This window comes from Mustela lutreola, chromosome 1 (genome assembly GCF_030435805.1).
Source record: "Mustela lutreola isolate mMusLut2 chromosome 1, mMusLut2.pri, whole genome shotgun sequence".
Taxonomy (NCBI): domain Eukaryota; kingdom Metazoa; phylum Chordata; class Mammalia; order Carnivora; family Mustelidae; genus Mustela; species Mustela lutreola.
The window spans coordinates 11,880,952-11,941,899 of record NC_081290.1 but is presented as its reverse complement, the minus strand read 5'-3'; the positions used below and the strand labels follow the sequence as shown (position 1 = coordinate 11,941,899).

Genomic DNA, 60,948 nt, shown 5'->3' with positions numbered 1-60,948 from the left:
GAAATACATGAGAAGATAAAAGGAAAAGAAATGTTGTTCCATAAAATCTCAGTCTAGGAGAGCAGACCTTTGCTCTTCCTTCCCTCACAGCAAAAATCTGCTGCCTTACCACTTACCTGTAAATTTTTATTCCTAAGGAGAGCTCACAGCACTGTTTGCTGTGATTTCAATACTGAATAGAAAATACAGGGGAATAATCAATAATCCTTCCTAAAGAGTCAGTTGTTCTTCTTTTACTTAGAATCAATAGAAAAAGTCATCATAATTTTTAAAATCTAAGGATTTTTTCCCCAATGAATGAAATAAAGGGAAATCAAGATTTCACCTATAATAGGAAATTTTGTTTCAATATTTATCTTTGATACTATTGTAGTGGTTTTAGAAAAGGTGGATGTAAACTTTCAATATTCATTTCAGTAAGAGTGGTATTCTTTACCTCTCCTTGAGTATGGGTAGGTTTGTGACTATTTCACCAAACATTGGAAATGAAACTATTTAACTTTTTTAAAAGATGTATTTATTTATTTATCTATTTGACAGAGAAAGAGAGAGAGGGGTGGGGGGAGTACATAAGCAAGGGTACCAAGACAGGGAAGAGCAGGCTCCCTGTTGAGCAGAGAGCCAGATGTGGGGCTCAATCCAAGAACCCTAGGATCATGCCTTGAGCTGAAGGCAGACATTTAACCAACTGACCCACCCAGCCACCTGACACTTTTACTTTTGATGCCAAACCATAAAATGCTATATAATTGCTACCTTGTTTGCCAGAACAGTTGCTCTTAGAGCTCTGCACTATCATGTAAGAAGTCAAGCTGATATGGGAAATAGAGGCAGAAGAAAATTTATTAAATTTCCTTACCTACTGACAAGCCCTTAAAACAGGCAGAGTGACTCTCCTTTAGGGACTCAACTACCCCCATCTTAAGGCTTTGCTAAGGGCAAAGGACAATCCTAGCCTGACCAACCCCCTACCTCCATCCAGGATCCTGTAAGTCTACTTTAACAATTCTTTTGGAAACTTTATCTCTAAAACTCCGAGATGGTATCGACAATCATTCCCAAGCATATGACCCACTGATACACATATAAAGGGTCTCACAAGAAGGTTTTATTACTGGTAATGAATAACCTTTTCCCCAGACAATAGCTAGCCCCTCAAGGTTCTAGAAACCTTGCTTCCAAAATTCCTTAGAGGCTTACACCATCCCTAAACCCCTCCCCAACTTACCAGTATATAATAGACCACTCCTCACATCCCCAGGGCAGCAGCTCCTCCTGCCCATGGGTCCTGTCCCCGTGCTTTAATAAACCACCATTTTGCACCAAGGATGTCTCAAGAATTCTTTCTTGGTCATTGGCTCTGAACTTCATCCCACCAAACCTCACCTATGTTCTAGAACTTCATCAAAGCTACAATGAGGCTGCCATGCTGTGAGGAAGCCCAAGCTACAAGGGATGAACATGTAGCTCCCTGGTTTCCCTTACAAGTTGAGTTTAGTCTTCAACACAACCTAGGCTCCCAACCTGAGATTAAAAATGCCCTATGGAAATTTCAGCACCCAGCTACTTGAGATCTGAGTCTTCCCAGTTGAATGCCCTAACATCACAGAGCAGAAAGAAGCCATACTCTCTTTATTTTTGTCTGCATCCCTGATCGATAGCAACTTTGAAGATAATATAGTTCTGTTTTCCACCAGTACATTTTTAATAGTTTGTTACATAAGAATAGGTAATAAATAACAATTGCCTCAGTGTATGTATGTGTTCTGAATATGTATGAATATGTCAACTATTGCAATAAATAATTCAGCTATTTATAACTAGATTATAGAGGCAAATATATATTTAGTGAGATGGAAAGGACAGGAAGGCACTAGCACTAATATTGTGGGACAAAAATATTTGAAAAGGAAAGAAAAAAGAAGAAACTTTCTTCCATTTAGAATTTTTACAAACAGCCCTTATTCATCTGTATCATGACTTTGTTAATCATTTCACATGACATTTGATTATCAAGTCAGAAGGAGACAATATGCATTAATTCAGTTTGAAAATCATTAAACCTCTGTAGTGTTTCATTATATTTTCACTTCAGAAACTCATCATATCGGCATTCAGAATCCCAGGTTCTTTTGTCTCTAAAAGTAAGTCACAAAACATAAAATTTGACATGTGTTTATTTTAGAGGTTTCACTTACTCTTCAGAGGAAGGGGGAGTATTAAAAGTTGGCTGCTATACCATTGTTTTTTGGCAATAACATCACAAAATATCTCATTACTACTTATGTCAGGACGTTCTCACTATCAGGAAAATTTCTTGGGAGAAATGCTTTCAACCAAACACACCTTGGTAGTTGAATGGGGCAGTTTCAACCCAGCTACAAAACAAGATTTTTGCCTAAGACAATTCAGAAATGCCTCCCAGTTCCAAGCATGCCTGTGTTTGTCATCTTTCTTTACTTTTTCTTTTTTGTTTTTTATTTTTTCTTTCTTTTTCTTCTTCTAATTTTTTTTTTAATGTGTGCTTAGGTACATTTATACCAAATTAATCATATTTAATTTTGTTTTCTTAGAGAAAAATCTAGATGAGACATTTCTAGACAAGCAAAAAGCCAAAATGATTTTTGGGGATTAGTCAAGTCACATAAATGTGTAAAGCAACAAGAGGGAGTATTGGGGCTTGTGCTGAACTGGAGACTATATGCTCCAACTACACATATTAAAATTCCTCAAAAAGTAAAGATCAAAGAAACAAAACCCCAGCACTAATAACAACACCAAGAATGCTGCTGGCTGAACAAAATACTTCGAAAGTAAAATTCCAGACATGAAATTTAAGTTTTCCACTTCATTGCAGACAATAATTAGTCCCATTTTAAAAAGTGAATTATTATATTAAGGATGCAAAATGAGACAAAAAGTTTTTTTATACCTAAAAATTAAACATTTTATATATAATTCTTCAATGTAATTAGAGGAACACCAATTTGTTTAAGTAATTACATATATCCTATAAACTAGGTGTGCTGCTTCCCATTATATTAAAAGTTGATAACCATTTTGATTCAAGTGAAAATCACACAATGAAACATAAATATAGATTATGCTTATAAATATAGATTATGCTATGCCACAATAACATAGGGGTAAAGAAAGTGTTAAACACACATTATGAGAACACTATTTCTTCTCTATTCATTTCATCTGCTTTGCGAGAACTATAGTTGCCCTTACATTCCTCCAGGATTTTTCTGGTCCCAGGCTCCTGTTGTAGTTTCTGATTTCCTCTCTTTCATCCCCACTCATGGAGGCATATCTCCTCTGATTGTCATTGTAATCATTGACAGTGCCTATCTAAAGACCATGATTCCTGACATGATCAGTATTTGGGTAAAACGTTTTTTAGTTGTATCTGACTTTGTAGTGTAAAACTCTGAATGACAGGGATACGGGGAAATCCAAAGGATAGTTCCCAGGCAGCACAAAGAATTACTCCACCCCTCGTACTCTGGCCCACCATCTATGAGCCAAAGCTTGGGCTTAGACTTTCTTTTGTTATTGAGTAAGCATATTTAAATCTTTAATACCACTACAAACATAACTATGCAACTTGCAGGTAAGTCTAAACTCACGATCTGCATAACCATATATTAGGGGTTCATTATAGCAGAAAGACTTTTGGGGGGTATTTGCCAATGTCATCTTTTCTCAAAACCTCTACCAATAAAACCCAGAAGACAAAGCTCCCAACTTAGAAGTTATAAGCCAACCCATTTATGACTCTTATCGACAAAAATTTGGAAATATATTCATCTCAAAGTTTAACAAAACAACAAGACAATTGTCTTATATTCTAGAATCAACAAAACATATGAATAGTACCATAATCACTTTTCCAATTTATATTTGTAAAAATCTTTGAAGTTTAAATAAATATATTCCTCAACCCTTTAGTGAATGCTTAGGTTGTGACTTTACTGTGCTAGGAACTGGGGGGAAAAATAGAAATAGATAAGAGATAGTCATTTATAGACAATTAAAACAAAGTACTTATGTATCAATGCATAATCCAGAGTGGTAAGAAATACAAGAGGTTAAAAAATGTGCTCTGTGTTTCAACAAGAAAGGACAACATAATAAATACATGATACATACATGTATATAGAAACTTTCATACTTTAGACTGTGATTTTCCTTTACATTTCCTTCTATCTATCCAGAAATGTGTATGTGTAAAATATGTGATATGAAAAAGATGAGGTTGTTAAATCAATGAGGGAAGGGTGATCTGATCAATTAAGTGGTATTGAGAAAACTATTTAGCTAGCTCATTTGCTCTGAAAAGCCACATGGATTTGAAATGTGGCTAAAAGTTCCACATAGGGAAAAAAGCAGTAAAGAATGAGAGGACCAATTGTTTAATAGTTGTACCTGGCATAATTGTACCATGACATACCTGGAGGAGCAGAACAGAATATCTTGGTGGCCAAAATAGCTGTCAGAAGGTAGAAGAGTACACCTGAACAGAACCTGCCCAGTTATTTCCCCCCAATTTACTATAGATATATGCTTAACCCCAGTTTTAGAATTAGTAAGGTAGCAAAGAGAGACTTTGAGTTAACTATTAGAATTCCTTCCACAGGGGGGGGAAAAGAAAAAAAACACAAAGAAGGGGAATCACTCCCTACTAAAACTCTTTCAGTATTTGTTCTTTTTTTTCCTTTGGCTTAATCATTCTTTGAATATTTGTTCTCTTTTTTTCTTTGCTTAATCATTAAACTATGATCTACTAGGGTTAAGGGCATTCCTCTTAAATGAGATTAGCAATTTAAATCACGATTATCCCTGGTGCCTCCTGTGCAAAGTCACTCTTCCAATACCAGTCTATCCTTTGGAACTGCTGATGGGAAGTTAGATTTTACCTTTAGAAACCTATGAAATTACCCAAACAGCACATTTAGTAAGTCAACTGAAAATCCTTTCTGTAATTTACCCTATATTCTATTTCTCAACTGAATCAGTCTAGCCCAGTCTAGTCCAACCAATTACCATCAGGTGATCAGAGATTCTGCAATAAAATTAAATAATACAATTAGGGTAAAATGCAAAAAAAAAAAAAATGCTAATAGTATAAAGGTAACCCTAATTTGACTATGTTCTCATTCTTTTGTCAAATTTCTAAGGGAAGTTGAAGGCTAAACATTAAATCTCATTGCAACTCCAAGCCCAAAGAAACTAACTAATTTTTTTTTTTTGCCTTTTGAAAGAAATCCATAATCCAAAGTCCAAATTTCTCTCAATTTGTAATTCTCAAGAGTCACAGCGAGATGGATTCTTAGTAATTTTGTAGATCCTGGGGTTCTTTCAGTAGTTGTAACCTAAATTTTGTTGTTAGAATGACCTAGTTTCTTCAAGATCTCAGAAAATCTAAGGAAAGTTTCTGATGTGGACTTCATTTAGAAGTTCAAAGAGTTAGTAGCACACAAAATAATATCCGCACCCCATCACTGCCTATACTACATTTAGAAAAAAAATGATTCTCTAAAGCAACTATTCCAGGCAAATGTAGGCTTCTGAACACTAATATTTAGTATTCACCAAGACCATAAAAGAAACTCGTTGGTGGGGCGCCTGGGTGGCTCAGTGGGTTAAGCCGCTGCCTTCGGCTCAGGTCATGATCTCAGAGTCCTGGGATCGAGTCCCGCATCGGGCTCTCTGCTCAGCGGAGAGCCTGCTTCCCTCTCTCTCTCTCTGCCTGCCTCTCCATCTACTTGTGATTTCTCTCTGTCAAATAAATAAATAAAATCTTAAAAAAAAAAAAAAAAAAGAAACTCGTTGGTATTCAAGGAAAGGAGAAATTATTCCTTGTTTTAACCTTTCCAGGGTGTCAATTACTTTGACAGTTACCCGGATACCATGTGAATTTTTCAGGATTCTCCAGAGAAACAAGAAACAATATACGTATGTATGTATGTGTTTATATTCATACATATACACATTGTTGGGTCCCCCAATAATGGGACCATGGTCAAAGGAGGGAGACTGATACGAAGCAAAGGTCAAGCAAAGCTTTATTTCATGCCAAGCATCAAGAATCAAACAACCATCAAACAGACCAGTCGGGGCCACTCCTTACAGAGATGGTGACCCCTCCCTGCCTCACAGACTAACTTTTATAGAGCAAAGACCATGTGGTTGAGCCTGACCACACACAGGTGGCCAATGAGATTGTAACACACAGAGAAAGCTGCACAGTCATGCTAGGTCACACATAAGTGGCCAACTGAATTACAATTTACCCTATAGTAGACATTTGAACTAGCCTATCACCTTGGTCAGAATTGGCACCCAAAAGGCAGGGCCGACACTCTTTGGTAGCTAGGAAGACAGTATGCTTGCTCTACTGATTAGATGTCTCCACCTGACCCAACTCATCCCTGCATTCAGGCTGTTATCTCCACCTGACCTGACCCATCCTTTATTTGGGATTTGTTACCCGGGACTGGTTTCCCAGACTTGTTTTTAAGTAAGTTCCGCTGGGACGGGGAGGGGGGGGCAGGGTCAATTTAAGTTTTACAGCATAAACAACAAAATGGCTATTCAACCAAGGTGGGGCTGCTCTGGCTAAATGGGCCCCTACAACATATACACACATATATCCCTATATATCCATATATGTGGATAAGAGTATGGGTGACTGGATATGTGGGATGTAAAGAGATTTATTTTAAGCTTATATATTTATTTTCTAGTAATCTCTGTACCTAATGTGCAGCTTGAACCCATGACCCTGATATCAAAAGTCACATGACCTTCTGACTGAGCCATCCAGGCACCCCTAGAGAAATTTATTTTAAGAAATTTATTCACATGATTTTGGGGAATGGCTAGTCCAAAATCCAAAGGTTGGCAGATGAGGCAAGAGTTCATGTTACAGCCTGAGTCTGAAATCTGTAGGTGGCAGGTCTAATGCTAGGGCAAGGTATCTGTGTAGTTTTGAGGCTGATTTTTTTTTTTTTTTTTTTTTTTTTTTTTTTTTTTAGAGAGTCCCCTGGATGGCTCAGTAGGTTAAACTTCTGACTCTTGATTTTGGCTCAGGTCATGAACTCAGGGTAGTAAGATGGAGCCCTGCATAGGGCTCCATGGTGAGCATGGAACCTGCTTAAGATTCTCTCTCTCCCTCTGACCCTCCCATTCTCCCCTCTCTCGCTCTCAAAAGAAAAAAAAAAATCATTTGAGGGAAACCTAGCTTTTGTTCTTAATGTTTTTAACTGATTGGAAAGGCCCACCCACATTGTAAAGATAATCTCCATTATGAAGTCAACTGATTAGAAACATTAATCACATCACAAAATACCTTCACAGCACCATTTATACTAGTGTTTGACCAAACTTCTGGCCAAGTTGACACATAAGATTAACCATCACACCATGCCCTGCAAATCTAAATTAAGCTGTGAACAAATTCCCAGAAAGATGTTGATTTTTCACATAAGATTAGAGAGTGATGAGTACATCAGAGAATCCCGCTAAGCCTCTCCTTGTTAAATAAGTCAATAGCCAACTTGAAATCATGTCATGGGAGAAGAGTAGACTTTTGAGTTTGTGTTCAGCACCAGATGGGTCCAAAGTTAGCTTTTCTACTGCTCCTCTGTGGCTCTAGCACAGAATAAATTTGAGTTAGTGGTTCTACCATTGTCTAGATCCTGCTAAAACCTTATTTTTAGAATATCTTCTTTCTAGAACCTGATTTCTAGAACAAGTAATTCAATTCCTTTGCAGTTAAGAAGCAGCCAATACCGTTCTGCCAGCCAATGATTAAAAAGCCTCAAGGGATCTTTTCTCTATGTGACATGCTTATCTCAGCTGTTCCGGTCGGTCGAGGAAAAGCAGGGCCTGCTGACGGACCTCAGGGCCATGCTTTGTTAAGGCCCTATCTTTGATGCTTTTGTGTACCTGTGCCTATAACTGAGTCTTTGACTTTACTAAGACAAAGCAAAAAGTTCTGCTGGCAACTGCAAACTCTGTCTCGCAGACCTCCATGCCACTCATTTGCTGCCTTTGGCTTGGGTCCTCTTCCGGCTCTTACCAAGACTGTTCTCACTGACTATACCACGATTGCCCAAGACCTGTTTAAAAAGAACCACTCACTTAAGGTTAAACCATATGTAAGCTGAAATTATCCCTAAGGCCACTGTACAGATCTTTAAGGCCATTTGTACTGATTGATAAAAAGCTTCTAACCAAAGATGCAGGGGTCAAAACTGGCCCAATACAACCCTTACTAAAGCACCAAGTCACAAATCTCTCCCTTTATATCAGAGATTAAAGAAAAGAAGCAAATGTCCTTTTCATTCCAAAAGCCTCTCCTCGTGTATGCTTTATCTAAAAATTTTTTATCTCATTTCTCAATGTTCTCAGTCCAAACTCAAGTGGGTTCTTTACAGACCAGCTAAGACTACTCTTCTTGGCCCAGCTTCTGTACAATATTAAGAAATAAAACAAATGATTAAAGACAAAGCTAAACTATTGTCATTATTATTGACAGAGGCCAAGCTGGAAAATATGATGTTAGGTCTTAGTCAAAGAGAATTACTAAACCACAGAGTTAGAATTTATCTCTTAAGAAAGAGTACAGGCTCACTCCCAGGAGAAGAGAGTAGCAATGAGAAAACATGCCAGTCATTCTCTCAAACCTCCCAGTTAGATACGATATTTCACCTCTCCAGGAACAGAGTGAATAAAGGAGAAAATAGCAACTCAAAATTAAAACAATCAAGCTCCCTTCACTTTGAGGAAATCTCAGAAGTGTCCTCACTATCGCTGGGCAATGCTCATCTGTTCACTCACCTGCCCCAGCAACTAATTTTTTATCATTTTGAGATTTTGGCCATCCCTAAGGATGGCATGGCCCAGACTGAGATGGTGTTCCCTGGTGCTTAGCTGGAAACCATGAGAAGCACTATTGTCCTGGGAATCACACAGTTGGGAGGAGTTTGGCAGTTCAACTATTTCTTGGTTCCTAGTACTGTTAAATCCTTGGAAGGATACTTTTTGAACCTAAAATCTAATTCTAACTTCATAGTTAGAGAAAAGTATCTAAAGAAAAGGCTACGGTTAATGCACTCTATTGAAATAAAATAAAGGGTCAAATAGGTCTTTAGAGACCATCTAGCAAAAGAGTTCCCATAGACCTGAGACATAAAGTGTAAGTACTATATGACATTCCTCAAATTATTTTTTTGTTGTTATTCTTGTGAGTCCATTAGATTAATTATCAATTAAAAGGCACATAGACAAAATGAGTCTAAGATTTGAGAGACTGAAAGTAATAGTAACAAAAATAATAAAGTGAGAGAATGTTGAACACAGTCTGTGGCCAGTTATTGGAGACAGATGACAAGGTATAAAATAGATGGTGACAATTTAAAAAATCTTTTTTTAGATTTCTTTGAAGAATTATTTACTTTAAAAATTATATTTCTACATCTTCAGACTTTCCTCTAATTCTGAGCCCTGAGACTAATTATGAAGTATTATTATAAAAGAAAGAAATAGTAAGTAAGAAAAGAGAATCATTAATTTATTGTAGGTGAGGTAGATAGAGGTTTGTTCAGTACATAAGTTATTTTCCTCTTCTGTATGCATTCTCCAAGTTTTCTTTTAATTAAGAAAATAATTCAGGCCTCAGATGCTCTTAATATATTCTCTGTTAGATCAGCTAAGGAAATAATTATTTCCACATATCTTTGGCAGATGAAAACATATTCATAAATTGTCATGTGCATGATCATGTGAATCAGTGTTTACATATTTTAGTTATTTTCTTACATAGTATTTCAGAGCTGAAAATTTATGCATCTGAACTTCTATAGACCTTAATTTTTAGCCATGGTTGGCTTACATTCTGTCTGAATAAAATTATTTTTATAAATAACAAAATAGATAAGCCCAGGAATTGGTAGGTATACTTAGAACTCTTTTTGTAGTATGTCTTAAAGCTATACATATAATATCTAGTAACTGAAACCTTAGGTTGAGCTCAAGGAAAATGCACCAAAAATATGTATACAAGAACGTTCATAGCAGTAGCATGCATAAAGAACAAACTGGAAATTCTTTCAATGCTCTTCAAGAGCAAATACATATTTGTATATTCCCACCAAAAATTATGTATAGTAATGAAAACATAACAAAACTAATAGTATAAGCAACATCGATAAATCACACAATTTTAAGCGTTGAGGGGAAAAGTTAGAAAACAAAAAATTCATCTGTATAATTCTAATAACATAAATTTCAAAAAAAGCAAACCTAACCTATGGTATTGGAAGTCAAGGTTGTGGTTTTCATTGTGGGGAATATTGACCACAAAGAGGCACAATGGAGGGGAAGGCTCTGGTGTGCTGATACTGTTCTGTTTCTTGAGATATGGATCTGGTTACCCAGATGTGTTTATTGTTTGGTCATATTTCTTGGAATACTTGAGTTTTGCACACTCTTCTGAGTGTATATTATGCTTCACAAAATGTAATACTGTGTTGACAATAAAAAATTCCCATATTGCCATAGAATATCTGTAGCACTGAACATTATGCCTTCACCAATAGGTTGCATTTTACTTTATTGACTTTGTTATGCATTCCTGCCTTTTACTGGTTTACTTTCCTTGTGTTTCGGTTTTGTTGTAGAAACCCAGTGTGCTTCAAGCACATATACCGATCTATTTAGAAATTTAGCTTTTATCCAATGGAAGGAATAATACACAGGAAATAAACAAAAATGTTAATGAAATGGAATTTGCACCAGTTTTTTAAACTAGTGTATAGGTCACACATTGTGCAAACTGTGCTGGAAAAATTACTAATTTCTTTTATTTTAAAATTAGTATGTATTTGGCTAAAGGCCTGTGTTAGAGCTGTATAATTCACTAAACTTCAAAAAAAATTCTAAACTTGTTCCTTTCAAATTATATTAAATCACCAGTTTTTTTATTTACTTAATTTTTTTACATTTCCAAATATAAATCCAGTCAGTACCAGAGTGTCTTGATAGCTGTTACATCCATCTCTCTATCTTCTATCTTTCTATCATCTGTCATCTATCTATATCGATGTATTTCTATGTATCATCCATCTATCATTATCGATCTCTACCCTCTCTCTGTATGTATGACCCATCTATTGTCTATCTATCCCTCTATCACCTAATCTACTATCTATCTGTATCATCTATTATCTGTTTATCTATCTATCATTTATCTTCCTGTCTGCTTATCTATCATCTATCCATCTGGTAGCTACTTGGAAAACAATAGCTTGTCTTCATCACTTGGAAAATGCAATAGGTAATATAGCCACTGAATTACCTTTGGTATTTAAATAAAATGCATAGTCTGAGCTCACTGTCTAGGTTATCTAAGAACCTCTAAGGAGAACCACAAGAATTTTTACTTTCTTTATAAATGTTTTCAATATACTCAAGAACTTTGATACTCCTGTTCATAGGACTAGAGAAAGAGAGGAGATATAAGGGATACCAGTTACAAGGAAATATTTTGTCCTTTTCCTCCCCTATTCAAATTTGCATTACAAGTTTCTCAACAAGATTTATGACAGCATGTTCTCTTCCTCCCTGAATAGGAGAGAACAGGACAGAGTACAGTCAGTCCTCATCTTGTGAATAGGCGGCATTACAAAAACTATGTTCTTAGTCATGTATTTGGACACTATGCATTGTACCAGAAACATTCCTTTCTAATTAGTCAGTTTTTACATCAACACTCAAAACATACATTAATTTAGATGAGCTTGAACTGTGCCATCTTTTTAAAAATGATAAAGAAATACCAATTATACCATAGCTTATAAGGGGAAGACATTCTTACAAATCTAATCTTTCACAGGTTTGCAGGCAATGTCTCTGCAATAGTAAGTCTCTGAAAGGGGATAGAGCTTGGAATGCTTACATTGTCAGCTTGGGCATCTTTACATGAATATGTTTATGATAGTATTTTGAGAGTCAATCTACATCTAATGTCCAAAAGAGCTTATTTATATATAATGCTATGTATTTTCAGAATTTCTAAAAATGACATTTTGGAGTAAAACAGACTTAGATTGAATCCTAAATTTAAGTTTCAGTTTTCTCACTTTATCTTCTTCCAGTTTTATTAAGCAATAATTGATATATATCCCTGCATAAGTTTAAGGCATACAGCATGCTAGTTTGATTTACATATCATGTAAATGAGTCCAGTGGGTCCAGCTAAGATCCATATTCTCATATATATATATACATTAGAAAGAAAAGAAGAAAGGAAAATAAAAAGAAGAAAGGGAAAAAAATTCTCCTCGGATGAAAATTCTTAGGATATACTTTCCTAACAATTTTCCTGTTTATAATAAGCAGTGTTAGCTGTAGTTATCATGGTGCACATTACATCTCTAGTACTTAGTCATCTTATAACTATAAGTTTGTACCTATAAGCACCTTCCTATAATTCCCTCTCCCACCATTCTCTGCCTAAGGTAACCTCGAATTTCATTTCTTTTGCTATGAGTTTGTTTGTTTGTTTCCCTTGGATTCCTCATATAAGTGAGATCATAGAGTATTTGCCTTCCTCTGTCTGACTTATTTCACTGAGCATAACGCCTTCAAATTCTATCCATGTTTTTGCAAAAGGTAAAATTTCCTTATATTTTATGGCTATACAGTGTGTGTGTGTGTGTGTGTGTGTATAATAATCACATTTTCGTTATTCAGTCATCTGTTGATGGACACCTAGGTTTTTCCATATCTTGCCTATTATAAATATTATAAAAAAATGTTTACTTTATATACATAAGCAATGGACCCTTAGGTTGTCCCATATTTGGGGTATTGTAAATAATGTTGCTTAGAATGTGGGGTACAGGTATCTTATCAAGTAAGTGTTTTTGTTACCTTTGGATATATTACCAGAAGTGGAATTGTTGGATCATATATAATACTTCTATTTTTAATTTTTTGAGGATTTCCTTTACTGTTTTCCATAGTGGCTGTACCAATTTACAGTCGCATGAAGAGTGCACAGAGTTTCTCTTTTCTCCACATCTACAACAGCATTTGTTATCTCTTATCTTTTTGATGATGGCTATACTAACAGACATGAAGTGATATCTCATTCTTATATTAATTTTCATTAAATTAAGTTCCATTTCTTTAAGGACTAATGATGTTGAGTAAATTTGCTTGGCCTTTTGTATATCTTCTTTGGAGAAATGTCTATTCATGTGCTTTGCCCTTCTGTTATTTGGATTATTTTTTCGTTTCTTTGTTGTTGTTGTTTTTATTCTGCTGTTGAGTTGTATGAGTTTTTTTATGTATTTTGGATATTAATCCTTTACCAGACATATGGTTAACAAATATTTTTTCTTATTCTGTAGGTTGTCTGTTCACTTTATTGATGGTTTCTTTTGTTGTGCAGAAGCTTTTTGGTTTTATGTATTCCCACTTATTTATTTTTATTTTATTGCTTGTGTCTTGGGTGTCATCTCCAAAAATTCATTACCAAAACCCATGGCAAGGAGAATTGTTTCTATGTTCTCTTCTTAGAGTTTCATGATCTCAGGTCTTACATTTAAGATTTAATTCCCTTCAAGTTAATTTCATGAGTGTTGTAAAATATAGGTCTGGTTTCATTCTTTTACATATGAATATCTATCCCAGCACCACTTGTTGAAAAGACATCTTTTCTCCAGTGAACGTACTTGGCTCCTTTGTCAAGTATTAGTTGACTATATATTCTTGGGTTTATTTCTGGGCTTGCAATTCTGTTCCTTTGGTCTATTTGTCTGTTTCTATGCCAGTATCATACTGTTTTGATGACTATAGCTTTATAGTATAGCCTGAAATTTAAAAGAGTGATATCCCCTGCTTTATTCTTCTTTCTCAGGGTTGCTTTGGCTGTTTGGGATTTTTTGTCATTCCATGTAAATCTTTGAGCATTTTTTTTCTACTTCTGTAAAAAATACCATTGGAATCATGACAGAGATAGAGATTGCATTGAATCTATAGATGACTTTTGGTAGTATTTACATTTTAACAATATTAATTCTTAAAATCTAGGAACATGGGATGCTTTTCATTTATTTGTGTTCTCTTTGATTTTTTTTATCAGTATATTATGGTTTTCAGCATAGAGATCTTTCATACTTCTTAGAAATTAAGACAAAGTATTGTAGTTCTTTGGAAGAAAATTCTTTCAACATCAGATGGACTTCAGTCCTTTGCTTGGAACAAATAACAAGGAAGGAAGATCTAAAGAGTTGCCATATAATAGTTAACATTTTTGATTCTTTTAATGATTTTTGATGTTTCATTTTTGTCACATAAATCAGACCAATTGGGATATATATACACACACAGAGAGAACATACATACATTACATATGTGTGTTATACACACGTGTGTGTATATACATACATGCACATACACATATATGTATATATTAAGAGATTTATTGCAAAGAGTTGGTTTGTATGATTGTAGGACCTAGTTAAGCAAGTCTTCAATCTGTAAGGCAGTCTTTCAGACCTTAAGACAGGAGCTGATACTGTATTCCTTAAATGGAATTTCTGAATTTCTTCTTCCTCAGGATATCTCAGTTCCTACTGATTGGATCAAGCCCACACTGATTATCAATGATAAGTTCCTATATAAAGTCAACTAATCATAGATATTAACCATGTCTACAAAATGGCTGTACAACACCTATACCCAAGTTTAGTGAAATAGCTGGTAGCATAGCCTAGACAACTTGACATATAAAACTGATGATCACATATACCAACCTCAGTGAATTAATATATCAATATAGTGTTGTGTTAAGAAGGAGTCTGAGGCTATAATTTAATCTAGCATGGAAAAGTGCCTTGATCTTTAAGGCAATATGTATATGCTATGTTTATTTAATTCACGTCATTTGATGTGTATTGAAATAGCTTATGAATTTGCAAAAAAGAGGTTTACAAATGAACTTTATTAGATGAATTCAAATGACTCTAAATGTCATCATTCAGAACATGGAGTCAAGCATTGTGGAAGCACCATAGGTAAAAGCCCGTCCTTTTCTTCAATGAACAAAGCTAAATTTGTTGATAGGTAGGTCGCTCCAAAGAAATAATGGTGCTTTAGGATAATACCACTTTAGTTAGTAACTTTCAGATAAACTATCCAGGGGACAAATACCAAAGATTGGGATGGAAGAAGTTTCTTTGTGAAAGGTGGTAAGAGAACTCTTGGCTGAAGTGAAATCGGATTTGGGCTTTTACTCTAAAGTAGTGGAAATATGGAATTCTGGGTGTTTGTGGGAATGAGTTGGAAGGAAAAAGTCCTGATGTGAACAGAAGCGCTGGTACAGGAAACACAAAGAGCATTCAGGTGCTGATTAAAACAGTTTGGTTATGGAAGCAGGAGGCAAGTATAGCCATAGAGTTTTAGAATATGGAGGAAACATGAACCAATTACATTGTTTTACAGATGAGAAACTAGAATCTGATTTGCTTGGTTTTACAAAGTTTAAGCATTTCACGAAAGGAAAATCCACGTTTAAAATGCCTTTCCCTTGGGAGTTTTGTGGCTCTTTTCCTTTTATCAATAATGGCACCTACTCTGAACAAGTGCTAGTACTTGTTTCGAATGCCCTGATGTGAAACAATTTTTAAAGACACATTTTGATTTCTTGGAAAATAGTTTTTGAATTAGTGAGGTGCCATGGATATGGGAGTAATTTCATCATAGACCTTTGCTATTACTATCTTTACAGTATTGCTTTGGCAAGAGAAAAATAGAATGAGATTATTGTAATTTGTTTGTTTGAAAATTATATAGATGATTGTTGAATAGGAAAAATAATGATAAAAACATTATTTTAGGAAAATTAACTTGATGGCAGTTTTTAAAAATGATTTTAAAGGATATCACGTACTTTTAAAACTGGAATTCTAGTAGGAGTGCTACTATGTGGTGTGAAACATGAGTTGATGAGAGCAAACAGTACGTTGGCATTTGGATCAGATGCAACAACCTATAAGAAACGTAAAGGAAAATCTAAATTCTACTTGTTTCTCTACTCTATGTACAATGCCTAGAAAAATACCTGGGGCATAGTTAAAACTTACTCAATTTTTTTGAATAAAGTCCAATTACAGAAACTGTTTCCACAATGAAAAATTAGGAAAAATAAGAATTATCCTATCATACTAGGGAAGGCAGTTAGTGCGGCCAGTCTATCACCCAGATTAAAGAGTAGTTCAGACAGACACCTTTTTATTTTTCAAAAGTAAACCATATAATCAGAAGTTTGTGTCACATTAACTTAATAATCAAAATAAATAAGGCAAATATATCCATGATTGGCTTTACTTCCTTGTTGTCAAGAGTATTCTAGAAAACTGAAACTAGTTCACAATACTCTTAGGTATTCAAGATTAACTATCACTAAACATATTTCTAAGGAACTTAAAAATAAATTTCATACTCTGAAATAATTTATAATACATATTATAATAAACCTATCAAAAAACTCTCTCCAAAATCATATATATATACATTTTCTTTATGTATATTTCTGTATCTCACTCCCAGAGGTTTGCAGTTGGCATTAGATGAATCTCCTGCTGGAGCTAGGGAAGAGAGAAGATACATGCTTGAGGCACTATTCCATCTGCAAATTCACCTGTGAAGGCAAAATACCGTCACCTGATTTTATCCTACCTCTCTCGGTAATGGCTCAGGCAGTCTATCATGTGTCAGAACTCTTCTCCAGAACAAGTTAGGCCCAGGGGGCTCAAACCAAGCTTGAATCTGGGAGCTCGGGCGTGGCATACAAGTTGGCACATGTTGATAGTACCTGCAGGCAAAAGACCTTGCTGCACATGGAGGTATCGACAACTACATCTAAAGCAGAGCTGGAGCTGGGAAACAAATGTTCCCTGGAAGAATTTATCAAAGAGCCTGAGTTGATAGCCATATGTGTGGGATGGTACACAGAAGGGATATAGGGTCTAAAGGGCAAAGTGGAGATTCAGCCCAGACACTCCCCCTGAGATACCAGTTTGGGAAACTCCACCAAAAAAATTCACAAAATGAGGTAACTGAAGTTCCCAGATGGGGACAATCCCAGGGCAATAGTCAATTCTCAGCATTTTGGAAAAGGCTGTTGAGATTAGGGAGGATACTTCAAAGGAAGCAAGTTGCAGCCTCAGTCCAGGCTCTCAGAGCAGAGCGGCAGCTCCCATGGGAGAAACTTAGGGAGACCAATGTAGATAGACCTTTCATCTGTGGAGACCCAGAAGTTAGATGCTCAGCAATTGAAATTTTGGATGCTAAGAAATTAGGTATAGGAACAACATTTCCAAAACCTGAACCCCAGTATCAAGGACATGAGCTGTGTTATCCAAATAGTGCCACTGTGATAAGACAAGTGATGACTCAGGGAACAACTTGAGACCCGGAAGACAACAGTGGAACAGAGAGTCCTGGGTCAAGTTTTCACCAAAGGGAATTGGGGCAGAGCTAGACAATGTAGTGTCAGTGTGCAAATAACATTCCTTGGACCATGTTAATAGGGAGGGAAACTTCATTCTAAGCCATAACTCACAAAGGCTGAGTAGGATAAGTACCCTCACTGTTGTCCATGCTAGTCTAGGAAAAGGCAGGAATATCCTACAAAAACATAACTGGCCCTAAATTTCGGGACTTTGGAAACTCAGAGTCAGGAGCAAAACTGAGCCCTGATTGATGACACACACATACACAAATCTGTTTGAAAAGCACATTTTCTCCTTTATAAATTGATTCGATTGCCCAAGTCAGGTCATAACTGCCCCCTTTAAACAAATTACAGCTCCATTCTTATCCAGATTGGTCACGTAGGCTCTTTAAATCTCTGTGCGGAACTGAAGCTCAGTTCCAGACATTTCCTTCTTGTAAATGACATCAAATTTCTCATTTTGAGCCACTGTGAAGTAATTCTTCCAGTCACCTGTAGTCCCTAAAAATAAATAAGAAAACATGTGAAGGAATAATGTATTTCCATTATGAAGGAAACAGGATGCATACCAAAAAAAGGATACAAAGAGTTAAAGAAAGACTTTCCTTGTATTTGAATAATTTAAAATGCCATTTCTCCTTCACCGGTCGTTCCTGCCATCTAGAAACGTGATTTAGAGCTAAATAGAATCTGACTTTTTTTAGAAATGTAATTGACATACAGTATTATATTTGCTTTTATGATACAGCATAGTAGTTTGACACTTATATCCATTAAGAAATGATCACCGTAAGTGGAGATGTCATCTGTTATTATAATATTATTGACTATATTCCTTATGTTGTGCTCTATATCCTCGTGACTTATCTATTTTATAACTAGGAGTTTGTTCCTCTTAATCCCCTTCACTTATTTCACCTATTCCTCCATCTCTCTCCCCTCTGGCAATCATCAGTTTGTTCTTTGTATTTAAGAGTCTGTTTCTGTTTCGTTTTATTTTTTTTAGATTCCACATATAAGCGAAATGTATGATATTTGTCTTTCTCTGTCTGACTTCTTTCACTTAGCATAATAACCTCCAAGTCCATCCATATTGCTGCAAATGGCAAGATTTTGTTTTACTTATATATTTTTTATGGCAAGTAGTATGCCCTTGTATGAATATACCACATTCATCTATTGATGGTCACTTGGGTTGCTTCCATATTGTGCCCATTGTAAATAATGTTACAGTGAACACAGCGGGGCATGTATCTTTTTGAATTAGTGTTTTCACTTCGTTACCTAGTAGTGGATTGCTGGATTATACACTACTTCATTTTTAATTTTCGGGGGAACGTCCATGTTTTCCACAGCGACTGTACCAATTTACACGGCACCAGCAGCACACAACTGTTTCCTTTTCTCCGCATCCTTGCCAACATTTATTATTTCCTATCCTTTTGATACTAGCCATTCTGACAGCTGTGAAATGTCTCATTATGTATCATTATGATTTTGACCGACTTAAAGATACATTCTGAAAAGGGTTAATTTTCCTGTCTAAATTTATGGACCATACAATAGTTTCCTGAAAGAGGTTGTTTTAGTGTTTCTGCTTGTCATGGGTCATAGGGTTACTACTGAACATTCAATCAAAGGTCAGGGCAGATTTCATTTCATGAATTAGTTTGGGAAACTATACAAAGAACTGGTCATCAACACAAACAATCCATGAACTAGAAAGTTGATAAGTACCATTTCCTATGAATTTATTAACAAAGATGGTATGACACTTAAAGGATACCATTTTCCCTGAGTTCACTAGTCTTATACTGTATTAGCATTTTGGATAAGAAAAATAGCATTTAAAGTTAAACGTTTGACCTTTCTGAGCCATCTTTACAACAGCAAAAGTTTTGGGAACAAATTTGCATTTCGTTTCTTATCCTTGGATGGTTACAAATATTTATCTGAAAAATAAATTCTTATACCATAAATGTGCTTGGAGATAAACATTGGCTTTGTTATTTTATGAAATATTAAATATATCCTGTTAAATTAAAGCTACATTAACCCATGGTGGCTGAGTGAAGATTTCAAATCCTTTCAATGAAAAACATTCCTATAAACAATGTTTGTTATGGTTACTATACTTTGTTCTCTGTTCACTGGATGGTAAGAGCTCTATGAAATGTGAAAGTAGTGTATATTTGGAATAGCCCATCTGTAAAAATGTCATTAAAAACAAAAAGCCAAAAATAAAAAATAAGGAGTCATATATCAAGTATTCTGATTATTTTCTATTTTGAGTATTAATTATGTAATACAAACAAACACATTTGCTTCACTAAGAGGGAAGTATAAAAAAATTTTGATGAAGTAAATGCTGGCAAAAGTCAAGATTTTTATGTTTTGTTGCAATTTGGGACATAAGTGTAACCACTGGACATCATCTGATCTCTCCCTACTTTTACTATTGTTTGATTAAATTGTGACATTGATTTAACCAACATGGCATCCCCCAAGACTGAGTATACCCAGTACTTTGTTCATAGTCACCCTGGACCCTGTTTAGAATCCATTTACATGTATGCCTCTTGCATTACATTATGAGCTTCTTAAAGCAAATGCATGTGTCATTCATCTTTGCATGTTCTAGAGAATATGTGCTACATACAGGTGTTCATGAAGAGTGTTTCCTAAACATGAATGAATGAATAAATGGGCATTTTTTAAATGTTTGTTGAGGGCATGAATGAATAAATGAGTAAACATATCTTGAACTATTTAGACTAAAAAGATGTGGTACTTTTTTTTAACTTTTTTTTTCTTTTCTTTAGATTATTTATTTATTTATTTGGCAGACAGATCACAAGTAGGCAGAGAGGCAGGCAGAGAGAGAAGAAAGAAAACAGGCTCCCTGCTGAGCAGAGGGCCCGACGTGGGGCTCAATCCCAGGACCCTGGGATCTTGACCTGAGCTGAAGGCAGAGGCTTTAACCCACTGAGCCACCCAGGCACCCCAGATGTGGTACTTTTTAATGTGTAACTTACAGTCAGAAAAAAATATATATTTCGAATGCTTATACATCATTTATCATAATCCTCCCCTAAAACCTATGTCACAGATCTTATTACTTTCTCCATATTTCCCATAATGTAACTAGACCTTTGGCAGATTGATTAAATGTATTCAAAGTCATAGATTCAGGGAATGGCAAAGCCTGCTTAAACCCCAGATCAATCTGACCACAAAGGGGTTTTTTTTGTCTTTTTTTTTTTTTTAATCACTTCCAGAGAGGATGTAAAGACCATCTCTATTATGAGACTAGCATGCAGTCTTTTCTACTTGAAGTTAGAGAAACTACAGAATTGAGATACTAAACTTACTTAATCTACCTTTAACCCTAATAAGGTATCACGGGGTGGTATCAGTTTTTATGTGACTGGAAATAAAACGCTCCTGGAAGTTACGTTCAGATAATCTGACAAAGTGAGAAATTTGCCTTGTATAGTTACGAGGTTTGGGTTTTTTCCCTGATTTTTCTCCATCAACAAAATGTGTTTATGTGAGCATCAGACTTTGTTTAGACACCATTTACAATGAAAAATTTACTTTGCCTTCTTATACCAGAGGTTAGTTTTGAAAAGTTAAATGTAATGTTTTTGAAAAAAAAAAATTTGAAAACACCAGGACTATTTGCTATTTTGATAAGTAATTCAGAAAAATGTTTTAGAAAAAATTTAACCATATAACTCTGAAAATCAAGGGTTTTCAGCCATATATTCATATGTACAGTACATTTCTAGAGTTATGTTTATTTCCTAGCATGCCAGTTGAAATTCTACCCCTTCATTTCTACTTCAGTAAAGAATTTTGACAACAGAAGATGACATTATTAGGTGGATAGCATCTCAAATTTAAGTTAATAATTTGTTAAATGTATTATTTCTATCATTAATAAAATATTTTTGACACAAATAATATACAATTAGCCATAATACGCAGGATTTGCTTCAGTGGAATCAATAGCAAATGCCATATTCCTCTACTGTAGTCTTTTTATGTTTAATTTGGATTCCATATTTCTTATAATTCAGACAGTAATTTTAGGGAGCAAAATCTTCCGAGAGGGTAAAGAAAAGTCCTTTCTCTTTGTGAATCCTTAACAAAGTATCCACTGTTTTCTTTTCTTTTTCTTTTTTTTTTTTTTAAGATTTTATTTATTTATTTGACAGAAAGAGAGGCCACAAGTAGGCAGAGAGGCAGGCAGAGACAGAGAGGGGAAGCAGGCTCCCTGCTGAGCGGAGAGCCTGATTCAGGCTTCGATCCCAGGACCCTGGGATCATGACCTGAGCTGAAGACAGAGGCTTAACCCACTGAGCCACCCAGGTGCCCATAACCACATTTTCTAAGTGATATGGAGACTTTAAAGTAGATGGACCTGTATTAAGTGACATTAATTTATTACTAAGAAGAGGGAGGCCTATGCCTATTTAGGCAAAGATTTAAGATACAGAAATAACAATTTTGGAATGACTCATCAGAATTGACAAAACTACTCCCATTTAGTAGCACAGTAAATAGAAGAAGAAATATACATCAAATACCCAAGGTATTCTGGTATTTATAGATACCAGGTTTATAGTGGTATAAACATGGGTTTAGAGTTTATTATTTCCTTTAGTAATTTCTAATCTAGTTCAGTAACATTTATGGTAGGTCTTTTAGTGTCCTTACATTACAGATGAAGAAATTGGTGACAAAACTGGCTAAGTAACTTGTTCGAGATCATTACACCTCCTTTCAGAGTAATTCACAAGAAAGTGAAAAGGGTAATTAAACTCAGCAAAATATTTACCTTTACGCATAAAAGAGGACTTGCTATGATCCATCACTGTACTTGGTAGATGTGTATAATTCACCAGCGGGTTATCCTTCATCATTTCAAATGAGGTATGATGGACGATCTTATCTAAGATCTCATCATTCAAATTCTTCTCCAGAAATCTAGCAATCTTCGTAACTTCCCGCTTCGGATTCTATTAGTGGTTAAAGAGACATACCCAAGAAAATGGCAAGCAAAAACATCATTAACATAATGTGAAAACTATAATATTTATAATCTGTTTTCTTAAATGTTGGTACTGAATAGTCAATCCGTATTTTGTTGGATTATTTTTTTAATTAATCATAAAAATGAAAAAATCAATAATTTATCTTTGGCAAAAAGAGATGAAATATTTTATTTCTCCTAAATTTCATATTTTTAACTTATATTAAAAGTACAATACAAATAAAGCTTGGACTAAATATTAATATTTGGAGGAAAAAATAACACCTATTTTAAGCTCAGGTTGTAATCAGATTTGAACAGTAAATATTTAGGGACCAAGTATGTCTTTATTCATCCTGTCTTTATTAATTTTTTTCTAATCAAAATTCTTTTCTTGTTTTTAATAACATTTCAAAACAAAAATAATAAATTTCTGAACAACTTCAAGTATGTTTGCCATAGATTACTTATCTTAGACCTTGCCAGAACATAAATTATTAAAAATAAGCTCCAGGAGCACCTGGGCCGTGCAGTCACTTGAACATCCAACTCTTGGTTTCAACTCAGTCATGACCTCAGGATCGTGAGATTGAGCTCCAAGTCAGGCTCCACACTCAGTGAGGAGTCTGCTTCCGGCTCTCTCCCTCTCTCTCTCCCTGTCCCCTGACCATACTCATTCTCTCTCTCTCCCAAATAAATAAATAAATAAATAAATAAATAAGATCTTAAAACAAAACAAAACTCCAATGAAGATACATTAAGTTATTCATTAATTATTGGGGATAGAAAGAGCAAATTCCAAGAATCAATCATTTTCCAGATTCTAATGATATAAACTTAATATTTGCAACTTTTAGGAAGCTAAACTAAATTTTATATGGAAAATATAGAAATATTTTGAGAAGGTGAAATCTACACTAAGGTGAAAAACATGAGTCAGAATTTACCATGATGTGTAGTCTGCTGAGATATTGGAGAGTGAATTTCCAGTAGGAAAAATAGTCAAAATACTTGGCAGTATAGGTCTCATAGTATTTTGAAAGGAGGGAATAAAAAGCAAAGTGGTTGAAGTTAGGTTTGAGTTATTCATAGGAATAAGAGAGACTATAAAGTTGGAAAGATAAATTGAGGTAAAAATGAGAAAATCCTTGTATGTCCCACTTAAGGACTTGGACTTTATATCTTATACAAGGAAGCCATAACATTTAGTGATATGTCACTAACTTGCAGATGTGTGCTCACGTATACACATGTGTATGTTTCGGCAGGGAGTTCCTTACAAGGGAAATTCTGGCAATACTGTGGTAAATACTCAAGGGATATTCCCACTTTTTAGGTGTTTTTCATAAAACCACCTCAGTTTCACAGCTGCATATTGCCTGAAAATTGGAAATTAACTGCCTTGCGCCCAGTATAAATGGGCAATAGTAAAGTTTTGAGGGTAGATTCTTTATGGGTTGCAACCAAGTGTGATGGAAGGTGGGAGCCTAGGCAGAGCAGAAAAATTCAGAGGACTCTTTTTGTTAAGATGTGAGAATACCCTGGGGTTTTCTTAGAGATACTTGGATCAAAGGAAATTTTACATGGGGTGTGGTTTTTGATATGCGAAGGAAGACTGATGTCTCTAAGATGTTATTATTGTTTATTCATTTATCTATTTATTGAAGCAATCAGTTATTCATACAAGTGATTCTAAGAGCCCCTATGTGTGTGTAAGGTGTTAATTCTGTGCTGTGAATGTAGTTACAAGAATGATACATATTGTACCTTTCATCATGAATCTAAAAGTTTAAAATGTATCCTCATTTGTAACTCCAAGCTTTTTAAAATAGAGGAACTTGGTTTCCACATAAAATATGTGTGTGTGTGTGTGTGTGTGTGTTTGCCTAATTTGGGTAAAATTGCCTCAGACTAGGCCTGGAGCCTTGCAGCAGTATTTGAACTGATTCTAGCTCACACAGTAGACTAAACGAATGCTTATGAGTTCCCACACTATAAGGGAGATAGTAAAGGGTAAAGGAGAGGGATTTGAGTTATAATAGGTCGGGCATGTGAAACAATGGGATGTACACAATATGGTGAAACCATATACACTATATGGAAGTCAATGAGAACAATGTATTTTCAAACTTTGAAAATTAATGGACATGTATGTAAGTGATGAGTCACTAAATTCTACACCTGAAACCAGTATAACACTGCATGCCAACTAACTGGAATTTAAATAAAAATTTACAGAAAAAAAAGAAAATTAATAGGCAAATGACATCATTAACCAAAGAGAGAATAAAAAAAGAAAAGGATTAAATGTTGGAGAGAGAGACATGATGAGTTTAGTTTTAAATGTGTTCAATTTAAGAGTCATTTTAATAAAAGCATGGGTCTCAATTAGGGTAGAAGTTAAAATGGAGTTTAGGGGAGTCATTAGCACATGTAGAGTTTTGGCAATAGTAGGCATGGCTACCATCACCAAAATATAGCAAACAGCTTACAAAGAAAGCTGACTAAGTGACAGATGGAGATCTACAGGAAAGCTAGAAGAATGTGATAACCTACCAAATAAATGTAGGAAAGAGTTTCAGCAAGGGAAGGTGCTCACAATAAACACAATGGTTAAAAAGTATAAGAAGGTAAAAATGTCATGGATTTCACCATTAGAAGTCACTAACCAGTCTGGAAAACAGCATGGAGGTTCCTCAAAAAGAGGAAAATAGAACTACCCTATGACCCAGTAATTACACTACTGGGTATTTACCCTAAAGATACAAACGTAGTGATCCGGAGGGGCACGTGCACCCGAATGTTTATAGCAGCAGTGTCTACAATAGCCAAACTATTGAAAGAACCTAGATGTCTATCAAAAGATGAATGGATAAAGAAGATGTGGTATATATATATATATATATATATACACACACACACACACACACACACACAATGGAATACTATGCAGCCATCAAAAGAAATGAAATCTTGCCATTTGCGATGATGTGGATGGAACTAGAGGGTATCATGCTTACTGAAATAAGTCAATATGATCTCCCTGATATGAGGAAGTGGAGATGCAACATGGGGGCTTAAGTGGGTAGGAGAAGAATCAATGAAACAAGATGGGATTGGGAGGGAGACAAACCATAAGTGACTCTTAATCTCACAAAACAAACTGAGAGTTGCTGGGGGGAGGGGGATTGGGAGAGGGGGCTGGGGTTATGGACATTGGGGAGGGTATGTGCTTTGGTGAGTGCTGTGAAGTGTGTAAACCTGGCGATTCACAGACCTGTACCCCTGGGGATAAAAATACACTATATGTTTATAAAAAATTAAAAAAAAAATAAAGATTAAAAAAAAGAAGTAACTCATAATATTAGCAAGATTTGGGTAAGCAGGCATGGAGAAGAGGACAATAATCACATCATTTTTTTTCTTTATTCCATAGATTAAGCTGAAAATATATATTAACGCTTTAACCTAGATGTAATGGGGGAAATTATCCAGAATGAATTTCTACCATTTTACCTCTTTCATATCTTCATAGTACAAGAAAAGTATTGGGTGTTCTTCCTTTTTCTTCCACCAGCTCTTAACATGATTAAACCAGGAACCATAAGCCACTAAAACCAGAGAAAGTCTATTACTGTTAAGCATTCATCAAATTGAAGGTTTGTTTCTAAACAATAAGTCAATTATACAAACATTTTGTGGAATTTTAATCAAGGGAACAGAATATATAAGGCCAAATAAAAATATATAATTAGCCATTTATGGATATACAGTCAGATTAAAAAACATAAAGTAAAAAGGAAGCATTTGAAATGAAAATACATTGGCCTCCATATGGGTTTTACTTAGCCTCCATAGTAGGAAACCATTCTACTAAATACTCATATTAACTATCTAAATACTATAAACAGGTGTATAAAAGATCTAACTAAAGATTTGGGTAAATTAAAGAATTTCCATTGTAACTGGAATTGAGAATGGATTTCTAGCAACTGAAAAAACATTTAAGAATATTTTCACCAGGGGCACCTGGGTGGCTCAGTGGGTTAAGCTGCTGCCTTCAGCTCAGGTCATGATCTCAGGGTCTCTGGATCGAGTCCCGCATCGGGCTCTCTGCTCAGCAGGGAGCCTGCTTCCCTCTCTCTCTCTCTGCCTGCCTCTCCATCTACTTGTGATTTATCTCTGTCAAATAAATAAATAAAATCTTAAAAAAAAAAGAATATTTTCATCAATCCAATGTTAAATACTGAATTTATATGTTGATGTCATATTAAAATATTAGATACAGTTGATCTAACTTTTTAATGCTATTTAAATGTACTTTTTACTGGCCTCGAAGAGCAAATGTTTTGATAAGAAAAGTCATACCAGAAATAGTTATTAGTGGTATTAAAAAGGAAAAGTGCTTATTAATTTCAAGCCCAGGCCTACCCACCATTTCCAGTCATGAATCTCTCTAGATACTCTTCCCAGGGACCAGGGACAGGTTCCAAATTATTCATTAAGTCGAAATGGTAATATGAGACTGCAACATCCTTGGCATTTCGAGCCAGATAAATCATCTGCAGGGAAAAAAGAAGAAAATCACATGGATTTGAAATCCATGAACTTAAAAACAGGAAAAATCAGGGAAAAATAACAAAACAACAAGCTGTTTCTTTTTTAAAAAATGAACATACTCCATAAACATCTAGAAAAACTAAAAAAAAAGAAGACACATAACCAATATAAAAACAAACAAACAAAAAACAGGAGGTTTCACAACAAATCTTATAGCCGTTAAAATTATGAGTATGGGGGCACCTGGGTGGCTCAGTGGATTAAAGCCTCTACCTTCGCCTCAGGTCATGATCCCAGGGTCCTGAGATTGAGCCCCACATAGGGCTCTCTGCTTGGCAGGGAACCTGCTTCCTCCTCTCTCTCCGCCTGCCTCTCTGCCTACTTGTGATCTCTGTCTATCAAATAAATAAATAAAATCTTCAAAAAAATTATAATGAGTATGAAAAGATGCTCGATATCACATGTCATCAGGGAAGTGAAAATTAAAGCAACAATGAGACACCACTCTGTACTTATCAGAATGACCAATATCCAGAAAACTGATGCCAAATCCTGGTGAGGTGTTGAGCAGCAGGAGCTCTCATTCAGTGCTGATGGGATTGTAAAAATGGTACTGATATTTTGGAAGACTCTTTGGCAATTCTTACACCACTATAGATCGTTTTACCTACAATCCAGCAATCACACTGCTTGGTGTTTATCCAAAGTTAAAAAATAAGGTCCACACAAAAAACTGCTAGTGGATATATAGAGCAGCTTTATTCATAATTTCCAAAGTGTGGAAGGAAACAAGATGTGCTTCAGTAGGTGAATGAATAAACTGGGATACATCCAGACAATGGAATATAAAATGATGAGCTATCAAGCCATGAAAAGACATAGAAGAACCTCAAATGCATACTATTATGTGAAAGAATGCAATTTGAAAAACTTACATACCATATGATTATGCCTTCTGCCTTTTGGAAAAGGTCATACAGTTAGATTTCTATTCATAAGAAGGTGTATGTATTTTCATTGCCTCCATGAAAACTATGGAGTCAATAAAAGAGATCAGCGGTTGCCAAACTGGGAGGAGAGGAGATTGAATAGGTGGAGAACAGAAGATTTTTAGGGCAGCAAAAGTATGCTGTAGGATACTGTAATGATATATATATGTTATTATACATTTGTCCAAATCCATTGAATGTACAACACCAAGAGGGAACCCTAATGTAAGCTATAAAGTTTAGGTGATTATGATGTGTCAATGCGGGTTGATTGGTTGTAACAATGTACCACTCTGGTGGGGGATAGTGATAATAGGTATGCATGTGTAGGGGCAGGGGACATTTGGGAAATCTCTTGTCTTCCACTCAATTTTGCTGTGAACCTAAAATTGCTCTAAAAATAAAATTGCTATAAAAAATACAGTCTGTTCAAAGAAAGAATAAGAAGAGAATTATGGGGGTGCCTGGAAGGCTCAGTCAGTTAAGCATCTGCCTTCATCTCAGGTCATGATCCCAGGGTCCTGGGATAGAGCCCTGTATCAGATCCCCTGTTCAGCAGGGATTTTGCTTCTTCCTCCCACTTTGGTGCCTCTCACTCAAATAAATAAATAAAATCTTTTTAAAAAGGAAGAGAATTATGAAACACTTTTCATTGCAAAATTCCACAACTTAGAATTCCTCACCCATCACAAACTAGCAAAATTCAGTTAAGTTGAAATAGAAAATTAGACTAGCCCCACAAATACTGAAGAACTTGAATTTCAAATTCAAAAGTTCCTAGAAGCAAATATCCAGACACAAAGGTTTCACTGGAGAGTTTTGTCAAATAACGGGACATGAACTGACATTCTTAGGTTGAGTTTTCAGAGGCGGCCAGCGTATCTGGGGAAGCTGGGGAATGATAGCAGCAATGCTGTGCTGAGATGGGGATCCTGTTGCCACATACCTTTGACAAACTTGATTATGAAGATTTAGACTGAAATACATCAATTTTTAATGGAAATACTTTCTCATGTAATTCAAACAAAATATTTGAGCAATTGCTTATTATGTGCATGACTAAAGGGATAGGGTCACATTAAAGAAATGACTTGCAGTGTGGAATGTACCTTGCAGTTGTTCTCCCAGAAAGACTTAGGAAGGAGATCAATTGGTAGATGCGTCTTCACAAGCCGCGGTGATGGAGTCTTTCCTAATTGTTCTACTCCTGGGAAAATTTTAGTTTAATATATAGATACATTAGAGTCTTCAAGGAGCCAGCATTTCGTGCTCTTTTCTGACATTTTAAAATATTTTTGAGAAGTATACAATGCTGCTAAATTTTAAATCAATCACAGGTATTATCAGGCAAAATTGCATAATGGTTAAGAGTATAGTGGTGAGGTTAGCCTCCTTGGGTTCAAATCCTAAGTCTGTTGCTTACTCATTGTGACATTGGAAAGTATCCTAGTCTCTGTGTTTCACTTTTTCCATCTCCAAAATGAGAAGTAATAATATCAGTGTTAGCAATTTGGAGTTTTATCATTGCTTGCATTATTATAAATAATTATGAAATAGCTTCTGTTTCTCAAAGAGATATGGATAGCTACCAATTCTCATATCAGCTATTGTTTTGCACTTGCTCTTACGGTAGAGACGGTGTCATGTCTGTAGAGCATTGCTGTTACACCTGCCTTTTTTCATTATTTCCTCTATGAGTCATATGTACATACATGCAAAATGAAAATATTCTGTATCATTTAGGTGTTAGCTGAACTCACCAAAGGCAAACAACTAATATGTGGCAGAATTTGGTTTCAAATCAAGTCATTGGATAAGGGGTATGTCAACTTCCCTGAGATGGAAAATATCCACTTATTTTGTCTAGTCAGATGCAGGATGTTCCCAGGGGCCTGGATCTCAGAAATAAGTCATTTGGTCAGTCTGGAGGCACTTTCGGGATGGAGGTACATTCAGAATTCCTGACATAGACTAGGAATAGTGGAGCCAACCTTTATTTTTTTTAATTATTTTTATTAACATATAGTGTATTATTTGCCTCAAGGGTATAGGTCTGCAAATCATCAGACTTACACACTCCACAGCACTCACCATATCATGTACCATCCCCAACTGTCATAACCCAACCACCCTCTCCATACTTCCCCTGCCCCCAGCAACATTCAGTTTGTTTTGTAAGATTAAGAGTCTTCCTCCAGATCCCATCTGTTTCATTTTTTCCTTCCCTACCCCCAATCCCTCCACTCTCCTTCTCAACTTCCTCATACCAGAGAGATCATATGATAATTGTCTTTCTCTAATTGACTTATTTTGCTCAGCATAGTACCCTCTAGTTCCAACCACATTATTGTAAATGGAGCAAACCCTTTTAATTTAACTATTCTTTTAAGGTACTCAGTGGCCTTTATCACATCCCAGATATATCTTTTAATGATGTCATATTCTATATGACATCATACATCACAACACATTAAGTGTTGACATACATCAACACTTAATATCTCTTTCAGATTTCATATCCAATAAATCTTAGAATCCTATGCATTATCTCCTCAATATGACTTATATTCAGTCTCAGCTCTAGATTACCTGTTAACCTTACATATCTTCCCACCTTTTGCATACAAAGGCACACCTGCTCAAAATTGCATCTGACTCACTCATTCGAAATAATCTTATACTCCATTTGTTTACAGAAAGTTATTACATATGCTAAAAAGCCACTCAATCTCTATTAAAATACCCTTTCAAAATGTTCTAGGGGCCTCTAGGTGGCTCAGTTGTTGAGTCTGCCTTCAGCTCAGGTCATGATCTTAGTGTCCTGGGATAGAGCCCCACTTCGAGCTCCCTGCTCAGTGGGAGGCCTGCTTCTCTCTCTCCCACTACCCCTGATGTGTTCCCTCTCGTTGTGTTTCTCTCTAAATAAATAAAATCTTTTTAAAATAAATATTTTTAAAATAAATAAATAAAATAAAATTTTCTATATAATGTTTACTTTTGTTACAGTCTATTTACTTGTTTATTTATTTGTTGTCAGTTCCCATGCTTCTTCCCCACCCCACCGCCAGCCCCAAACATACACACTTAGAATGGAGATTCCACAAGAGCCAGGATGTAGCTCATTTTGGATGTTCTGTAGAGAACAATGCATAGCACATAGTTGTATTAGTATGCAGTTATATTAGAAAGAATCTCTTAATTTTAATGTGGATAGAGTTGACTAATTTAGGAAATAAAGGTCAAGGATGCTAGTTAAATTTGAATTTCGGGTAACAGATACCTTTTAGTGTGAATATCTTCCATGCAATATTTGGGATGTACTTGGGTTAAATAAAATAGTCATTTATCTGAAATTCAAATTTAATTGAGTATCTTGGGTTCTATCTGGAAACATTAATTACATACCTATAAAATTCCACCAAATATTTTATTATGCAGCTACTAATCTGGCAACTAGAACCACTTCATCTAGCATATAGAAATGAGCAATCATCATCTTCCACAACCCACAATTCCTCAATGCCCAGGACATGAACTTTTACATTTTTTTAAATGAATTTTTCCCCTTATCTTTTGTTCCCCTTCACTCCCTCAACTTCATTGAAAGCTTCCTCAGACTCTAGGTTGTAATTGTTTTGCCATGTAAGGTCTTTAATGAACACTTTACTGCACAAATATGGATGTTAGGGATATGAAATGATATTATACACATTCATATTTAATTTCCAGAGTGAATCTGAGTGACAATTTACCCTCTTTTACCTGCTGAAACTCACTTACTCTCTGGTGATGCTACTTTGATTCTATCAAATTTTCATTTCCTTACTTTTTTATGACTCTGGAGTCTTATTCTTGCACTCACTTTGTTTGCTTGTCCCAGAATAATTATTTTAGCTCCAAGATTCATCATTTTCACTGACTTCAGGCAACTACATAGAAGGAATGACACCCTCTCAGTTGGTTCTTCTCTGCCTATGGAAGTAATGAGCTCTCGTAGGGTAGGGAATTTGGATTCTGCTCCTTAAACTGATAAAAACATTCATCACCATACTTCCATCTCCCTACCCAAGTTTCCAGCAGGATTTGAAGGCCAGGAGTCACTTCTTGAATTCTTCTCAAGATTGAGAAGGACACCATACACTTAATTTTCTCTTAGATCACTGAGTAGTTCTTAAAAACTATAAGCCCTACATGATCTGTCCCTGTCTAGTCTCCAGTTTGTTTGGTATTTGTTGTTGCTGTTGTTTTTTGTTTTTTTGTTTGTTTTTAAATCTCACTTTTCCCCTTTCGTTGTTGTTTGGTTCCTAGACTACACCAAGGTCTTTTCTGCTTCTAGGCCTATATACCTAATGCTCACCTTCATGAAATATGTTTTCTCCAACTATGTGCATGAATCTACATCTCAATTCCGAGTAGATATCCCTACACATCCAATCTAAAGTAAACAATTTGTTGCTCCCTATTCTTTGGATACATGAACTCAATAATCACATATTATTGGTTTATTTACTTATTTAGTGGCACAATATTACTATAAACTCCTTGGGGGTAAGGCGTTGAATTTACTAATCATTTTATATCTAACCTATACCACAGTGCAAAATTTGGAAGCACTCAATAAATATTTGTGGAATGAAATATAAATTGTATTAATAATAAATTTATGTTTGAGAGTTGTTGGTACTTCCTAACTTATTTAACTACAGTGATGTTTCAAATTAGAAATTTATTAATCTAATCTACCACATTCTATACAACAAAAGTCAGTAAAAGATAGGAACTTTTCTTAAGTTATTAACCAAATTTTTAGTTATTTTCTACAACAAAACTCTTTCATCTTAGGTCATCATACCTGGATATACAATGAATTAAACTACAGTTTCTCTATACATCTCGGTGATTGTACTGCTTACAAACTTCCACTTTATATTACCAAATTGACTCTACTATCTTTGAATGTAAATAATAAGTACAATAATTAATATGCTATATAAATAATATTATAGGGAAGAGACAAGATAGCAGAAGAGTAGGAGACCTTGTTCCATCTGGTCCCTTGAATTTAGTTGGATACCTGTCAAATCTTTCTGAACACCCATGAATTTAGCCTGAGATGTAAGAAAATATATCTCAAGCTCTATAAGCAGAAAAGCAACTGCTTTTTGCATGGTGTGAGGTGTGGAGTGATGAAATCTGTGGGGAGATATTGGAAGATAAATGGAGGGGAAGAGGAGTCTCTGTAAGTTGGCCATAGGAAAGTGATGATAACACTGGAGGGCAAAATCAGAACTCCTAGAAATCTACTCCAGTGAGACATCCTTTCTGGAAGAGGCTCAAGGGATGAGAAGGGCAGAATTCTAGGTAGGTCACTGTGGTCTCAGGATTCCAGGAGACAGAACAAACAGGGGTGCCTGAACCAGCAGGTACCCAAGCATTGGAGGAGAAACTGGTTACAGTCGGCAAGCCCAAGAAGGGATTTTCAGCTCAGGCCACCATACGCCCCATGGGGGGACAATCAGGTGACCACTTTCTGCCTGAGCACCCTGAAAAAGATTGGAACCCATATGCCATTTACCATTCCCTGGGAGGGGTGAAATGGCTGTGCCCACTACTGGGCAACAGCTCTCAGGGTTGTGGAGGCCGCAGAAAGGACAGTAGGGTGACACCCCGCCATGTCCTGGAAGCAGCAGAGCAGGGTACATGCATGATCCCACAATAGCTGACAGTTCCAAAGGACAGTAGCTCCAAAAGGAGTCCCTGGGACTCCCCCAGGGACGATTACAGTAGGATCCTACCACAAGAGTCTGTGGGGTTTGGCACAAGCAAAAGTGAAAACTATTTGTTCCAGAGGGTTTATTGAAGAAGTGGGAATGCGATCTTTCAGCTCTGAGTCAGAGATCTGGGTATGGCCATTTTTACTCTGATCTTCCATAGAGGTGCAGAGAGCCTCCAGGAGAACAAAAGTGACACAAAGGACCATCTTACACTGAGCCCAGACCCCTGACAAGGGGTGGGGCAACTCTGCCTGGGCAACCTGACACCTGAAAAACAGCATAGCAGGGCCCTCCCCCAGAAGACAAACTGGAAGAATAGGTGGACAAGTTTGTGGATCCCACAAGACTGTAAAATTCCAATGCCAGGGGAAAATAGTATATTAAGCTTTTGGTGTTTTCTCACTATTTGTTTATCTTTCAGTCTAAATTTTTCCATTTCTTTTTTTTTTTAATCATTTTCCCATTTAACTGGATTCTTATTTTACCAACTTATGTTTCTAAGTCGCTTTTTGACTTTTATTTTTGACACCTACATTTTATAGATATATGCTTCATTTTAGTCTTTTTTCACTCTATTCAATTTTACACACACACACACACACACACACACACAAGTTCTGCTGTCTTTTTAACTTTAAGATGTAGTGTCCTCTAACACACCAAACAAAATTCAATCAGGAAAATGTAGATCACTTGGCTTTGACCACCCTATGAGATTATAGTCTCTCCCCATGTTCTTTTTGTTTGTTTGTTTTGGTTTTGGTTTTATTTGGTTTTCTGTTGTGGTTTCCAACCATTTCAGATTTGTCTAGGATGTATGTTCTGATCAAAAGACAGGGTATCAGGTTGGATTAAAAAAAAAATCCATCCATACACTGTGTACAAGAGACTCATTTTAGACCTAAATACACTTCCAGACTGAAATTGAGGGGATGGAGAAAAATTTACCACACTCATGGATCTTAAAAGAAAGTTGGGGTAGCAATCCTCATATCAGACAAATTAGATTTTAAACCAAAGACTGTAGTAAGAGAGGTAGAGGGACACTATATCACATTTAAAGGGTTTGTCCAACACAAAGATCTAAAACTAACAATTGTAAATATTTATGTCCCTTACATGGGAGGAACCGATTATATAAGCCAATTAATAACCAAAGTAAAGATACACGTTGATAATAATACATTAATAGTAAGGGACTTCAACACCCCACTCACAGCAATAGATAGATCATCTAAACAGAAGATCAATAAAGAAACAAGGTCTTTGAATTACACACTGGACCAGACGGACTTCACAGAGATATATAGAACATTCCATCCTAAAACAACAGAATACTCATTCTTCTCTGGTGCATATGGAACTTTCTCAAGAATAGATCACATAATGGGTCACAAATCAGGTCCAAACTGATACCAAAAGACTGAGATTATTCCCTGCATATTTTCAGAACACGATGCTTTGAAATTTGAACTCAATCACAAGAGGAAATTTGAAATTTCCTCTTGAAGCTTAAAGAGAATCCTGCTAAAGAATGAATGGGTCACCCAGAAAATTAAATGAGAAGTTAAAAAATTCATGTAAACTAATAGGAATGAAAATACATCAGTTCAAAACCTCTGGGATACAGCAAAGGCAATCCTAAGAGGAAAGTAAATGGCAATACAAGTCTCTCTCAAAAAATTAGAAAGACCCCAAATACACAAGCTAACCTTACACCTAAAGAACCTGGAGAAAGAGCAGCAAATAAAACCTAAACTCAGCAGAAGAGAAATAATAAAGATTAGAGCAGAAATCCAACAAAATAGAAACCAGAAGAATAGTAGAACAGATCAAAGAAACTAGAAGGTTTTTTTTTTGAAAGAATTAATAAGATCAATAAACCTCTGGCCAGACTTACCCAAAAGAAAAGAGAAATGACCCAAATTAATAAAATCATGAATGAAAGGGGAGAGCTCAAGACCAACACCAAGAAAATACAGACAATTTTAAGAGCATATTATGAGTAAAACAGAGCAATAAACAGCAAAAAAATTAGAGCAATAATAAAAAAACTTCTCAAAAAACAAGAGTCCAGAGACAGATGGCTTCTTGGGGAATTATACCAAACATTTAAAGTAGAAATAATACCTACTTCTCCTGAGGATATCTCAAAAATAGAAATGGAAGGAAAAGTTCCAAACTTGTTTTATGAGGCTAGTATTGCCTTGATTCCCAAACCAGGCAAAGAGCCCATCAAAAAAGAGAATTACAGAACAATACCTCTGATGAACATGGATGCCAAAATTCTCACCAAGATACTAGCCAGTAGGATCCAACAGTACATTAAAAAGAATATTCATCATAACCAGTGGGATTTATTACTGGATTTCAAGGGTGGTTCAACATTGACAAATCAATTAACATGCTAGATCACATTAATTGTTAATAAAAGAAAAGTTAAGAACCATATGATCCTTTCAAATAATGCAGAAAAGGCATCCTTTTTTGATTAAAACTCTTCAGAATATAGGAATAAAGGGAATATATCTCAGTGTCATAATAGCCATCTGTGAAAAGCCCACAATGAATAGGATTCTCAATGAGGGAAAACTGAGAGTTTTTCCCTTAAGGTCAGGAACATGACAGGGATGCCCACTCTCATCACTTTTGTTCAACATAGTACTAGAAGAGCTAGCCTCAGCAATCAGACAATAAAAAGAAATAAAAGACATTCAAATTTGCAAAGAAGTCAAACATCACTCTTCATAGATTTCATAATACTCTATATGGAAAACCCAAAAGACTCCAGCCCAAAATTTCTAGAACCCATATGGAATTCAGCAACATAGCAGGGTACAAAATCAATGCACAGAAATCAGTTCCATTTCTAAACACTAACAATGTGACTGAAGAAAGAAAAGTTAAGGAATCAATCCCATTTATAATTGCACCAAAAATCATAAGATACCTAGGAATAAAACTAACTAAAGAGGTAAAGGATCTTTACTCTAGAAACTAGAGAACACTTATGAAAGAAGTTGAGGAAGACAAAAGAAATGGAAAAACATTCCACGCTTGTGGATTGGAAGAATAAATATTGTGAAAATATTTATACTGCCCAGAACAATATTCAATGCAATCCTTATCAAAATACCATTGACATTTTTCATAGAGCTCAAACAAACCTAAAATTTATATAGAACCAGAAAAGATCATAGGAATAAAAAATAGCCAAAGGAATGTTGAAAAAGAAAACCAAAGCTGGTGGCATCACAATGCCTGACTTCAAGCTAAATTACAAAGCTGTGATCATTAAGACAGCTTGGTATTGGCACAAAAACAGACACATTGTTCAAAGGAACAGAACAGGGAACACAGAAATGGTCCCTCAACTCTATATTCAACTAATCTTCGACAGAATAGGAAAGAATATCCAATGGAAGAAAGACCGTCTCTTCAATAACGGTGCTGTGAAAATTGGACAGTGACATGCAGAATAAACCTGGACCATTCTCTTACACCATACACAAAGATAAACTCAAAATAGATGAAAGACCTAAATATGAGACAGGAATCCATAAAAATCCTAGAGGAGAACATAGGCAGCAACCTCTGTGGCCTCAGCCAAGCAACTTTTTACTAGACATGTGTCTAAAGGCAAGGAAAACAAAAGCAAAAATGAACTATTGGGACTCCATCAAAATAAAACACTTCTGAATGACAAAAGAAATAGACAACAAAACTAAAAGGCAACCTATGGAATGGGAGAAGATATTTGCAAATGATACCACAGACAAAGATCTGGAATCCAAGATCTATAAAGAACTTCTCAAACTCAACACCTGAAAAACAAATAATCCAGTCAAGAAACAGGCAGAAGACATGAACAGATACTTCTCCAAAGAAGACATCTAAATGACCAATAGACACTTGAAAAAAGGCTCCTCATCACTTGTCATCAGGGAAATACAAATCAAAGCCACATTGTGATACCACTTTACACCAGTGAGAATTCCAAGACATGGAAAACAAATGTTGGAGAGGATGTGGAGAAAGGGGAACCCTCTTATGCTGTTGGTGGGAATTCAAGCTGGAACAGCCACTCTGGAGGTTCCTCAAGAAGTTAAAAATAGAACTACTCGGGGTGCCTGGGTGGCTTAATGGGTTAAACCTCTGCCTTCAGCTCAGGTCATGATTCCAGGGTCTTGGGATAGAGCCACACATCGGGTTCTCTGCTCAGCAGGGAGCCTGCTTCCCCCTCTCTCTGCCTGCCTCTCTGCCTACTTGTGATGCTCTGTTAAATAAATAAATAAAATATTTTTTAAAAAATAGAACTACTCTACCACCCAGCAATTACACTACTGGGTATTTACCCCAAAGATACAGATGTAGTGAAAAAAGGGCACCCCTATGTTCATAGCAGCAATGTCCACAATAGCCAAACTGTGGAAGGAGCTGAGATGTCTTTGAACAGATGAATGGATAAAGATGTAGTTAATATATACAAAGGAATATTACTCAGTCATAGAGAAGATGAATACTTACCATTCACATTGACATGGACAGAACTGGAGGGTATTATGATATTATGCTAAGTGAAATAAGTCAGTCAGGAGCTCCAGGGGTGCAATCAGTTAACACTTGGTACTTATGATGAGGGAGCAGGAGGCTGGCTGAGGACAAAGCAAAAGCTGGCACCTTGCACCCACTCTCCACCAGCTCCCCTCGGTAATATGTGTAACATTCCTCAGGCACCCCTGACCACCATAAATGAGAAATAAATAGTTAACTTGCAGAGATCACAATCTTGCAAGACAGGAATCTCCCAACTATCTTGATGTTAATGGCTTGCCAAAAGACAACATTGATCAAGCCTAGAGACCTCCGTATCTGGCACCTTGTAGGCCCTCTTTAGCATATGAAAGCTCCGTGGAAACTTCCCTTTCCCTCACCTTCCCCCAATCGCAGGGGACATAGCTTGCCATCCCTCACAACCTGGGGCAGCTGCAGCTCTTCCTGCCCACGGGTCCTGTCCCTGTGCTTTAATAAACCACCATTTTGCACCAAAGATGTCTCAAGAATTCTTTCTTGGTCATCGGTTCCCCTCACCCCACTGAACCTCACCTGTGTTCTAGAACTTCATCACTTATACAAAATAAGTCAATCAGAGAAAGACAATTATCCTATGGTTTCATTCATATGTAGAATATATGATACAGCACAAAGGATGATAGGGGAAGGGAGAGAAAACTGAATGGGAAGAAATCAGAGAGGGAGACAAACCATGAGAGGCTCTTGACTCAGGGAAACAAACAGTGTTTCTGGAGGGGGGGTATGTGGGGGGATAGGGTAATTGGATGATAGGCATTAAGGAGGACACCTGATATGATGAGCACTGGGGTGTTATAAGCAACTAATGAAACACTGAACACTAAAATGAGAAATAATGATGTAGTATATGTTGGCTAACTAAATTTAAATTAAAAAGAAAATTTGGTTTTGAATTTTTAAAAAATAATAAAAAATTTAAAAATAATAATATTATAAAATTATAATTCCCTAGTAGTTTAAAATTACCTGAAGTTCTTAGTCCAGGAACGGCCATTTCCAACATTGGCACTTTAACTGTTATAAAATCCCTCTTACATTTCTCAACATCTCCATTATTTAGAACCATGTCCACAATTTCACTAGCCCAAGTGGTACCTGCGGTGAAAGGCAACAATTTTTAGAAAGCATTACTTGAATGAGGGGGGAGAGGGGAGTCCCTACAGGTAGTCTACCATCTTAATACATTCTATTAGAAACTTAATTCTGCAATTTCCCTTTCTGTGTCCCAAATGCTCATTTTAAATATACTCAAAAAACATATGACTAGACTGGCTGATAGGAATATTAATTTTATTTAGGATGAAGATGATTTTGTAGAAAGGAAACAAAGACTGAAGCCAGATATGCCTCTGTCAGTCCACAAAACTCACCTGATTTGGGGTAAGTGGCTATCACGATGTCTTCTGGCCTGCTGTGGAACTGCTCAATCCTTTCCCAGTTGTTTGCAAAAGCATAGGTCATGGGATAGCCATGAATCACCTTCAGATTTTTTCTGAGGACATCTTTTGGGGAAATCATTTTGGTACCAGGTTGTACAAATACTTAATAGAATATTTTCTGACAGTCCAATCATGGGAAAATAAAGAAGATCAAAATCAGAAACGGAATAACCACAGCTGTTCTTAAGACACTGTTACTCAATGCGAGTGAAATTGGCCTTTAACACTCAGCATGGGGAGATCTAAATACAAAGGGCATTTTTGTGGGTATAAAGTTGTAGATTACAAGAGCAGCAACTGGCTCAGTGACAAGGAGCACAAAGGTCTTTACTGGAAGTTTTTTTACAGAAATGAAACTGCACATCTTAGAATTGAAAATCAGATTTTACAGAAATATGCTAAGAATTATCTGGACTCAAGGCAAAATAAACTACCATTCATCATTCCACTTCCATTGTACGTCATTTTTCCTTTTTGGAAATCCACTGTCTTTTTTGTTCTTCTATACAGAATGATGAGGGAACAGAAGGCTGGCTGAGGACAAAGCAAAAGGCTGACACTTCAACCTCCCTTCACCACCACTCCTGGGTGGGACATATGTGACATTCTTTAGGAATCTCCCTCCCATCGTAATGTTAATACCTTGCTAGAGGGCAAAATGACCTTCCTAATGTCAAAGCCTCTGGTATCCAGTATCTGTAGCTCCTCCTTAGCCTGTGGAAGTTCTACTGAAACCTCCGTTTTCCTTACTTCCTCTAGGGTATATAACCAACCACCCCTCATAACCCCAGGGCAGCAACTCTTTCTAACCACAGGTCCTGTCCCCGTGCTTTAATAAACCAACATTTTGCACCAAAGATGTCTCAAGAATTCTTTCTTGGTCATCGGCTCCGGACCTCAGCCCACCAAACCTCATCTATATTCTAGAACTTCATCATATAACACATTTGTTTTCCCTGCTTCTAAGATTTTCTTTTTCTTTTTCTTTTATATTTGAGTGTAGTTGACACACAATGTTACATTATTTCAACATAGGTGTACAACATAGTGATTCAACTTCTCTACACTTAGCTCTGCTCCCCACAGGTGCTGCTATCTGTTAGTGTACAACATTATTATAATATGTTGTACATTATTATATTATTATAATACCACTGACTACATTCCCTATGCTGGCCTTATATTCCCATGACTAAGATCACTGGTTTTGCCAAAAGAATTATCATCTGCATTAGTGTGGTCATTTTCACAAGGGGTGTGTGTGTGTGTGTGCATGTTTCAGATTTACTGAGCTTCTTGGAATTGTGGCTTTAAAGTCATGTCTTCAAAAAATCCTTTTCTCTCTTTGTGTTTCATTTTGAATAACATCTATCATTGTGTCTTCATGTTCACTACTAACCTATTCTTCTGCAATGTGTAATGTGATGTTAACCCCACCTACTGCGTGTTTACCTTAGACCTTGTTTCCCCTCAGGATTATCATTTTGGAAATGATTATATTTTTGTTCTCAACTTTTCATGCATATTGAATACAGTTATAATTGCTCTCTTAAGGCCTTTACTTGCTAATTCCACCATGGTGTTAGTTCTAGGTTGCTTTCTTAATTGAATACATTTTTTCCCCCTGCTCTTTGCATGCCTGATTATTTTTTATTGGATGTCTTGTCTTGTCTCCTTGAAGTGTGGCCTGGGAATTCGTTCAAGGCAGTAATCTGGGGAAATCATATGGCTCAATTTTTGTTTGTTTGTTTGTTTCCTATCCACTATCTTTCATTTGGTTGCTTCATGCAAAAGGTGAATCTAGTTCCTGTTATTCGATCTTGCTTAGAAACTATGATGGTAAATTTTATGGATCAATTTCACTGCACCATGAGATGCCCAGATACATTTGCTTAGGTATTATTCTGAGTATTTCTGTGAGGGTGTTTTTGGAAGACATTAATATTCAAATTGGTATATTGAGTAAATCAGATTGCCCTCCTTAAAGTTGAAGGCCTGAATAGAAAAAGCTGACTCTCCCCCAAATAAAAGAGAATGCTTCTTTCCTGATGACCTTTGAATTGTGACATCAGCCTATTTCCTGTCTTCACAATGGAACTAAAGCACTGACTTTTCCTAAGTCTTGTACCTGACAGCTTTCAAACTAAAACATCAGATCTCTTGGTTCTTAGGCCTTCAGTCTCAGACTGGAACTAAATCATCAGCCATGCAGGATCCCCAACTTGCCAATCTATCCTGTTGGATCTTCAACCACATAAACCAGGTATAATAAAGGTATAATAAATTCCTTTATACACACATACACACATATAATGTACATACATATATATAAAAATATATATTATATAATGTACACATGTATATATAACAAAAATTGCTTTGCAAACTCTTTAACAATTATTCTAATCATAATCATACTAATAATACTGACTCTGAATTAGAATCTCATTGCTAAGCCTTCCAAAATTTTTGAGTCATGGGAGGAAGCTATATTATTATTCTCTATTCTCTAGAGAAACAGAAACAATATTACATATTATGTATATACATGCATATCTGTATACATATGTATGTATATGGAGAGAGAGAGAAAGAGAGAAAATTTATTATAAAGAATTGGCTCATGTAATTATGAAGGCTGAAAATTCCCCAGATGTGTAGATGGCAAACTGGAAACCCAGGATTGCCAATGGTTTAGTTCTAATCTGAAAGCCAGCAAGTTTAAGACCCAAGAACAACCAATGCTTCAGTTTGAGTGTGAAAGCAGAAAAAAGCTGATGTCTCAGCTCAAAGTCAGACAAGATGAATTCTCCCCCATTCCCAGGAAGGTCAGCCTTTTTATTCTATTCAGGCTTTCAACTGATTGCCTAAAGCCCATTCGCATTAGAAAGGGCAATTTGCTTTATTCAGTCTGCCAATTTAAATGTTACTCTCTTCCAGAAATACCCTCACAGACCTAGAATAATGTTTGGCCAAATACCTGGGCTCCCTGTGGTCCAATAAAGTTGACACATAAAATTGACCATCAGGGAGAATGACTCATTGTTTATTTTTTCCACTTCATCTCTACTGAACTTTGTAATTGAAACTTTGCTTTTACTATTATTTCTCATTTTACAACCCTCCTCTCAACACACATAGATTGTGAACATCCTAGAAACAGAAGAAATGTAAAATGTAGAAGTTAAAGCATTCTTCATAATCTACTGTTCCATTTATTTCTGAGAATCTGTCAGTAAAAAATAATACATAATATATACTACATATGAATAAAGTTTGAGTTAATAACAATTAGAATTATATAATGTCTTAGATGAACTCTTATTACTGCTAGTAAAATAAGTATAACTGGACTTCAAAGATTGCCACCCAGAAGTTTTATCACATAAATATTTTCTTTTTTCTTTTTTTTTTTTTTAAGATTTTATTTATTTGTCAGAGAAAGCGAGCGAGAGCGAGCACAGGCAGACAGAGTGGAAGGCAGAGTCAGAGGGAGAAGCAGGCTCCCTGCAGAGCAAGGAGCCCGATGTGGGACTCGATCCCAGGACGCTGGGATCATGACCTGAGCCGAAGGCTGAGGCTTAACCCACTGAGCCACCCAGATGCCCCAAACCATGGGTTTCCTTAAACATAATGCATCTCATGCTAGAAAAACAGGAAAAATAGTTCAAATTTTGCATCTTTTTACTCCTCATAAAGTAAAGGAGCTGGGTCCTTCAGAGGCTTGAAGAAGAACCCACTGATGGAATAACAAAGCCTCTGCGCAGGACGATACACATAAATTTAGAGCAGGCAAATTTCTGAAGTGAGATGCTGATGAAAACAGAGTGGCCAGGGCATTTTAGGAAAATTATATTAAATATTCCATATTAAGTGTTTGCCTTCTGTATGCTTCTTAATTATCTTCTGTTTTGCGGTGAACGTCTCGTTGCCTTAGCAGTCCCTTGCTAGCACAAGGGCAGAGTCTAGTAAAAGAAATTCTCCAGCATGAGTTACTATGGAATATTTCAGCAGGCTCAGGAAGGAAACAAATAATGTGGTTGGTCAGGAACCCAGCAGAAGCAGGAGGTGGAAAGAAGTGAAATGGAGTCTGTAAGCTCTGTACTTCAAATAAAGTAGATGTTGAATGAACTGAATGAGTGAACGACTGAACATGCATATCCCACTGATCTTGGGGACAGTGTTACCTCCCAGCCTGGAGAGATAGATAGATAGATAGATAGATAGATAGATAGATAGATAGATGATAGAAGGATGGATGAGGGATAGCAGAAGTCAGCATAGTATATTTGGATATTAGATTGAGTTACACACAATAAGTGAAACAGTTCTCCTTGAAACATTTTGTTCTACTAACTTTTTAACTGTTTCTTCTCAGATTATATAAACATAAATAGTGATCCCAAATATCATTTGAATGCTTTTATATTTTGAATTAATTGAGGAAAATGCATGAGGCTCTCTTTCTCTTCTTTGGCTCCAAAATAGAAAATTCAGTAGTGATATAATTGCACTAAACAGCTCTTACTCTACATACAGATTATTAGGGGAAAGCAAATAAATACAGAGCGCACAGTTCCCATTTTTATATTGTCTGCTACAAATCATGTTAACAGATTTGTTCCCTACTTAGTGGGTGGTTAATGTTATTTTATACATTTATAATATCATTCCTGGGTTCATTCGTGTCTTCACTCATCCTTTTTCATTTCTTTATTAATTTTGATTTATTTATACTATTGCTTTATATTTATATAATCAGTTCACAATTGCTATTCAAATACAGTTCATGTACAAGCACCATGTACTATTGGAATTACTTGAGAGCTTGTTAGCAACATCTCAGGCCCCAATCTAGAATCAGAATTTATATTTTAACAAAGTCCCCAAGTAATTGCCATGCTCAAGAAAAGTGGAAAGCATGACTTAATAAACCAGTTTTCATCTACTCTTTAACAATGTAGGGTATATATAAATGATTTATCAAAATGAATTAATGTCTTCTAGAAAATAAATTGTATTGACTGGGCTACCCACTCTGATGATAAGTCTTACTTTCATCTTGTGGATAAGATTAAGGAACAAGTTCAGAGTCTGCTCAAAGGCACACAAGTGTGTGGCAACAAGAAATAGATGAGTTTCCCAGCTCTGAGCCACTTGGTCATAGGGCAAATCTACCATGGGTGGGATTGCGCCAGAGTCAAAGTGTCTGTGATTTTCTCTTAACAAATTAGGGTGTTCACAGTTTGTAAGGAAATTTTACTTTGACAAAGCAAACTTCCTTGAACAAAAACCTCAAGCTTTTCATGCTGCAAAAATGTTGTCAGAGAAGCATGGATATGAGTAACAAGATGAAAATAAGGCAGCTGATTCTGAATACATCCTAGTCACATCTGAGAAGTGGGTGTAACCGATTCAGGAATCTAGGAGCAGTAGTCCTGATGTGCACTTGTCCTGATCCATGGATGAGGAGTTCAGAATTACATGGGGAGACAGATGCAGATGGGTAAGCCTGGAAAACATAACTTAACTAATGTCACTGAGCCAGAAACCTTGCAAGATGGTTTATGAGGGACATTTAAAATTATAAATATTAGTTTATATATATCTTTTGAATCCTACCCCAAACTGACAGTTTTATGTGATTATATATGATAGGCTACATGACACCACAGGTCTTCCTAGTTGAGTGATAGTCTGAAAATTATAATGTCTAGAATTGGCTTCTAAAAAGATCAATGGCTAAAAAAAAAAGTAGAAGAAAGAAAGAAAGAAAGAGAGAGAAATGAAAACACCTCTCAGGAAAAACTAAAGGAGATACCTGGCATTAAAACCAAATGGTTGGGATACCTGGGTGGCTCAGGCAGTTAAGTGTCTGCCTTCGGCTCAGGTCATGAACCCAGAGTCCTGAAATCTAGGCCCCTGTCTAGCTCCCTGGTCAGTGGGGAGTCTGTCTCTCCCTCTGCCCCAGCCCTGCTTATGCACGCCTTCTATCTCTCTCTTTCCCTTTCTCTCCCTGTCTCTCAAATAAATAAACAAAATCTTTAAAAATTTTTAAAAATAAAAATAAGTTAAAAAATAAAACTGAATGGTACTTTTAATGAGAAAAGAATATCTTTTTTTTTTTTTTTTAAAGATTTTATTTATTTATTTGACAGAGAGAAATCACAAGTAGATGGAGAGGCAGGCAGAGAGAGAGAGAGGAGGAAGCAGGCTCCCTGCCAAGCAGAGAGCCCGATGCGAGACTCGATCCCAGGACCCTGAGATCATGACCTGAGCCGAAGGCAGCGGCTTAACCCACTGAGCCACCCAGGCGCCCCAGAGAAAAGAATATCTTTTAAAAGATTTTATTTGTTTATTTGACCGAGAGAGACAATCAAGAGAGGGAACATAAGCAGGAGAGGGAGAAGCAGGCTCCCCCCAGAGCATGGAGCCCCATGATGTGAGGCTCTATCCCAAGACTCTGGGATCTTGACCTGAGCGGAAGGCAGACCCTCAACGACTGAGCCACCCAGGCACCCCGAGAAAAGAATATTTCTTCCATTTTTCTTCACTCTAATGAAGTCCAGACCCCCAGTCCTGACATGCTTCAGAAAAGTCCAGCTGAACCTAGGAAAATGAAAGTGATCACGGAAAGCCTGATAGATTGTGCACAGCATAAACAATACTGAGTTTCCTGTGGGAAAATTGGAATTAGGCAAAAGCATTTAAATCGAAAGCTTGTGTTCAAAACTGAAATCACTCGAGAAGCCCAAATGTTCTGCAGATGCCAGACAAAAACTTCAATAAAAGAGATTTTAAAAAGCAAAATCTACCTCACACTCCAGTCTCCTTTTTCAGTTTTCGTTTTCAGCCAGTGGTGCTGGTGCTGGTGCTGGCAAGAACCCTGGGAGCTGGTAGGAGTCCCTGGAAAGCAGGGCCAGGGGAGACTGGGGAGGCTCACTTCTGTCCCAGGAGAAAAGTAAGTCCAGGATTTGATCTGAGAGTAGTAATCAGTGACTTTACACACAGTTAAGATATAAAAAGGTTGAGCTATACACACATGCACACGCATAGAGGCACGTAGTGCTATTTCAACAGCTGGCGGAGCCAGGAAGCCCTGAGAAGGAAATGGATCAGGGTGGTGGCCCGATGTAAGCACACTCAGAGCGCCTGGATTTGACGGTTTCCGCAGGGTTGCAGAGAGTCTGAGAGAAATGCACAGGGGAAGTATCTGAAGCATCCGTGTATGGGAGCCGGCTGCTTCTCTGCAGTTTATAAGGATGTCTTCTAGCAATTTTGACTGTGATGAAAAGTCACTGGGTGTGTGAGCGTGTTTGTGTGTGTTCACGTGGAAGAAACCTGAGTTTCCAATGTCCTGGAAAGGGGAAATATATATAAACATTTACTAAAGATAATACTAAACAATTTCAGCAAGCAGAAACAGGGTAGAACTGATGGTTTCTGACACTTTAATCATTTCTACAACCTCTCAGTAATTTTTTTTTTTTTTTTTTTTTTTTTTTTTGTATGCTGAGTCACATATACACAAAGAAGGATTAAACAAGAAGCTTGTGTATGGAGGGGAAGAAACTTTGCCCGAGAAATATGCTCCTGTTCTCTAACCCCTGTTATCTGAGCCCCCCTGTGAGATTCTCTCATGGTCTAGTTGCTGTAATCAACCCTTTAGGTAAGGGCCCTTAACAAGACAGATAGAGCTAAAACCACCAAGGCCTTGCTATGGAGATTATACCTATGCAGAGCTGGGAAATACAAAAAAGCCCAGAAGGAAACTAGGGCGTCCTTTAAGACCTTCCATTTTACTTACAGATGTTTAAGGAGATTTAAAAAATGTGTTTATGTCTTTAAAATATGTTGCCAGCAGATTCCCACTTTTCTTTGAGAGCTGGTGTTGTTTCATTTTTGGTTTGTGTGGAGGGTAGGAGTCTGTGACAGAACAGGGAGAAAACGTTGATGTGCGTGGGGTGTCGGTACACAAATCTGCACAACATCAAGATTGAGCATAGTGATGCTAGGCTGGCTCTCTTTGGGGATTCAGAATTGCTAATTTTTCCGAGATATTCTCTGAGCTAATTCGTCCATTTTATGATTCTGCAAACTAAGGTTGGATTTTTTTTTTTTTCCTTTTGATGACACATAAAGCCCATAAATCCAATGACTCCCTCAGATCACCTGCCCTTCCTGCCAGGCTTCATGTAATCAAATGACACGTTCCAAAAACACAGGATCAACACAGTTCTTCCATTTGCAGCAGTGGGCCACCAAAACCAAATCTCATGTTATTGTATTTTCAATTAGGTATATAGATCCATGATTGAAAATGAATTATTGCTGTTAAAAACATTACATAGGCAAGATAATAATGGACATCAAGACTGCCTGGAATCAGGCAAAATTTAGAGAACTGTGGAATCATACCTCAGGAGTTATAGGAATTATACTTTCATTTCTTAAATAAACTTCTCAGTGAAAGAGATGATTACGGTATCCTCGCTGCTATTAGTGAAGCTATGGAAAACAACATCAGGTACATTGAAAGCAGTAGGACAACCAAGAGGGTGGTCTACGGAACTAGACTCCCTGAGCTTTAAATCTCCAGCTCGGTAATCCACAGCTTTATGAATAAGGCCACAATTTTCAACCACTCTCTGTGTTTCCATTGTTCCATTGGGATGGAGAATGCCATCTTATTTAGCTTTAATTATGGAAAAATACATATCACATAAAGTTTACTCTCTTAACTGTATTTATTTATTTATTATTTCTGAGAGAGAGAATGAGAAAGAGAGGAGGGGCAGAGGGGGAGCAAGAGAGAGTCTCAAGCAGGCTTCATGCCCGGGGCTTGATTTCATGACCCTGAAATCAGGATTTGAGCCAAATCCAAGATTCTGACACCGAACCGACTGAGCCACTGAGACGCCCCTTAACCATTTTTAAAGGTGCAGTTCAGTAGTACGAAGTATATTCACATTCCAATGTAGCCAATGTCTAGAACTTTTTTTATCTTACAATACTGAAACTATACCCATAAAAATATAGTTCTCCAGTTTCCTTTCCCCAAACCTCTGGACAACTCTTCATTCTGTTTCTATGAATTTGACTACTCTAGGTATTTCATGTGAGTGGAATCAAACAATACTTGTTTTCTTGTGATTGACTTAATTTACTTTGTACAATGTGCTCAAAGTTCATTTATGTTGTAGCGTGTGTCAGAATTCTCTTCCTTATTAAAGCTGAATAATATTCCATTATATGTACAAATCCCACTTTGTTTATTGAGTTATCCATCGACGAATACTTGGTCTGCTTTTGTCTTTTGCTTGTTATGAATAATGTTACAATAAATATGGGGTGCAAATTTTTCTTTGAAATTCTGTTTTCAGTTCTTTCAGATATATGCTTCAGATATTCAATTCTTTCAGATATATGTAGAATTACTGGATCATATGGTAATAAATATTTAAAAGTTTTTGAGGAACCACCAGACTATTAGCAGTAATATCTGTACCATTTTACATTTCCACTAGCAATGCACAAGGGTTCTAATTTCTCTATGTAGTTCTTCTGATTATTAAATGAGTTAGTATAAACAACATGCTTAGAATCAATCCTGGCAATGGCATCTTTCCAAAAAACTTTATTATTATTAACATGTTTGTTAAAAATTCAGCATTTATTATTACAGAGATACAAATGAGTTATAACCTTGGCATCTGTCCTGTCAGAAGTTTCTAAATAATACCTAATATAATCATACTACTGGCAACATATAAAATCCAATCATATGAAGCTTAAAGGGAAAAAATCACCTGAATTTTTGTAATTTTAAGATAATTCAGGCTTAGCATCAATACAAGAAAAAACAAATTCTAAAAGAAGAAATTAATAGTTGCTTAAGTATTACTTGAAGTCCACATTAGAATTATCTTGTGAGTTTACACATCCTAGGTTTATAAGGGAATGGCGACGTTATGTGCTGTAGACATGGGCCATGCTGTCGGCACAGCAAAGAGAAAAAGGTGTGTCAATTACCTTAGTCTGTTGTGTCAAATACATGAGAAGAAAAGAGTACTGGTAAAGAAACTTTCCATATAATAATTAGGCTTTTGTTATTCTTGTTTGTATGTTTGTTTTCATTAAAAGTGTACAAACTAATAAGCGTGTATACATTCGCCCTGATGTAATCAGGTTTTGTAGAGAAACCAGACTCTGAGTGGGAGCTTTCATCAAAACCACATGCACAGGGTGCTTGGGTGGCTCAGTGGGTTGAGTCTCTGCCTTCGGCTCAGGTCTTGATCTCAGGGTCCTGGTATCGAGCCCCGCATCGGGCTGTCTGCTCAGCAGGGAGCCTGCTCCCCCCTCTCTCTTTGCCTGCCTCTCTGCCTACTTGTGATCTCTCTCTGTCAAACAAGATAAATAAATAAATCTTTAAAAAAAAAAACCAAACACATGTACACGGCAACAATATCCACTACATGCCCTACTTCTCATGGTTGCTCTATAATGACAAAACCATCGACACTGTATGGCACTGATGTTCATCTGGTAAGGTTTCTGTATTTGGGCTGAATTCTCAGTCATTTGGTTTTGTTTCTACACACAAAAATAATGTTCCAACAAAGAACAGTACATTAATTTGTCTTTACAAAGCGTGTTTATTGAACTTTTATTTATTATTTATTTTTTAAAGAATAAAATCACCTGCTACAATGCAAATCTAAATTTTTTTGTTTGGTTATTTTGTATGGGAAAAAGTACCGCAAAAGAAATCAAATTACTCATTTGGAAGAAAACTGTGGAAGCTAGGAGAAGTTTCAGATTAAATATAGAATAAAATAAATCATTTGCCTAGGGTGCTACAAATACTGGGTAACAAATCGACTTCAGAAAACAACTTAATGACATCCAAGTCATGTGGGCTTAAGTACTAGAGATGGTAGAGAGATTAAGAAAGGTTTGTGAAAAGATTCACAATGAATGTATTCCTTTTTCCTTGAAATTAGTCCTGTGTGCACATCAACCATTCTAAACAGAAGTGTTTGATTTTAGATTCTTTCAGTTCCACTGCCCAATAAAATAAGTAAATAAGTAAATTCTATGAGGTGTTATAAATATTAGGAAATTCGTTTAAGGCAGGTGGAAAGAAAAAAATTTGAGAGGCACTTAACATTGTATAATATTTGCTTTTTTCTATTAATGGAAATAATCCTTGCATATTGCAAAAGAATTCTAGAAGATACAGAAAATATGGTCTTAACTTTGTTCTAAATTTCACCTACAGAAACAATCACTATTAATACTGGGGTATATAAAGACTATTCTAAAAACCTAAGGATTTTAGAATAGTCTTTAAATTGCCCCCCAGAAATGAAATTATTTTATACATAACACGTTAAGCTGAATTTAATTTTTTTTTTTTTTAAAGAGAGACACAGGTCTCCATCTCAGGACCCTGAGATCATGACCTGAGCTGAAATCAAGAGTGAGTTTCTTAACTGACTGAGCCATCTAGGCACCCCGAGTTTTACTATTAAGAAAAATTATTTCCTCAGAAACATTTTTGGAAACAGAATTTTTTTGCTTGTTTGTTTTGTTTTTTTCTTAAGATTTTATTTATTTATTTGGCAGAGAGAGAGAAAGATCACAAGTAGGCAGAGAGGCAGGCAGAGGATGGAAGGGGAAGCAAGGCTCCCTGCTGAGCAGAGATTCCCAGTACCCTGAGATCCCCGTGTGGGATCCCAGTACCCTGAGATCATGACCTGAAGGCAGAGGCTTCTGGAAGAAGCTTCAGAGGCTTCAGAAGAAGGCAAAAGGTGCCCACTGAGCCACCCAGGCATCCCTAGAGGCAGAATTGTTAATCAAAGGTATGTACTTTGTAAAATTCATACTAATTTAAATACTCATTGGCAGAATACCAATGCACCTTTTATCCATCTTAGTGACCAACATTTAAAGTGGCAAACCTTATAGGATTATATAATCTTTTAGGCAAAAATCGTCAGTCATCTCATTGTTTTAGTTGGCATTTCGTTACTGATATCAGAGTTGACTTTTTTTTAGGCTATCCTGATTTAATGTTGTTTTTAAGGGGGTAGGCAAACTTATTAATTTTTTCCTATTTTTCTACTAAAATATATATGTTCTAATCATTTTAAGATCTCTTTACATTTTAAGGACAGTAATCATTTTTCTTCCATAAATAGAACAAATATTTCCCAAACTTGTCACTTTAATTCTATTTCCTTTCTTGACAGGAATTGTGGCATGCAATTTACCTTTGCATAATACCTTAGTGTTTATTAATATATTGCAGCTTTTATTACATATATTATAAGAAGGTAAGTTCCATGAAGACAAAGAATACGTCATGCTTTTAAAAATTGCATATGCAAAGCGATTACAAAGAAATGGTGAATTCATGCTTGCTTTTTGTATCACCATTGGTAAGGAAAAAAACCTTTTTCAAAAAATTATTTATTTGTTTGTTTGTTTATGGAAAAGAGTCTCTAAGTTGTAGCCACACATGCTTATAGTGACTGCAGTGGATGGTGTTCTTTACTGCATATTTTAAAAAATAATATTCTCAAATCGTGAACCTATTAATACTGAATAAATGTCATAAATTTTTAATTTTTAAATTTTTTTGAAGATTTTATTATCCCTGCTAAGCAGGAAGCCCCCCAGGTGTCACAGGTTTAGATTCAGGACCCTGAGGTTATAACTTGGGCCCAAAGCAGATGCTAAACTGACTGAGCCACCTAGGTGTCCTAAATTTTTGAAGGAGCAACCCTCAAAAATGGGAAGGGAGAGACAATGTTCCAGCAACTGGAAATGCTGGGGTGCCTGGGTGGCTCAGTGGGTTAAGCCTCTGCCTTCAGCTCAGGTCATAATCTCGGAGTCCTGGAATCAAGCCCCGCATTGGGCTCTCTGCTCAGCCCGGAGCCTGCTTCCCCCTCTCTCTCTGCCTGCCTACTTGTGATCTCTCTCTCTCTGTGAAATAAATAAAATCTGAAAAAAAAAAAAAACTAGAAATGCTATTTTTGTAATCCTTAGCTCAGGTTATTTTTCCTAGTTTCCTTTTAAATTTTGACCACTTTTGTTTTTATTTTCCTGATATGAGTACCAGTTTAATACTCTAATATCTATCTATGTTCTTCAATTTCCTTGTTTTTATACCAGTGGTTTCTACATACATATTTTTCTCAATTACCCCTCTTACAAATGCGTGAATTGAAAGGAGAAGCCAATGTTTTGGGCAATTTTTGCTTCCCTGTAAATTCTTGGGCATAGAGCCATTGTTTTCCTTCCATGATAGAAATAATTATAAGAGTCACTTCCTTGAAATTCCTTGTGTCATCATAGTCATCCACCTGAGAAGGCAGGTATTAGGATGGAGGTGAATCTACTTCCCTCTCTGAAGGCAGGTTACACTGACATGTGTCACCAAAATGCTTTCTCCTCACTTCCCTCTTCAGAACTGGAGAAGTCCCTCATCTGAATATTGACATCCCTGTATACCTTAGTCATCTTTAATGAGCAAGAAGAATGATAGCAGTGAACGGTCATTATTGGATAAGAAATATCTACAAGAAATAAAAATTATTGACATTGCGAACTAAGTGGAAATATCCAAAAGTATGTTGACAGAATCTGAATCTTCTTTCTTTAGATGTCTTCAAAAGCAAGGGCATCCACTTGTCTAATACCGTTGAAAGTTCTTTGATGATAGCAAAACCTGGAGTTATTCCTCTTCATAAACTAATTGTCTTTCAAGTTGTACTTAGGGACACCAGGTTGAGAAATGCAATATGAATGACCTGGAATTGTAGAGTGTACAACATACACAACTGTACTTGCTGGTGCTATACACTAGCACTAATCCCGACCTTTAGAATGGACTTGTTATGTGTGAAAGGAATCCATCAAAATCCTTGAGGAGAACACGGGCAGCAACCTCTTCGACCTCTGCCACAGCAACATCTTCCTAGGAACAACGCAAAAGGCAAGGGAAGCAAGGGAAAAAATGAACTATTGGGATTTCATCAAGATCAAAAGCTTTTGCACAGCAAAGGAAACAGTTAACAAAATCAAAAGACAACTGACAGAATGGGAGAAGATATTTGCAAACGACATATCAGATAAAGGACTAGTGTCCAGAATCTATAAAGAACTTAGCAAACTCAACACCCAAAGAACAAATAATCCAATCAAGAAATGGGCAGAGGACATGAACAGACATTTCTGCAAAGAAGACATCCAGATGGCCAACAGACACATGAAAAAGTGCTCCATATCACTCGGCATCAGGGAAATACAAATCAAAACCACAATGAGATATCACCTCACACCAATCAGAATGGCTAAAATCAACAAGTCAGGAAATGACAGATGCTGGCGAGGATGCGGAGAAAGGGGAACCCTCCTACACTGTTGGTGGGAATGCAGCCACTCTGGAAAACGGCATGGAGGTTCCTCAAAATGTTGAAAATAGAACTGCCCTATGACCCAGCAATTGCACTATTGGGTATTTACCCTAAAGATACAAATGTAGTGATCCAAAGGGACACATGCACCCGAATGTTTATAGCAGCAATGTCCACAATAGCCAAACTATGGAAAGAACCTAGATGTCCATCAACAGATGAATGGATCAAGAAGATGTGGTATATATACACAATGGAATACTATGCAGCCATCAAAAGAAATGAAATCTTGCCATTTGCGACAACATGGATGGAACTAGAGCGTATCATGCTTAGCGAAATAAGTCAAGCAGAGAAAGACAACTATCATATGATCTCCCTGATATGAGGAAGTGGTGATGCAACATGGGGGCTTAAGTGGGTAGGAGAAGAATCAATGAAACAAGATGGGATTGGGAGGGAGACAAACCATAAGTGACTCTTAATCTCACAAAACAAACTGAGGGTTGCTGGGGGGAGGGGGTTTGGGAGAACGGGGTGGGATTATGGACATTGGGGAGGGTATGTGCTTTGGTGAGTGCTGTGAAGTGTGTAAACCTGGTAAGTCACAGACCTGTACCCCTGGGGATAAAAATATATGTTTATAAAAAATAAAAAATTAAAAAAAAAAAAAGAATGGACTTGTTAAATGTCTTGATGAATGAAAGGCTTTTAGATTTATGTTAATAACCATAGTTAGATGATATATTAATAGAAATTTTTTGTCCTAAATACAGGAAGTAGATTAATTTTACTTAGACAATTGTGTTTAATAAATACTAGCATGTAATTAATCTCATAATTATTTTTATCTCTAATTGCTAATTTGGCCCAAAGTCCAAGTAAACAGCCTTCAATGAGAACATAGTACAGTGATGAGATCATGAACTTCTGTATCTGAAAGGTAAACAAGTTCAAATTCTTCCACTTACTTGTCGCTTATTGGCTAAACTCTACTGAAACCAAAATGAGCACAGAAGTAAATTCTCATATATAACTGCTACCAATCAAATATATATTATATTCTTCCTCAAGAAGGGATGTTTTCTGGTTAGGCAAGACAAGGTTCTTGGGGCTGTGTGTGTGGGTATATATCCTTTCTTTTTTCTTTCTCATTGTTAGTAAAAGTGATTTTACAGAACAATAGAGTGTGAATGTCTCAGTACCAAAAGTTGCAATCTTGGGTGTTACAGCAGTGTTGACTTTTTTAGGTGCCAAAGAGAAAATCCCAGTTTGACAGCTGTGGTTTTGTATATCACTCTGGCCTTCTCTTGCCCCCAGAGAAGGAAATAAGAAAACTTCCTAAGTGATGTCTGGTCTTCTTCCAATTTAACCACAACCCCCACACTCCTCCCCCACCCCAACACACACACTCCCTTTCTGGGCAGAGAGGGAGGATACAACAGATGCTTTCCTAGGAACGAGGCCAACACACACACAGTCTGACTCACAAACACGCAAGGAGCGTAATCCTGCTCTTGTTCATCATAAGGTTAAAGGGCTTGATTCAAAGACCTTCCCTCCTCTTATCCCAAATAAATGAAGAAGCAAGTAAAAACACAGGTTGACTCTTTCTTTCCTTTAGCAGAAAGGTGAGCAGCTGCCTCCACTGTCCATACTTCTGCCTGTGGTTTCCATTTCCTGGAAAAGAAACAAAAAAAGCTCCCTGAAGGAAGTGAGTTTTTGGCCTGAGACTTCCCTCACAGCTATCTCAGCAAAACATGGAAATGATATGTCCTGTTAACATTGAACTTGCACTTTAATATCTCAACCTTTGCCCCATGACTTCTCCCTCTCTGATCTCTAAAACTTTGTAGACACCTGCCCCATATCACAATTCTGTCTACCCAAGGCCTTAGAAAATCTGTGGTTGGGCAAGATTTCCTACTGAAGACGTTGCTTGGTATAAGCTCTTTAAAAAATGGATACTTAATAACTTGTGTATCTGATTAAGTGGTTTTTTGAACATACATCAACAACCGAGTCAAAAATACTATAAAACCAATTTTTAAAGATATTTTCAGAAATTCTAATCTCATAGCTGAACAAGTTCTTAGAATAGTTTTCTGCTGTCTCTTAATCACCTACATTCTAGATTTTTTACTCAAATTGCTTTTGCAAATAATTACCATCATTTACTGCTTTAGAAAAAGTTGTATTATTAATGCTTTTAGGAATTTTAACTCTTATAACTCAATGAGGTAAACATATCAAAGAGTAACTAGTCTAAGATGTTTTCTTTATGACTATTTGAAATATAAAACAAATGGTTGTTTTAGTTTTACCTTCATGAAATAAAATGTGTTTTTTCTTTAAAAAAGTGTAATAATAAAATTTTCATTTTGTTTTTGGTAAACTCAAGGTGTTACTATATCTTATAGTTATTGGCCTTTCCAAAGTTCAGATTCATTTGTTAACTGTGAGGAGTTTTATGGTTTTGTATATTTCTAAATAAATAAAGAACTTAATGTCATGTCACTTGACTATAGTATATTAATTGATGTAGCGATTTGAATATACACCTTATAAATATCTCACTGTTAGAAAATAATAAAGAAATTTAACCAGGAAGTAAACAAAATAGTGATTCAAACTTCTGTAAATATATATGACTCATGTATTTGCTATTCCTGGTATTATTTTTTAACTTTTCCTAAAGAACTGTAACTCTCTGAGACAGCCTGAAAATCTGTAAGGGGTAAAGGTGAAGAAAGTATAGAATGTGTATTATAACTCACACCCTCACCTCATTCACATTGTGTGTCTTTTGTCTAGGATATAATCTGTTTTGTTGTGTCATGACTGCATTTTTTTTTAAAGATTTTTTTTAAAGATTTTATTTTTATTTATTCTCTGCTGAGCAGAGAGCCCGATGTGGGGCTCGATCCCAGGACCCTGGGCTCATGACCTGAGCCGAAGGCAGAGGCTTTAACCCACTGAGCCACCCAGGTGCCCCCCCTGCCTGCATTTTTAAATCCACTTCACCACTGCACCTGGGTGGCACAGTTGGTTAAGCTTTAGACTCTTGATTTCAGGTCAGGTCATGATCTCAGGGTTGTGGGCTTGGGCCCCATGTCAGGCTCCATGCTCAGTGGGGAGTCTGCTTGAGATTTCTCCCCCTCTGCCTCTTCCCCTGCTCTCTGTCACAAATAAATAAAATAAATCTTAAAAAAATTAAAAAAAAAATTCCATTCACTATCTGGTCTGCACCATTTTCAGCCAGTTAAGATAGATATTCAGAGCTGAGGTCAGAACTAAAGGTTTAACCTGGTCTCTGTCACTTTGTTATCAGGATGGCCTGAGAAATATTCCTTAATTTGTCTAGTGCCAATTTTTTAAGTTATAAAGCACTAACTTTGGTCAGAATGACGTAGGATTGTGTAGCAAAACAGAATTGCCTAGGTTCAAATACCATTTCTGCTATTGGGCATTAGGGAAGCTACATACCATTGCTATATTTCAGTCCTGTTTTATATAAAAAGGGGACAATACTGTACTAAATTCATAAAGACAATGTGCAAATTTCAAAAAGTGTTTGTAAAGTGCTTCATACCGTGCTCCGATGGTAGGCGCCACTAAGCGAGTATGAACTTGTATCATCATTCTTCCTGCATTCACTTTTTAATTCAATAGCAGGATGGGCCGGAGCATTGGATATGACTTGCGAGCAGCGACTAGAGCGAAATGAGCAATTTCACTGGATTTTTAATAAGCCAGAGGCAGTTCTGCTCAGAGTTTTATCCACCGCGGGGATAATTTCATTCCCATGGAATTGCCACCCACAGTCAGCTTCCCTCTCAACTCTGCTAGATCTACTTGGCTTTAGAGGGCAGCCCCTAGAAATTATGTTTGGGGTTTTCCACTTCATTGTTTCAGGAGGCTCCGTCGGGATACTCCGCATTGCTACTATGAACCGATATGTGCCATTACAGGGTCCCTGCGTGTCTGCATTCTTTCCCCTCTCTAGCCAGGCTTCTTTGAATAGCCCCACCCCCCAAAACTCAGACCCTTGATGCATCCACTCCTCTAGACACGGTTCACATTTGCTCTCAGGAATTTCAAAGCCCACGTAGTGCTTTTTTTTTTTTTTAAAAGATTTTATTTATTTGACAGACAGAGATCACAAGTTAGCAGAGAAGCAGGCAGAGAGAGAGAAGGAAACAGGCCCCCCGCTGAGCAGAGAGCCCGAGGCGGGCGGGATCCCAGAACCCCGGGACCACGACCCACTGAGCCACCCAGGCGCCCCCCACATAGTGCTTTGGACGTAGAAACTCGTACTACAGACTCAGGGACAAGAATTGTAACTTCTGTTTCATTCAGAACTTGCTTTCCAAAGCAAAGCACACCATGGATTGCTCAGTTAAAATAAGGTTTTGATTTCTCAGGTCTCATATTCAAATCTTTAGCAGATTTCTACGAAGGTACTGTAAGTGGAGCACGCATATTCGTGCAAATTATTTGACTGTCAGAACCATATTGGCACAGATGTTACTCTTTTTTGACGTTGCCAGAGTGTTTACAGTCAGAGTGAAACAGAACATATGGCTTCATATTTTTCAGCAAGAATTCATAATAAAGTTTGCTGAATACAAAACAGTTTCTTTTGTTTTCCCAATTTCGCTCCAGCTAAATACTAATGGTGTCTGGTTTCATGGGCACATTTCAAATAAATTTATTTATTTATTTATTTATTTGAGGGCAAGCGAGCACAGGAATGGAGGGGAGGGGCTAAAAGGGGAGGAGAAGGAGACTTCCTACGGGGCAGGGCGCCCCACTTGGGGCTGGATCCAATCCCAGGGCCTCAGGGCTCATGACCTGAGCCAAAGGTACATGTTTAACCAACTGAGCCATCCAGATGCCCCTCATGGGCACATTTTTGGGAGTGCTACTTGCAATAAAAACCGCCACACTCTATCACTAAACCCAAAGCCAATGTTGCTTCAAATTGCATTTTTAAATTTTTATGTGGTCCTTTAAAAAAAAAAAAAAAAAAAGGTTTTTTTTGGCAAAGAATGCATAAAATCTTTTATTTTGTACCATGATGTAGTCATCTAAGCTCTGGTCACCAGGAGCTGTTAGAAATCAGAAGGAAAGAATGAAAACACAAAACAGAATTTTTAGCAGTAGCAAACAAATATTCAAAAAAAGATCTCTCCAGGATAAAATAGAATTTATCACAGCAAATATTGCAGAACTAATGAAATCAGGGCAACCCCACAGTGAAAGATGCCTCTTTCTGGTAAGACTGTGAATTGATAATATTATAATACTGCATTAGAATTTGTTACCATAAGCCTGCCTTCGTGTGAGTCTGTGATCAAATGTGCATTATGTCCATAGACCTGCAAGTTAAAGCCTGGCTATTAAAGCTGCAGTAAAATGAATCCAGGTTAGTAGTAGCCACTCATGCCTAATTCAAATATTAATGCAAATACAAATATTCTCTAAAGAATACTATCTTAAATATGGGTCTCTCATATTGGACAGGAGTCTAATATGTAAAGCTCACCCAATTATTACCTCACAATAAAACTGCATAGTATAGGAGAAAATAATCCACTACAAAAAAAGAGATTGTAGAAACAAAGATGATGGATTTAAGTTTTTTAACATGTGAAGTATTGGTTTTATCAGTTTAAATTAGTTATGATAAAATATTTTAAGAAATAAGACATCAATAAAAATTAAACGATTAAAATGACTATACAGCTGCAAGAACACACTGAAAGACAATTTTAAAAATTAAAATCATAGAAATAAAAAATTCAGTAGATGGTCATACAACAAAACAGTACAACTGAACAACACTAAAAAACTGAATAGTCCTTAAAAAGAAAGACAGCAAGAGAGAATATGAAAAGAGTAAAAGGAGAGAGATGTAGAAAATAAGATAAGATAGGAAATTCTAACATATGTGTAATTAAAGTTCCAGCAGGAGAGAACAGAAAGAACAGGGAAGATAAGTTATTTAAAGAAATGATGGATGAGGGGCATCTGGGTGGCTCAGTTGGTTAACCGGCTGCCTTAAGCTCAGGTTATGATCCCAGATTCCTGGGATCAAGCCCCACATCAGGCTTTCTGCTCAGCAGGGAGCCTGCTTCCCTTCCTCTCTCTCTCTCTCTCTCTGCCTCTCTGCCTACTTGTGATCTCTGCCTGTCAAATAAATAAAAAATAAAATCTTAAAAAAAAATGATGGATGAGAATTTCCAGAACGTATGAAATATGTGGTGGCATCCTGGGCTCAAGATACACAACATGTTGCAAACATGATACATATTTTTTTAAAAATCCAGTTATGAAGCTGCAAAATCAAAATGAAAGAACTATCTTAAAAACAAGAAAAACATGAACCATAAAGGAATAACAATTGGGCTGCCCATCAGATTCACAAGCAATGATCCAGGGTCAATAAAATAACATACTGACATATTGTGAAAAAATATCTGTGCAATTTGAGTTGTGTGTAGCAATATATATATATATATATATATATATATATATATATATATTTTTTTTTTTTTTTTTTTAACAGCAAGGCTAAATTAAAGACATTTTAT

The 60,948-nt window shown here is 36.5% G+C and overlaps 1 protein-coding gene across 2 annotated transcripts; it reads right to left on the bottom strand.

Annotated features, from left to right (window-relative positions):
- Positions 1–17,804: 17,804 nt before the first annotated feature.
- On the bottom strand, positions 17,805–47,028 carry SULT1B1 (sulfotransferase family 1B member 1). 2 transcript variants are annotated; one of them, XM_059159924.1, is made up of 8 exons: positions 46,745–47,028; positions 39,861–40,047; positions 39,457–39,585; positions 29,233–29,330; positions 27,010–27,136; positions 26,091–26,185; positions 22,380–22,560; positions 17,805–18,037 (listed from the first exon to the last, which is right to left on the bottom strand). In XM_059159924.1, exons 2-8 carry the CDS (start codon positions 40,006–40,008, stop codon positions 17,925–17,927), a joined length of 891 nt encoding a protein of 296 aa, XP_059015907.1. In that variant the 5' UTR covers positions 40,009–40,047; positions 46,745–47,028; the 3' UTR covers positions 17,805–17,924. The 2 variants fall into 2 exon arrangements, with proteins under 2 accessions (XP_059015907.1, XP_059015916.1); XM_059159933.1 differs by lacking the exon at positions 46,745–47,028 and having other exon boundaries at positions 39,861–40,140.
- Between the last annotated feature and the right edge of the window lie 13,920 nt (positions 47,029–60,948).

Excerpts from the sequence above, each read along its gene's own strand:
- SULT1B1 (XM_059159924.1), bottom strand. The coding sequence starts at position 40,008 with ATGATTTCCCCAAAAGATGTCCTCAGAAAAAATCTGAAGGTGATTCAT. Across the intron at positions 26,186-27,009 it reads GAGATTCATGACTGGAAATG|TGGCTTATGGTTCCTGGTTT; the intron begins GTGGGTAGGCCT and ends CTCTGGTTTTAG. Across the intron at positions 18,038-22,379 it reads GTCCTCTTTTATGCGTAAAG|GGACTACAGGTGACTGGAAG; the intron begins GTAAATATTTTG and ends ATTTATTTTTAG.